We start from the raw sequence: 72,089 nt of genomic DNA, 5'->3' as shown, positions 1-72,089 counted from the left end.
ACACATTATGTTGTAGATGCAGACATTTGAAATGTATGATGTGATCAAACTGTCAATACTAATACTTTAACAGATGGATTTTGACTAAATGTAATTGTAAATGTTAAAATAGTGATTTTATAAAGTCTAAATATAAATTATAGAACAATATGACAAAATGACTATTTTGAACAGCAGGGGGCAGTAAAATACCACTTATTGGCTTAACATGCCATTATAATCATATCATTTTCACCTTTTTAACTGTTATAGAGGCAAATTTTGTCTGATCTGTCTGAAAATTTTCATGCATGTTCAGAGTGATATTTCACATGTTCTGACTTGTTTTTAAGAAGGTCTGAGTCATTCATTAAAGAGATATAGGCTTTCGGGGACACTTGGTAAAGGCTACATTTTGAAGTGAACCTATTATAGCTATCCAAATGAAGTAGTTCAACTTTTTCTGACAATTATTGATCTAGTGAGTCCAGAGAATTGTATTGCACTAGTTTTGAACATTATGATATGAAAATTATATGATCAGACATGGAAAAGACCATTTACAGCCAATACAGGCAGTTTACCATAGGAAATATATGGTTTTAAAGCTTTTTAACAGTTATAGCGCCAACTATTGTCCAATCTCCATAACATTTTGCAAGCTTGTTTGTGATGTTATGACACATATGCTCACCAATTTTTGTGAAGTTCTGAGTTTTCATTTAGGATTTATAGGCTTTTGAGTGTATTTTGCCACACCCATTTTATAAATGACCCTATTACAGCCATACAAATACAAAAGTTCAACTTTTTTTTGATAATTATTGATCTAGAGAGTCCATAGAATTGTCCTAGACTGGTCTGGTTCCGATCGGGCGAAAAACCAGGGACTAGTTCGCAAAAGTAGGTTTTTAACATATTCATGAATATTTAATGAACGGTTTGATTGACAGCAATGGTTCTAGAGGCAAAGTTGTTCAGCATGAGCAGATCTATCAAATGATATGCATTTTGTGACAATATATCTAACACCACGTGATTACAGAGCCATAAAACTCGTTAGCGCCAACTAGTGGCCGATTTCTTTCAAAATTCTTACAGACCTCTAGGGCCATGAGTCGAACATGCCCACCGAGTTTCGTTCCGATCGGCCTCCGTTAACCTTGTCTAATAGGTGCTCAACTTCATTGGCCAATGGCGGCCATGTTTTTTGAGATACACCAATGTCCTCATAGACATACATGGCACCTTGGACCAAGACACTGCATACCAATTTTCAAGTCAATCGGACTAACGGTCAGGTGGTTATAGCCTGTTTTATGTTTTTTTCATGTTATAGCGCCACCATGTGGCCAATCGCCGCGATTTTTTTACCGTGACCTCAGATTGACCTCTTACATATGTGTACCAAGTTTGGTGAAAATACCTCATTTACTTCTGGAGTTATAGCCATTTTAGTAAAATAGGCTCCGCCCACAACGTTAATTTTGCGCCCCCTAGCGACCCTGAATCGAAATTTCAACTTTTTTTCGATAATTATTGATCTTCAGTCTCCAGAGAACAATTCTGCACTGGTTTGGTTCCGATCGAGCAAAAAACCAGGGACTAGTTCGCAAAAGTAGGTTTTCGACAAAATTCAAAATGGCGGAAAATCTATCATGACGGAAATGAAATCGGAGATATACGTTTTGTTCGTCAGACGACCAGCTTTCCAATGATATAAGACACTTGTGTCTACGACATACGGTCCAGGAGTTATGACCACTTTCGCGCTTTTGGTTGTTATAGCGCCACCTATGGGCCAATCGAGGTCATAATTTGATAACCTCTCCTCGATTTTTGTACTACCATCTGGCAAAGTTTCAAAGCTCTAGCCCTTACGGTTTGGGCTGCACGATGCGTTTTACGGCGGAATAATAATAATAATAATAATAATAATAATAATAATAATAATAAAAATCAGCACAAATACAATAGGGTTTCAGCACTTCGTGCTTGAACCCCTAATAATAAAAATCCTTACAATTACAATAGGGTTTCAGCACTTCGTGCTTGAACCCCTAATCAGTACAATTACAATAGGGTTTCAGCACTTCGTGCTTGAACCCCTAATAAAAATCAGCACAATTACAATAGGGTTTCAGCACTTCGTGCTTGAACCCCTAATTAAAGCTGCAAGCAGCATTTATCGGGGTTCAAGCAATTAAGGCCTTTAAGGCCTTTAAGCATAAAAGCATCAAAAGTTATTAAGATTTATTTAGCAAGCATGTAACTACTGACATAATAGATGAAAAAGACCATTTACCATAGGAAATATATGGTTTTAAAGCTTTTTAACAGTTATAGCGCCACCTTTGGTCCAATCTCCATAAAATTTTGCATGCTTGTTAATGATGGTATGTCACATATGCTCACCAATTTTTGTGAAGTTCTGAGTTTTTGTTTAGGATTTATAGGCTTTTGATTGCATTTTGCCACGCCCATTTTATAAATGACCCTATTACAGCAATCCAAATGCAAAACTTCAACTTTTTTTTGATAATTATTGATCTAGAGAGTCCAGAGAATTGTCCTAGACTGGTCTGGTTCCGATCGGGCGAAAAACCTAGGACTAGTTTGCAAAAGTAGGTTTTTAACATATTCATGAATATTTAATGAACTGTTTGATTGACAGCAATGGTTCTAGAGGCAAAGTTGTTCAGCATGAGCAGATCTATCATATGATATGCATTTTGTGACGATAAGTGTAACACCACGTGATTACAGAGCCATAAAACTCGTTAGCGCCAACTAGTGGCCGATTTCTTTCAAAATTCTTACAGACCTCTAGGGGCTTGAGCCGAACATGCCCACTGAGTTTTGTTCCGATCGGCCTCCGTTAACCTTGTCTAATAGGTGCTCAAACTTCATTGGCCGATAGCGGCCATGTTTTTTGAGATACACCAATGTCCTCATAGACATACATGGCACCTTGGACCAAGACACTGCATACCAATTTTCAAGTCAATCGGACTAACGGTCAGGTGGTTATAGCCTGTTTTATGTTTTTTTCATATTATAGCGCCACCATGAGGCCAATCACCGCGATTTTTTTACTGTGACCTCAACTTGAGCTCATACATATGTGTACCGAGTTTGGTGAAAATATCTCATTTCGTTCACGAGTTATAGCCATTTTTGTATAATTAGCTCCGCCTCCTGCGAACGTTTTGATGCCCCTTAGCAACCGTGGATCGAAATTTTAACTTTTTTTCGATAATTATTGATATTCAGACTCCTGTGAATATTTCTGCACTGGTTTGGTTCCGATCGGGCGAAAAACCAGGGACTAGTTCGCAAAAGTAGGTTTTGGACAAAATCCAAAATGGCGGAAAAATTTGCATACCGGAAATGAAATCCTTGAGGCCTTTTTGGTTCGGCTTGACCCAAGGATTCCAAAGATATAAGACACTTGAGTCTGTGACAAAGGGTTGATGAGATTTAAGCAAAAATATGCAATTTTTTTGTTTTTTGCACTGTAGCGCCACCTATTGGCCAATCTAGCTCATATTCTCTGAACCTCTCCTCGATTTTTGTACTACCTTCTGGCCAAGTTTCAAGTCTCTAGCACTTACGGTTTAGGCTGCACGATGCGTTTTACGGCGGAATAATAATAATAATAATTAAAGCTGCAAGCAGCATTTATCGGGGTTCAAGCAGTTAAGGCATTTAAGCACAAAAGCATCAAAAGTTATTAAGATTTATTTAATAAGCATGTAACCACTGACATAATAGATGGAAAAGACCATTTACAGCCAATACAGGCAATTTACCATGTGATATATATGGTTTTAAAGCTTTTTAACAGTTATAGCGCCACCTATGGTCCGATCTCCATAGAATTGTTTACTGTGACCTCAAATTGAACCCATACACATGTGTACTGAGTTTGGTGAAGATATCTCATTTACTTCTTGAGTTATAGCCATTTTAGTAAAATAGGCTCCTCCCACAACAATTTAGCATATTCTAGTATTATTTACTATGATTCTAGCATGATTTGCCATATTCTAGCATAATTTACCATGATATACTACATTCTAGTATGATTTACCATTGTTTACTGTGATTCAAGCATGGATTACCATAGTTTATCATGATTTATCATAGTTTACCATGATTTATCATAGTTTACCATGATTTACCCTGTTCTAGCATAGTTTACCATGATTTACCATGTTCTAGCATGATTTACCATGATATACCACATTCTAACATGATTTACCATAGTTTATTATGATTTATCATGGCTTACCATGATTTACCCTGTTCTAGCATAGTTTACCATGATTTACCATGTTCTAGCATGATGTACCATGATATACCATGTTCTAGAATGATGTACCAGTTCTAGAATGATGTACCAGGATTGTAGTATGATTTACCTTGATACACCACATTCTAGTATTATTTATTATGATTTACCATGTTTTTAGTGTGATTTACCATGATTTACCACATTGCTAGCAATTATGTGAAGTATCAGTAAAAATGAAGTGATAAACTCTGACAAAATATGATTGTGCTACAATAGTAATTGTTATATAAGTGATTTTTTAGTGTTTTATTGTTATATAAGTGATTTTTAGTGTCTAATGAATGCAAAAGCATATGTGAGTAGACTTCATTAATAAGTAGAATGGCCAGCAGAGGGCAGTAGAAGACCACTTATTGGCTCACTTTCACTTTAAACTTCTTGATTTTCACCATTTTTCTGCACGAAAGCAAACCAGTTTTTCCATTTTAACTCCATAATGCATGTTTACACACACACACACACACACACACACACACACACACACACACACACACACACACACACACACACACACACACACACACAAAGACAAATGTTGTTGTTGTTTTTTCAATGCTATTGGGATATGTCATTATGAAAATATATTTGAATGGTCTATAAACATTTCACAAAGTCTTTGTAAGCTATTAATCAGATCATTCAGAATTTATTCAGAAACCTAAGACTACACACACACATTCTGTTGTAGATACAGACATTTGAAGTATATGATGTGATCAAACTGTTTACTGCAAATCTCCTTCAGGATTCACTTTCCTCAATGTGACAATTGTTAGTAGTAATACTTCAATCGATGAATTTGACTACATGTGATTGTAAATGTTAAAAGAGTTATTCAATAACGTCTAAATATGAATTCTACAACAATATGACAAAATGACTATTTTAAACAGCAGGGGGCAGTAGAATACCACTTATTGGCTTAATATGCCATTATATTCATATCATTTTCACCTTTTTAACTGTTATAGAGGCAAATTTTGACTGATCTGTCTGAAAAGGTTCATTTTTGTTTAGAGTGATATTTCACATGTTATGACTTGTTTTGAAGAAGCTCTGAGCATTCATTGAAGAGATATAGGCTTTCGGGGAGACTTGGTCAAGGCCACATTTTGAAGTGACCCTATTATAGCCATACAAATGAAGTAGTTCAACTTTTTCTGATAATTACTGATCTAGAGAGTCCAGAGAATTGTACTGCACTAGTTTTGAACATTATGATATGAAAATTATATGATTATAGATGGAAAAGACCATTTACAGCCAATACAGGCAATTTACCATAGGAAATATATGGTTTTAAAGTTTTTTAACAGTTATAGCGCCACCTATGGTCCGATCTCCATAACATTTCGCATGGTTATTAATGATGTTAGGTCACATACGCTCATCCAATTTTTGTGAAGTTCTGAGTTTTTTTATATATGATTTATAGGCTCTTTAGTGTATTTTGCCACACCCATTTTATAAATGACCCTATTACAGCCACCCAAATGCAAAAGTTCAACTTTTTTTCGATAATTAATGATCTAGAGAGTCCAGAGAATTGCCCTAGACTGGTCTGGTTCCGATCGGGCAAAAAACCTAGGACTAGTTCGCAAAAGTAGGTTTTTAACATATTCGCGAATAATTAATGAATGGTTTGATTGACATTAGTGGTTCTTGAGGCAAAGTTGTTGAGCATGAGCAGATCTATCTAATGATATGCATTTTGTGACAATAAGTGTAACACCACGTGATTAAAGAGCCTTAAAACTCGTTTGCGCCAACTAGTGGCCGATTTCTTTCAAAATTCTTACAGACCTCTAGGGGCTTGAGCCGAACATGCCCACCGAGTTTCGTTCCGATCGGACTTCGTTAATAGGTGCTCAAACCTCATTTGCCAATGGCGGCCATGTTTTTCGAGATACGCCAATATCCTTTTAGACATACATGGCCCCTTGGGCCAAGACACTGCATACCAAATTTCAAGTCATTCGGAAAAACGGTCAGGTGTCTATACGTTTTTTTTTATTTTATAGCGCCACCATGAGGCCAATCGACGCAATTTTTTTACTGTGACCTCAAATTGACCTCCTACATATGTTTACCAAGTTTGGTGAAGATATCTAATTTCGTTCACGAGTTATAACAATTTTAGTAAAACTGACTCCGCCTCCTTCGAACATTTTGGCACCCCCTAGCAACCATGAATCGAAATTTCAACTTTTTTTCAATAATTATTTATATTCAGACTCCAGAGAACATTTCTGCACTGGTTTGGTTCCGATCGGACAAAAAACCACAGACTAGTTCGCAAAAGTAGGTTTTTGACAAAATTCAAAATGGCGGAAAAATTTGCCAACCGGAAATGAAATCGGAGATATACGTTTTGTCCGCCTTGATCCAAGGATTATAGTGATATAAGACACTTGAGTCTACGACAAACCGTCTAGGAGTTATTAGCGATTTTATACTTTTGCTTACTATAGCGCCACCTATTGGCCAATCGGGGTCATAATTTGATAACCTCTCCTCGATTTTTGTACTACCTTCTGGCAAAGTCTCAAGTCTCCAGCACTTACGGTTTGGGCTGCACGATGCGTTTTACGGCAGAATAATAATAATAAAAATCAGGACAATTACAATAGGGTTTCAGCACTTCGTGCTTGAACCCCTAATAATTAAAGCTGCAAGCAGCATTTATCGGGGTTCAAGCAATTAAGGCCTGTAAGGCCTCAAAGCACAAAAGCATAAAAAGTTATTAAGTTTTATTTAGCAAGCATTTAACCACTGACATCATAGATGGAAAAGATCATGTTCTAGCATGATTTACCATGATATACCACATTCTAAAATTATTTACCATAGTTCATCATGATTTATCATGGTTTACCATGATTTACCCTGTTCTAGCATAGTTTACCATGATTTACCATGTTATAGCATGATAAACCACGTTCTAGAAAGATTTAACAGGATTCTTACTGATTTACCTTAATACACCACATTCTACTATTATTTACTATGACTTACCATGCTTCTAGCGTGATTTACCATGATTTACCACATTACTAGCAATTATGTGAAGTGTCAGTGCAAATGAAGTGATAAACACTGACAAAATATGATTGTGTTATAATAGTTATTGTTATACAAGAGATTTTTTTTAGTGTCTACCCTAAATATGAATTAATCCAAAAGCACATGTGAAAAGACTTCATTAATAAGTAGAATGGCCAGCAGAAGCCAGTAGAAGACCACTTATTGGCTCACTTTCACTTTGAACTTAATGATTTGCACCAGTTTTCTGCACTAAATCAAACCAGTTTTTCCATGTCAACTCAATAATGCATGCTCACACACACACACACACACACACACACACACACACACACGAACGCACACACACGCACACACACACGTTTTTTGGATATGCTATTGAGAAAATATATTTATTTGTCTATAGGCATTTCTTTGTGATCTAATAATATAAAACTATGTTACCAGTATAGGGCTGTAACGATTCCTCAATTATAGTCAAGTACTCGATTAAAAAAAATCCTTGATTGCAATTTACCCCTAGAGTAATTGGCAAAATACCAAAAGTGGTGCATTCCACAGACGAGAATCAAACAACCGCAGAATTACAGTTTTCTAAGACAACGCGATATTTAAAACCATTTACAGTCATAGTATAGCATAGTGCCATTGTGAAATCACAAAGTCTGTGATTCAGTTAAATAAATATATCCTCTGTTTTTTGCTTGTTTGTTTTTTTTTCACACAGAAGACACATGGGTGCAGATTAGCCTACATGTTAAAATTACCTCAGCTCCATCCACAGTAAACGCTGCTCCAAGCAAACTCAGTCTCTGCAGTGCTGTTTGTTTAGGTTTCCAATAACGTGCAAATATGGGAACGCAAGTCGGACGCAATTTGTGTTTCATAGTTGCACTGTTATCATTTGTGGAGCACATCTGGGTTTCTCAAACTGCTGTCCATCGCGATTTCAAAATAAAAGTTTAAACTCTTGCTCTGAATTTGCATGTTTTGATGTGCACATGTTCTCGTTCAAGAAATTACAGTGACTGTAGCATTTCTATCGTACAGAAGTGGTCAAATATTAAAGTTTAAGTTGACATTTGAATTAGTTGTTTGGACAATATTAAACAAGGATTTGATAATGCCAGGCTTAGTGTAACAACAACCAGGCAGCTGGCGCCCTCTGCAGGCATTTGTTATTTATGTACATAAGTTATGTTTATATTAGTTTATATAATTTATTTTACATGGGTATATTTTAACAGTGTTCTTCAATAAAACCAATATAATTACTTACTTTGATACTTTACTTGAACCAATTATTGTTGCTTGTTATTATATATTTCTATTTTAAGTCATTTTAAAGGCTGTTGTTAACTTGAATCTATTTTTTACCACAATTTTTTTTATCCGATTACTTGAATAGAATACTAAAATACTAAATACTAAAATACTAAAATAATCGATAGCTACAGCCCTATCATAATAAAAAAGATTGCTTTTTAAAGCATTTGTTTGTTTCCCAATACTGAAAGCTAATGAAAAGGTAATGTGCAATCCTGCTGCTCCCTCGAGTGGACAAAAGTGGTATTAAAGCTTGCATTTTACAATTGAAGTGTTTTAATGAATTAATGAATGGGAATTTATATCTCGGGAACCAGAAGGCAAAAAAGCATATATAGTGCTTGAGGAGCCCTGTTAAATGAGACCATCAATGTGTTTTTGGGCGATTGATGCTGGAAGTTATGACTGTTCAAATGCAAATATTTGGGGGCTTTTATCTCTGGAATGCGCAGGACAAATTACACCACATTTGAATCGAAGCTAGGCAAGGATGGGCCCTTTCCAACGAGCTCTCACACAAGGTTCGGGGTGATCTGGATCGGGAGTTACGGCCGTTCAAAATCGGGGGTCCCGCGGACTAGATCCGCGCGGGGGGCGCGCTCCCGAGGCCCGCGACGACACGTTTCGATCAAGAGCCTGGAGAAGACCTTACCATCAAAATTTGAGCGCGAAACGACTTCCCGTTTTCGAGTTATGAGTGAATTTGTATTTGGGGGCGTGGCTTAAATGCCCGTTTTACTTTCGTTTCATTTCATTAATTTACTTTAGTCCATTTCCATATCTCAGTGTGACACAATTGTCAAGTAATACTCCAATAGAGAATAGATACAAAATATGATTTAAAATGTTAAAATAATGATTTTATAAAGTCTAAATATGAATTATATGACAATATTAGGGAGCAGTATGATGAAATGGCAGCAGGGGGCAGTAAAATACCACTTATTGGCTTAATGACATGTTATATAATTTTTACCTTTTTAACTGTTATAGAGGCAAATTTTGTCTGATCTGTCTGAAATTTTTCATGCTTATTAAGAGTCATGAACATTATTATATGAGAATTATATGAACATAGATAGGAATAGGAATTTTTCCTAGGAAAAGACCATTCACAGCCAATACAGGCAATTTACCATAGGAAATATATGGTTTTAAAGCGTTTTAACAGTTATAGCGCCACCTTTGGTCCGATCTCCATACAAATTTCCAGGCTTCTTTAGCATGTTATGACAAATATGCGCATCAATTTTTGTGAAGTTCTGTGTTTTCGTTTAGGATTTATAGGCTTTTGAGTGCATTTTGCCACGCCCATTTTCTTTATGACCCAATATACCCATGCGAAAAATGCAAAAGTTCGACTTTTTTTTGATAATTATTTATCTAGAGAGTCCATAGAATTGTCTTAGACTCGTTTGGTTCCGATCGGGCGAAAAACCAGGGACTAGTTCGCAAAAGTAGGTTTTTAACATAATTACGAGGATTTAATGAACGGTTTGATTGACAGCAATGGTTCTTGAGGCAAAGTTGTTTTCCATGAGAAGGTCTATCAAATGATATGCATATTGTGTGGATATTTGTAACACCACGTGATTACGGAGCTGTAAAACTCGTTAGCGCCAACTAGTGGCCGATTTCTTTCAAAATTCTTACAGACCTCTAGGGCCATGAGTCGAACATGCCTACCGAGTTTTGTTCCGATCAGCCTCCGTTAACCTTGTCTAATAGGTGCTCAAATTTCATTGGCCGATGGCGGCCATGTTTTTTGAGATACGCCAATGTCCTCATAGACATACAAGGCACCTTGGACCAAGACACTGCATACCAATTTTCAAGTCAATCGGACTAACGGTCAGGTCGTCATAGCCCTTTTCATGTTTTTTTCATGTTATAGCGCCACCTAGAGTTTAATCGTCGCGATTTTTTTACTGTGACCCAAGATTGAACTCCTACACATGTGGACCGAGTTTGGTGAAGATACCTCATTTACATCTTGAGTTATAGCCCTTTTAGTAAAATAGGCTCCTCCCACAACATTATTTTTTCGCCCCCTAGCGACTGTGAATCGAAATTTCAACTTTTTTTCGATAATTATTGATATTCAGACTCCAGAGAACATTTCTGCACTGGTTTGGTTCCGATCGGACGAAAAACCTAGGACTAGTTCGCAAAAGTAGGTTTTTGACAAAATTCAAAATGGCGGAAAAATTTGCATACCGGAAATGAAATCGGAGATATACGTTTTGTTCTTCAGGGTTCCAGCTTTCCAATGATATAAGACACTTGAGTCTACGACATATGGTCTAGGAGTTATGAGCAGTTTCACGCTTTTGGTCGCTATAGCGCCACCTATGGGCCAATCGGAGTCATACTCTCTGAACCTCTCCTCGATTTTTGTACTACCATTTGGCAAAGTTTCAAGTCTCCAGCACTTACGGTTTAGGCTGCACGATGCGTTTTACGGCAGAAGAAAAATAATAAAAATCAGCACAATTACAATAGGGTTTCAGCACTTCGTGCTTGAACCCCTAAAAATCAGCACAATTACAATAGGGTTTCAGCACTTCGTGCTTGAACCCCTAATAATAATAAAAATCAGCACAATTACAATTAGTCCATGAGCCAGGGGGGTCCATCGGTATCAACGGGGGGGCAAATGCTATCATTGTTTTTTGGCAAGGTATACACCCCTAGTATTAGAAAAATCACGATAGCAGTGCAGCGGTGGTAGCGAAATCACTTTTTTGAGCTCATGAAGTTACTAACCCCCTAAAATAAATTCCGTTTTTGAAATCTGGTGTATATCTGGTTTAGGCTCATGCTAGGGATATTGTCAATATTCTATAATATGGTGCTTGGTATCGTTGGAAAGGGGACCTTTTAGGCTTTCTTTTAAGCCCAGTACTGAATCTGTCTGACAAACACAGAGGTCACAAGACTTCTTTAAACCAGAAATAACACACATTTTTTCACAATTTCCGCCTAAACTGTATGCTTTCTTTTATCCCTGTGGCATGAAAGAACACCATGGACACAAAACTCAACAACTTCAATACTCAAGGCACTCTGATGACTCAGAAAATGTATAATATACCCATACTATTTATTTGTGAGAGCCTTAAATTAGACTTGTGCAGCCAGCACAAGTCTTCAAAATAGAATAGAGCCAATAGAATGGACAAATAGAATACCCTATTAGTCCAGGGCCAAATGGCCTATTTATTCATGTACAGTTGTAATAAAAAGTAATTGTTTCAATAGTGTAGTCAATGGTGTTGTAAACATAACACTTGTAAGTGGTTTAACTAAATGTTTCTATCATGTATTTTGATATTCAGATATGATGTCAGAAAGTAGCTCATGCACGGAATGTTGATGGATTTTGACAGTTTGACGAGGTTTTGTCAGTTTTGTGAAAAGATTGTTGGTTCAGTTGACTGGTTATAACAACACTACCAACTATGATCTTCAAACAACTTCCATTGAGTTCCAGGGGTATTAAATGTAAGTACAAAATACTTTTTCTCTTGTGCTTGTGAATTGGTGGGGAATAGTAGCAGTAGCTAATGTAAGCTTGGTGTTTTTAGCAGGCTAGCTATCTAGCAGGCTAGCTAGCTTGCAGGTTAAACAGTGTAACAGTAACTGCTACAGTGCAGTCACGGCTCTCAAGTGTCACGTGACAGTCACTCATTTCGGTCTTTTGTCACGCCCTCTCGCCACACATTGTATTTCTAACTCTAATTTAATATGCCGCAGTGCCCAAGATGTCTCTGGCCGCGCCAGTCTCATTATGGAACCGGCAGGAATCAGTCGCTGTAAAAATCTATTATTGTCTATCCATTATAAAAGTGCATCTATCCACTATAAAAGTGCATCTATCCATTATAAAAGTGCATCTATCCATTATAAAAGTGCATCTGTCCATCATAAAAGTGCATCTATCCATCATAAAAGAGCATCTATCCATTATAAAAGTGCATGTATCCATTATAAAAGTGCATCTGTCCATCATAAAAGTGCATCTGTCCATCATAAAAGTGCATCTATCCATTATAAAAGTGCATCTGTCCATCATAAAAGTGCATCTATCCATTATAAAAGTGCATCTATCCATCATAAAAGTGCATCTATCCATCATAAAAGTGCATCTATCCATCATAAAAGTGCATCTGTCCATCATAAAAGTGCATCTATCCATTATAAAAGTGCATCTGTCCATCATAAAAGTGCATCTATCCATTATAAAAGTGCATCTGTCCATCATAAAAGTACATCTATCCATCATAAAAGTGCATCTATCCATCATAAAAGTGCATCTATCCATCATAAAAGTGCATCTATCCATCATAAAAGTGCATCTGTCCATTATAAAATCCATCTATCCATCATAAAAGTGCATCTATCATCATAAAAGTCCATCTGTCCATTATAAAAGTGCATCTGTCCATTATAAAAGTGCATCTATCCATCATAAAAGTGCATCTGTCCATCATAAAAGTGCATCTATCCATCATAAAAGTGCATCTATCCATCATAAAAGTGCATCTATCCATCATAAAAGTGCATCTGTCCATTATAAAATCCATCTATCCATCATAAAAGTGCATCTATCATCATAAAAGTCCATCTGTCCATTATAAAAGTGCATCTGTCCATTATAAAAGTGCATCTATCCATCATAAAAGTGCATCTGTCCATCATAAAAGTGCATCTATCCATCATAAAAGTGCATCTATCCATTATAAAAGTGCATCTATCCATTATAAAAGAGCATCTGTCCATTATAAAAGTCCATCTATCCATTATAAAAGTGCATCTATCCATTATAAAAGTCCATCTATTCATTATAAAAGTGCATCTATCCATCATAAAAGTGCATCTGTCCATCATAAAAGTGCATCTATCCATCATAAAAGTGCATCTGTCCATCATAAAAGTGCATCTATCCATTATAAAAGTGCATCTGTCCATCATAAAAGTGCATCTATCCATTATAAAAGTGCATCTGTCCATCATAAAAGTGCATCTATCCATTATAAAAGTGCATCTGTCCATCATAAAAGTACATCTATCCATCATAAAAGTGCATCTATCCATCATAAAAGTGCATCTATCCATTATAAAAGTGCATCTGTCCATTATAAAAGTCCATCTATCCATCATAAAAGTGCATCTATCCATTATAAAAGTGCATCTGTCCATCATAAAAGTGCATCTATCCATTATAAAAGTGCATCTGTCCATCATAAAAGTGCATCTATCCATCATAAAAGTGCATCTATCCATCATAAAAGTGCATCTATCCATCATAAAAGTGCATCTATCCATTATAAAAGTGCATCTGTCCATTATAAAAGTCCATCTATTCATTATAAAAGTGCATCTGTCCATTATAAAAGTGCATCTATCCATTATAAAAGTCCATCTATCCATTATAAAAGTGCATCTTTCCATCAAAAAAGTGCATCTATCCATCATAAAAGAGCATCTATCCATCAAAAAGGGCATCTATCCATCATAAAAGTGCATCTATCCATCATAAAAGTGCATCTATCCATCATAAAAGTGCATGTCATGTTCATTTTATGAAGTATACTTAAGTAATTTTCAAGTATATTTTTTAAGTATACTTTATTTTGTAAGTATACTAATATCAATGTGTACTTGTAGTAAACTTGTGTACTATTTCAATACTGCTTGGGACTAAATTGGCCCACTTTTAGTATTTTTAGTATTTGTAAGAGTAGTAAACTAAGTACACAACTAGTTTTCTCATTTGTAATGCATCTGTACTACAAGTGAACTTATAAGTATACTAGTAGTTTACTATTTTAATACAAGTAGTACATTTTTTAGTTTATGAAAGTACAAACTGATGTGTGCTCTCAGTAAACTACTAGTTTCGTAGTTTATACTACAAGTATACTTGTAAGTTTTCTTTAAGTGAACATAACATTATACTTATAGTTTACTATTTTTATATTATTTTTGCACTTGAAAAATACCTTTAACTGTTCTTTAATTTTAAAAACATTTTATTAGCTTCATGCATCCTTTTTTAATCAACACTTGAATGTCAGTAAGTTTCATAAAGAAAGGCAACATTTTAAACAAAAAAGTAGAATTAGAGTAAATTGCTATACACTACCAGTGGACTAGCCTATATATTTTGTGTATACACAAAAATTCAGATATGCAGAATTAGAAACATATCTGTTTTATATCAATATTCTAATCAATATTTTCAAACAATGTAAGTTTCATAAGACTGTATATGAAAAACTATGTAAAAAAAGTATATTTAATTGACTACTCAATCAAAAGAGTTAACACAACTACAAGACAAGTATACTTTGAATTCTTAATTATTCTTTTAAGTATATCTGGATCAAAAGATTGAGTTCAAGTACAGGCCAAATATACCTGGGCCCGTATTCATAAAGAATCTTAATGCAAAGAGTAGCTCCTAGTGACAAAATTCTAAGAAAATTCTTAGAAATGTGGGCGTTTACTCTTAAAATTAAAGAAAAAATCCCAGTAAAAAAAAAAGTAATTCAGAAAGCATCTTAACCCTTAAAAGAGGTCTTAAGGTCAAAATTGTTAGGAGTACGGACGAGGACTTTTCAGAGGCTGAAGAGTTTCTTTAGCAGAGGAGAACATGGCAGAAAGACGAAGAGGGAGAAAAAATGTGTTGCAGACAATGGATGACAGTGAGTTAATAAGACGCTATAGATTAGATCGTGCAGGGATCATGTTTGTGACTGATCTTAGAGACGCGCTAACATCTCTGACACAGTGCAGAAATGCCATAGCGCCAGAAATGAAAGTAATCACTACATTACGATATTTGGCAACTGGGAAAATGCAACAATGCATCAATGTGTAATGTACACAGTCGCATGTAATTTCAAAGTGAAGGCTTAGAATAGACCCTATACTTTTCACTCTTTTTTTCCTTCTTGGACAACCAGCCAATCACAGTCTTCAAAAGATTGTGTCATACATAGCAACGGGGTCAGCCCCGCCTCCTCACTAAGATGAAAGTTTTTTTCTTTTCCTTGCTCAGAGTTGCTCTCAGATCGGGCCCCTAATCACTCTTAAGCTAAGACTCCTATGTAAAAGTTTTTAAGCTAAATTAAAGGACAAGTTCGGTATTTTACACTTAAAGCCCTGTTTTCAGATCGTTTCTGATGAAATAGAACAGTTAAGATTTCGGTTTAAAATTTTAACCTCACCTATGCAGCCATTGTGGAGGTGGGGGGGTGCTACCATAGAAACCGAAAATTTTCGGGACAGCAGCATGTGTCCAAATTTCAATCTTAACCATTCTATTTAATCAGAAACGATCTGTAAACAGGGCTTTAAGTGTAAAATACCGAACTTGTCCTTTAAGAGTTTTCTGAGAGGATTCTTAGAATCTTTATGAATACGGGCCCTGGACTTTTCTCTCAGTATAAATCAAGTAGGCCTACACTGAAGTGTAATTTTAAGTATATTTCTGAGAAGTACATAAAATGTAGACTGAAAGTATACTTTCTTATTTTAAGTTTAAAAGAAGTATACTAAGTGTGAAAAACACCAAGCTTACATTAGCTACTGCTACTATTCCCCACCAATTCACAAGCACAAGAGAAAAAGTATTTTGTACTTACATTTAATACCCCTGGAACTCAATGGAAGTTGTTTGAAGATCATAGTTGGTAGTGTTGTTATAACCAGTCAACTGAACCAACAATCTTTTCACAAAACTGACAAAACCTCGTCAAATTGTCAAAATCCATCAACATTCCGTGCATGAGCTACTTTCTGACATCATATCTGAATATCAAAATACATGATAGAAACATTTAGTTAAACCACTTACAAGTGTTATGTTTACAACACCATTGACTACACTATTACTTTTTATTACAACTGTACATGAATAAATAGGCCATTTGGCCCTGGACTAATAGGGTATTCTATTTGTCCATTCTATTGGCTCTATTCTATTTTGAAGACTTGTGCTGGCTGCACAAGTCTAATTTAAGGCTCTCACAAATAAATAGTATGGGTATATTATACATTTTCTGAGTCATCAGAGTGCCTTGAGTATTGAAGTTGTTGAGTTTTGTGTCCATGGTGTTCTTTCATGCCACAGGGATAAAAGAAAGCATACAGTTTAGGCGGAAATTGTGAAAAAATGTGTGTTATTTCTGGTTTAAAGAAGTCTTGTGACCTCTGTGTTTGTCAGACAGATTCAGTACTGGGCTTAAAAGAAAGCCTAAGAGGTCCCCTTTCCAACGATACCAAGCACCATATTATAGAATATTGATAATACCCCTAGCATGAGCCTAAACCAGATATACACCAGATTTCAAAAACGGAATTTATTTTAGGGGGTTAGTAACTTCATGAGCTCAAAAAAGTGATTTCGCTACCACCGCTGCACTGCTATAGTGATTTTTCTAATACTAGGGGTGTATACCTTGCCAAAAAACAATGATAGCATTTGCCCCCCCGTTGATACCGATGGACCAAATTTGGGGCCCTGGCTCATGGACTAAATAGGGTTTCAGCATTTCATGCTTGAACCCCTAATAAGAAGAGACGTTTTGGACAGTTATAGCGCCACCTATTGTCCGATCTTCACGAAACTTGGCATGCTTCTTCACCATGTTCTGACACATCTGCTCATCGATTTTTGTGAAGTTTGGGGTTTTCCCTTAGGTTGTATAGGCTTTTGAGTGTTTTTTTGTCCCACACCTTTCCTGAATGACCCTGTTACAGCCAGGCCAATGCAAAAGTTCAACTTTTTTTCGATAATTATTGATCTAGAGACTCCAGAGAACTGTGCTAGACTGGTCTGGTTCCGATTGGGCCAAAAACCTAGGACTAGTTTGCAAAAGTAGGTTTTTCACTAAATTGCCCATAGAAATTTTTAAGAGATAGAGATAGCCATTTTGTCCGTCTGGATCCAGGGATCACAGTGATGCTAAAATTGAGACTCTAGGACAAACTGTCTAGGAGTTATGAGCAATTTAGTAAATGTGGTCATTATAGCGCCACCTATGGGCCAATCGGGGTCATATTTTGATAGGTTCTCCCCAAATTGAGGACTACCATTTGGCCAAGTTTCAAGGTTCCAGCTCTTACGGTTTGGGCTGCACGATGCGTTTTAGGGCGGAATAATAATAATAATAATAATAATAAAAATCAGCACAATTACAATAGGGTTTCAGCATTTCATGCTTGAACCCCTAAAAATCAGCACAATTACAATAGGGTTTCAGCATTTCATGCTTGAACCCCTAATTAAAGCTGCAAGCAGCATTTATCGGGGTTCAAGCAATTAAGGCCTTTAAGGCCTTAAAGCACAAAAGCATCAAAAGTTATTAAGTTTTATTTAGCAAGCATGTAACCACTGACATCATAGATGGAAAAGATCATGTTCTAGCATGATTTATCATGATATACCACATTCTAAAATGATTTGACATAGTTCATCATGATTTATCATGGTTTACCATGATTTACCCTGTTCTAGCATAGTTTACCATGATTTACCATGTTCTAGCATGATATACCACGTTCTAGAATTATTTACCAGGATTCTTACATGATCTACCTTGATACACCACATTCTACTATTATTTACTATGACTTACCATGTTTCTAGCGTGATTTACCATGATTTACCACATTACTAGCAATTATGTGAAGTGTCAGTGCAAATGAAGTGATAAACACTGACAAAATATGATTGTGTTATAATAGTTATTGTTATACAAGTGAATCCAAAAGCACATGTGAAAAGACTTCATTAACTCTTCCGAGTCGCCGATCACACCGGCGTGATCAAATCACATGACAGGTTTAAGACGTTGAATTATAAAAACAAAGTCACGTCGAGCGCTGCCGTCCACTTCTGTCGAAAGTGCTGGCTTGAAACTCTATTCTGCTTTTTGTTTTGTGTTGCTAGACCAAGTAAAAACGGAGATATGATCATTTAAACTTTATATAAAAAAAATATTGAAAATATTGACGCATTCGTAAAAGAACGCACGATGGGATGCGACAGGCGTCGCATTTATTCCAATAACTTCGTCGGTTTTTGTCATAAAACAAAACGGAGAAAAATGTGTGAATCTGCTGACTCTGCTCTTCATGCTGCACATTTTACGGAGTGGAGGAGGAGCCAACTGTGCAAAGAAGCGAAATTGAAAGGCGCCGACGGGATATTGACGGAATAGACAGAAAGACAGAGATGTTATTGCTAGTTTTTGGAAGAGTTTGAGTAGATTTTGAGAGTAGTTTAGGAGTAGTGTAGATAGTTTAGGTATTTTTTGTGGAAGGAAAATTTTTGGTTGAACAAGCCCTCGACTTGTTCTACCAACTGGACGATGTTGTTTACAGTTCATCGACGGAATCAGAAAGTGGCTATGATGAGATTGACGACTCGACTTTTGTGGTTCACAACGAGGGGTGAGACAAACTTTTAGCTTATTGTATATTATATTATCTGTGTGTGTGTGTGTGTGTGTGTGTCTCTGTCTGTCTGTATGTCTGTCTGTGTGTGTGTGTGTGTGTGTCTGTCTGTCTGTCTGTCTGTCTGTCTGTCTGTGCGTGTGTGTTTCTGTGTGTGTGTGTGTGTGTGTGTGTGTGTGTGTGTGTGTGTGTGTGTGTGTGTGTGTGTGTGGTTGTGTGAACAAGAATTTCATTGCCAATGATTGCTTCACTGTAATTGTTGTACATATGTGCCAATGAGCATCTTGAACTTTGATGTACAATCTTTAATCTTTTTGCGTGTGTCTTGACATGTACAGAGATGATGAGCAGCCTGGGTCATCTACCACTTCGACAACAAGCAGACAGAGGCCTACAAAGAGATGGGGTGGAAGGAAGAGTCAAACCAGATCAAGATCTCCAGCAAAGTCAGGACAGCCACACCACAGCTCTGAGCCCTGGAAAACCGAGAGTGATCCTGATATTGATTTTGTATTCATTTTACCTTTTGTATGGTATATTTGCACTTTTTAGGAACACCTCTTACTCAAGCTCATGAAAGCCCTGTAATGTAGCTGTCTGTGTAATTGTACATTGTGTTTTGTAGAGTTTCTAAGCAAAAAAGAAAAGAAAAAAACCCTATTGCCACACCTGCTTTTTGCTGTATATAGTTTGATTTTATCTCAATTTTACCTTTTTTATGTTGTATTTGCACTATTTGGGAACCCTCATACTCTGGGAATGCAAGGCCTTAAATATAGCTCTCTGTATAATTGTGTGCATGAACTGTTTTAAAAAGTGGCAAAGCTAAAAAGAAAAAGAAAAAAGCCCATGGCTACACCTGCTTTTTTTTGTAAATCATATTTTTTTTGTATATAGCTTGATTATATCTGAATTGTACCTGTATATGTTGACATTTACAACTTGTGTTAACATTTTAAACCTTTTAAAATGCTTCATTGAGCATGTTTGTGTTTTTTGTAGTAAAAAACTATAATTTTTCTATTCGGATTTTGTGTTTTTTGTGTGATTTTGGGTCCAGTATGTTGATAAAGTACATCAAAGTGAAAAACTAATTGTCTGTTCATATAGGTGATGTTGTGCTGTGTAAAAAGTACTCAAAAACGGCCAAAATAGCCCAAGACTCCGAAGAGTTAATAAGTAGAATGGCCAGCAGAAGCCAGTAGAAGACCACTTATTGGCTCACTTTCACTTTAAACTTAATGATTTGCACCAGTTTTCTGCACTAAATCAAACCAGTTTTTCCATGTTAACTCAATAATGCATGCTTACACACACACACACACACACACACACAAATATGTTTTTTGGATATGTTATTGAGAAAATATATTTATTTGTCTATAGGCATTTCTTTGTGATCTAATAATATAAAACTATGTTACCAGTATAGGGCTGTAACGATTCCTCGATTATAGTAAAGTACACGATTTAAAAAAATCCTTGATTGCAATTTACCCCTCGAGTAATTGGCAAAATACCGAAAGTGGTGCATTCCTCAGACGAGAATCCAACAACCGCAGAATTACAGTTTTCTAGGACAACGCGATATTTAAAACCATTTACAGTCATAATATAGCATAGTGCCATTGTGAAATCACAAAGGCTGTGATTCAGTTAAATAAATATATCCTCTGTTTTTTGTTTGTTTGTTTTTTTCACAGAGAAGACGCTTCAATTACATGAGTGCAGATTAGCCTAACGTTACATGTTAAAATTACCTCAGCTCCGTCCACAGTAAACGCTGCTCCAAGCAAACTCAGTCTCTGCAGTGCTGTTTGTTTAGGTTTCCAATAACGTGCAAATATGGGAACGCAAGTCGGACGCAGTTTGTGTTTCATAGTTGCACTGTTATCATTTGTGGAGCACATCTGGGTTTCTCAAACTGCTGTTCATCGCGATTTCAAAATAAAAGTTTAAACATTGCGATTTCAAAATATAAGTTATCTTGCTCTGAGTTTGCATGTTTTGATGTGCACATGTTCTCGTTCAAGAAATTACAGTGACTGTAGCATTTCTATCGTACAGAAGTGGCCAAATATTGAAGGTTAAGTTGACATTTGAATTAATTGTTTGGACAATATTAAACAAGGATTTGATAATGCCAGGCTTAGTGTAACAACAACCAGGCCGCTGGCACCCTCTGCAGGCATTTGTTATTTATGTACATAAGTTATGTTTATATTAGTTTATATAATTCATTTTACATGGGTATATTTTAACAGTGTTCTTCAATAAAACCAATATAATTACTTACTTTGATACTTTACTTGAACCAATTATTGTTGCTTGTTATTATATATTTGTATTTTAAGTCATTTTAAAGGCTGTTGTTAACTTGAATCTATTTTTTACCACAATTTTTTTTTATCCGATTACTTGAATAGAATACTCGATTACTAAAATAATCGAAAGCTACAGCCCTATCATAATAAAAAGATTGCTTTTTAAAGCATTTGTTTGTTTCCCAATACTGAAAGCTAATGAAAAGGTAATGTGCAATTCTGCTGCTCCCTCAAGTGGACAAAAGTGGTATTATAGCAATTGAAGTGTTTGAATGAATGAGTGAATGAATGGGAATTTGGTTTTTCAGTTATATCTCGGTAACCAGAACGCGAAAAATTCTGAAACTCAGAGCATAGATAGTGCTCGAGTAGCCCTCGACGGAGGCCCGCGACGACACGTTTCGATCAAGAGCCTGGAGAGGACCTTACCATCAAAATTTGAACGTGCAACAACTTTCCGTTTTCGAGTTATTAGTGAATTTGTATTCGGGGGCGTGGCTTAAATGCCGTTTTACTTTCGTTTCATTTCATTCATTTACTTTCGTCCATTTCCATATCTCAGTGTGACACAATTGTCAAGTAATACTCCAATAGATGAGTTTTGACAAAATATGATTGAAAATGTTAAAATAATGATTTTATAAAGTCTAAATATGAATTATATGACAATATTAGGGAGCAGTATGATGAAATGGCAGCAGGGGGCAGTAAAATACCACTTATTGGCTTAATGACATGTTATATCATTTTTACCTTTTTGACTGTTATAGAGGCAAATTTTGTCTGATCTGTCTGAAATGTTTCATGCTTATTAAGAGTCATGAACATTATTATATGAAAATTATTTCATTTTGATCAAATTATTTCCTATGGAATTTTTCATAGGAAAAGACCATTCACAGCCAATACAGGCAATTTACCATAGGAAATATATGGTTTTAAAGCGTTTTAACAGTTATAGCGCTACCTTTGGTCCGATCTTTATACAAATTTCCAGGCTCCTTTAGCATGTTATGACAAATATGTGCATCAATTTTTGTGAAGTTCTGTGTTTTCGTTTAGGATTTATAGGCTTTTGAGTGCATTTTGCCACGCCCATTTTCTTTATAACCCTATATACCCATGCGAAAAATGCAAAAGTTCAACTTTTTTTTGATAATTATTTATCTAGAGAGTCCATAGAATTGTCTTAGACTCGTTTGGTTCCGATCGGGCGAAAAACCTAGGACTAGTTCGCAAAAGTAGGTTTTTAACATAATTACGAATATTTAATGAACGGTTTGATTGACAGCAATGGTTCTTGAGGCAAAGTTGTTCTCCATGAGAAGGTCTATCAAATGATATGCATATTGTGTGGATATTTGTAACACCACGTGATTACGGAGCTGTAAAACTCGTTAGCGCCAACTAGTGGCCGATTTCTTTCAAAATTCTTACAGACCTCTAGGACCATGAGTCGAACATGCCTACCGAGTTTTGTTCCGATCAGCCTCCGTTAACCTTGTCTAATAGGTGCTCAAATTTCATTGGCCGATGGCGGCCATGTTTTTTGAGATATGCCAATGTCCTCAAAGACATACATGGCACCTTGGACCAAGACACTGCATACCAATTTTCAAGTCAATCGGACTAACGGTCAGGTCGTCATAGCCCTTTTCATGTTTTTTTCATGTTATAGCGCCACCTAGTGTTCAATCGTCGCGATTTTTTTACTGTGACCCAAGATTGAACTCCTACACATGTGGACCGAGTTTGGTGAAGATACCTCATTTACATCTTGAGTTATAGCCCTTTTAGTAAAATAGGCTCCTCCCACAACAATATTTTTGCGCCCCCTAGCGACCGTGAATCGAAATTTCAACTTTTTTTCGATAATTATTGATATTCAGACTCCAGAGAACATTTCTGCACTGGTTTGGTTCCGATCGGACGAAAAACCTAGGACTAGTTCGCAAAAGTAGGTTTTTGACAAAATTCAAAATGGCGGAAAAATTTGCATACCGGAAATGAAATCGGAGATATACGTTTTGTTCTTCAGGGTTCCAGCTTTCCAATGATATAAGACACTTGAGTCTACGACATATGGTCTAGGAGTTATGAGCAGTTTCGCGCTTTTGGTCGCTATAGCGCCACCTATGGGCCAATCGAGGTCATAATTTGATAACCTCTCCTCGATTTTTATACTACCATTTGGCAAAGTTTCAAGGTTCCAGGTCTTACGGTTTGGGCTGCACGATGCGTTTTACGGCAGAAGAAAAATAATAAAAATCAGCACAATTACAATAGGGTTTCAGCACTTCGTGCTTGAACCCCTAATAATAATAAAAATCAGTACAATTACAATAGGGTTTCAGCACTTCGTGCTTGAACCCCTAAAAAACATTCAATACTCGAAATACAGTCTTGTGTAATGGTGTCACACCATTACATACACAGCTGACTTGCATTGACTATAGTAAAACAATATTCAAAGACTGACTAATGGGTTCAACTACAGCAATGTGACAATGAGAAGAAACAAGTGTGAGTATAAAACAAATATTTAAAAAATATATTTTAGTATATTCATGAAACATGAAATGTTAGAAGAATGTTAGAACTTAAAATGTCCGGTCAATAAACAAAGGGCAAAGAAAAAAAGAAAAAAAAAAAACACTCACTGCTCTTAAACTTTAAAAATGATATGAAGTTTATGCAGTGTTATTTATTAGATTAGCCTACTTAATTACACTAACTATAAACTTAAATAACTATAAGACCTGCCCAAAGAGCACTATTTATTTAATTTGTATCTTTTGGTGCGTTCAAGTCCTCCTGGGAATTTCGTACGTACGAGGTGGGAAGTCGTGTTGACGACGTGAGGTGCGTTCAAGTCAGATTTGTTGGAGCAAGATGGCGGTGTACCTTCTTTTAATGAATAACACGAAAATACAGCAATGTTTGTTAACTCTGCTTATAGAAAATGAAGAACAAAGAATGCGCATCAGGTGTGTTTTTCTTTTTATGTTTTAATTAACTTATGAAGCCAATGTAAATTAACTGTATCATTATTATATAATTATTATATATAATTGTTATATTACAAGTAGGCTATATCATATTTTGTGCAGAGAGCTTACTTTGTTATAAATGAAAAAGCCTTACAATGTCACTGCTAAATAGCCTACCTGTAAGTATTGTGATATATTTTACTATCACTTTTCTCCCTCTGTCATGTTCCAGTCAACTACAGACGTTGCATCCATTGATTCCGCTATGTTTCTCACTGACACACCCCCAACTCGTACAGATCGGGGCTTAAAGTCCGCGTGAACCGGAAGTTGCAAGTCCGCGTGAACCGGAAGTTGCAAATAACTGTTGTGACGTGAAATGGCGTTCCTTTTCTGATGACCTAGGCTTGACTGCTTGGGTTGAAAAACGCTTAACCACTCCCCTCAAACTGTTAGTCTGCTATGAGCGAGAGATGGAGAGGAGGAGCGCTGACACTAAAACCCTGCCCTCTGTTCAATATTCCGTTTCACTCGGAAATACGTCACAACAGTTATTTGCAACTTCCGGTTCACGCAGACTTTAAAGAAAATCCCGAGCTCCCCACTGGTATTTATGACATTGTGGTGGCGTTCATGTGCATTCAACTCGTAAATACGATCTATACGAGATGACTTGAACACACCATTTGTTGCATTGCATTTATTGGTGCTTTTGCTTGTAATTTGATTTTGTTCTTATTTTATTACTGACTGTTTACTTGTCTTTTAAAATGTAGGCTATTACATTTACATAAGTTAAGCTAGTAGTTTTAGCTGAGGTATCACATTGGTATAGAGGATTATGGATTATAGGCCCTTTTTGCAACTTATAATGAGATACTTTCTTATAATAATGAAAATCTTTCCAAGCAAGTACCAATCAGAACAACAAAAAGTCCTGACGCTCACCGTGGCTGTACGGAAACTACTTTGTTGCTCAGCACATAAAGATGAACTACTTATTTGACATGATCAGATGATTGCACATCTCCAGTCGGAGAGCACGCTGGCACGGTTTAGTTGCCACTTCTCCCACCGTGAATATCTAAACACTGTTGGATATACTCTTGTTATTTCTTAATTGTCGATACTCATTTGCGCTAGTCAAAAAGTAGTGCAAAACACTTACACTTACTGGCATCTTGATAATGACGCTTAAATATTACTGATTGCCTGTTGGCTCCAATTGAAACATCTTCATTCCACGTCCTTGGTCTGGGAAAACTGTCTCTGGTGCCGTTTGTCTTTGCAATGGTATCCTTTCCTCTGAGAGCCTGCTTATTACCGGGCTAACTACGAGGCGGATCCACGTACACCGTGTGTCTCCCCAGGTGCGCTTCTATGCTGCCGGCGGCTCCTATACACCAATTTTGTGTTTGTAAACAACGATGACGTATTTTGTGGGCGGGGCCGAACTGGTGGCAGGAAGTGACAGTTCTATAGTAGAGGCATCAGGTTTCAGCGGTAAAATCAAATCAAACCATAAGAATATGGATCATCCGGATGCTTTTTCAAATTATTTTAATGGTTTACCAGTAGAATCGCTTGTCTTACATTAACAAGCTAACGCTTAGCAACGAGGTGAGGTTTCCTGACCCGTACTCACTGTTGAGGCAATGGGTGAGAGATCCAGCTAAATGGCCAAAGCTGCAATGGCCGGACATCTTTTTATACCTGGTAGAAAAACCCAGCGTCTAAAGAAAAACTAAAGGCATACAAGCCTCTTGACGCATACAATTTTGTACTTTGCGGTCATGTCCAAGATATCGAATATCAAGAATTGTCTCATGACTTTTGTGTATTACAGACCAAGATTTTGCCTAGCCAGCGGCAAGGACACAAAACTCAACTTTACAAAACATGGGCTATTAACAACAAATCTAACAACTACATACTGACGGCGAACTGCAATTGTATGGCTGGGTACGTATTAACTCCTTTTCATTGTTTAATGTATTTTGGAACAATGTAAATCACTAGAAACTACTGCTGCTACTACCTAGGTGGATGTAGCTAAATGTAATAATAGTTATTAATAGGCTATAGGGTTAAATATTATTTCATGCTGTAGGCTTCAGATTTTCCCTCTATGAATTGCATATGTGAGTATGAACAAATAAGCATTATTAATTTAAGTTTTAATGTATTATCTAGATCGATTGATTACATCAAATTCATGCTTTAATGTAGGCTAATTATGACAGGTTAGGGTAGGGCTGTCAAACGATTAATCGCGATTAATCGCATCCAAAATAAGTTTGTTTTTACATAATACATGTGTGTGTACGGTGTATAATTATTTTCTATATATAAATACACACACATGCATGTATATATTTAAGAAATATTTGCATGTATATACTGTGTATATATATTTATATTATATATAATTTATATTATATATAAATATTTTATATATAAATAACACATTTTCTTAAATATATATATGCATGTGTGTGTGTATTTATATATAGAAAATAATTATACTCCGTACACAGACATAAATTATGTAAACACAAACTTTTATTTTGGATGCGATTAATCGCAATTAATTGTTTGACAGCCCTAGGTTAGGGTCGTGCAGCCGCACTGTTTTTTAAGGTTGAGCTGTATGTCAGGATGGGAAGGACAGACACAGCAAGCACAACCGGGGCCGGCATGTGGAAAGACATGTCCAGGAGAGAGGTCAAGACAGCAGCCGTGAGTCAGATCAATTTCAGCAAGCCAAAGAGAAAAGACAGCCAGCTTAAAGAAATTCCTGAGAAAAGTGGCAAGCCTAATGTGAAAGGCATGAACATCAATTGATTTCAGTGTTATCAAGTTCATTTTCAGTCATATTTATCATTAATGAAAATGTACAGTATAGTGATTTTTGATTAAAGTACTTAAATGTGCCGTTTCAAAATGAAACTTTATAAGCAAGACATATAACTGCTATAATAACTGAGACTAATGACCATCTTTTGTTACATTATAGAGCTCACTGCTGATGATCTAAGGCAGGGGTTTTCAAATTGGGTGAATGTGAGCCTCCCCTTAGAGTAGGTAAGGACAGCCGAGCCCCCCCCTTCCCCAAAATCCCGTCCGCCTGCCCTGACCCACACACGCCTCTGCAGTAAATGCCATCTTTTGTGTGTTCCAGGCAATGATGAGTTTCAATAACAACTGATAAAATGTAAATATTATTTTATTTCCACAACTTTTTTAAAAGTGCATTCATAAACGATTCTTTGCAACAGCAAATAATTTCCAACTTCATGCAGGCCTAATTGAGGCTACTTTTAAAATCACTGAACATCAGTAGGCCTAACCACAAGTCAACAGAACATGCTTAACATGTGCAATCGGTGCCAAAGCTACCGCCGACGACACATGACGGCTGAAATCGGCATGGTGTGTCTGGGCTTTAAGCTCACATTTGAAGGAGATGCACATCATCTCGAACAAAATCAGCAGTGGTGGAAAGAGTACTGAAAAAACATACTCAAGTAAAAGTACCATTACATTCCAAAAAATGTAGTGTGAGTAGAGTAAAAAGTACTTGTCCAAAAACCTACTTGAGTAAGAGTAAAAAAGTAGCTTATTTAAAAGTACTCATGAGTAGTGAGTAGTGAGTACTGAGCTGCGGATTCAACCCCCTTATAATAAACACTGTGCACTACAATTTATAAAAAAAAAAAAAAATAGCACTTACTGTAATTCACATTATATTTTGTTCTTTGTCAGAAAGATTGAAGAATATCAATCATCCATCTTTTTAAAATGCATCAAATCAGTACACTCATCACCATTTAAATCATATTACAGTATTTGAAAAAAAAAAAAAAAAAAAAAACATTTAAAATTAGGCAAAAGGCCACTGAGCCTGAGCATGCTATTGTCAGTGTTGTGTGTAACGCGTTACAAAGTAACGCGTTACAGTAACGTAACTACTTTTTCGGGTAAAAAGTAGTGTAACGCGTTACTACAAAAAATTTGGTAACGAAACGTAGTTCCTTTTTCAATTCGGCGCAACGTTACTTTTCCCATGGATATATGACAGCGACACTGCCTCAGCTGCGCGCTTGAGAGAAGAGAACTGTTGAGAACTGAAGAAAACGATTTAGTTTCATATTTATGTTTAAATTAAAAATAAAATAACAATTTTGTGTGGAGACATGATTTTTACCACTTTATTAAGTTTGTTTTTGTAGAAAACCTGTATTTAAAGTGAATTTCGTTTTGTATTAATTGTATCTTAATTTGAATCAATGTTTTATCAATCAATTGCCTGAATTTAATAAGTAAATTAAAGAAAACTATTTAGTTTCATATTTATGTTTAAATAAAATAAATAAATAAATAATTTAATCTATGTTGATTATATGAAAAGTGAAAAGCATGAGTAAGATCATAATTTTGTGCAATATATCGGGAGATAAATGGAGTGGGCAGACATGATTTAGACCACTTTATTAAGTTTGTTTTTGTAGAAAGACTTTCTTTAAAACGAATTTTGTTGTGTATTAATTGTATCTTAATTTTAATCAATGTTTTACCAACCAATTAATTGCCTGAATTTAATAAATAAGTAAATATGGCATGCAAAATAATCATGACGGCACCAGTCTCCATACTGTAAATGAACCGAAACTCAGATAAGCTATACTTGTCTCACAGACCTGAGAAATATATAGAAAGCTTGAATATGTGTACTTTTAAACAAAATATATTTTTTTCTCTCAAAATATATTTTTTTTCTCCTACTCCCTTAGAGTGAGTCTGAAAACTAAGCTTAGCCTATGTCTTCTATATCATTTTGTCCTATGCTATCAAGACGCGATTCGCACCGGTGTTAGAGAGCAGGAGTGCTTTATTGGCTGTTGCCGAAATTTAAAGTTCGGTGGATAGGGGGAGCGGAGCGGAGAGAAGCGGTGCGGGCGCGCTGCTCATCGCGGAGTGTCGCACTCTACCCCATGATGCAGAGCCGGCTGAGAATAAAAGTTGCCGCACACAGCAGCGCCAATGAGAAGGACTTTTTTTCTTTCGAAATTGATACTATTTTTTATAATAAAGAGATTTATTGCACAGATCGTGACGCGCGTCTCTCTATAATGAGACGGCATGTGAAGTAAATGGGAACGGGAATTCACCGCATTATGAACTCGTCACGCAATACTACGTGGGAACGGATTGCGAAAGCGTGGGCACGGTTTATGAATTTGTGGGTGCAGATTGCAAAAACTGAAGGCACGGTTAACAAGTCTGAGAGCGCGGATTAGAAACTCGTGGGAACGGTTTATTAATCCGAGGGAACAGTTTGAGAATTCGTGAGTACTGTTTATAAACTGAGCGGACAGATTGCAAAATCGTCGCCACGGATCGTTTTTTTTACTCACACAGGTGACTTCCCGGGCTCCGTATCCTCCCTTAATGCTGACTTCTGTTGACTTGGGACAAGGAAACGACGCATTTTAAAGCCAACACTCGCGTGCGCGTCGCACACACAATTACCGATATCAATAGAGCTGCATACAGTTATTTTTTCTTTGCGTGTCGCGCCTCCCCTGTGGCTCTTTGGCGCCCCCCAGGGGAGGCGCGCCTCACCTATTGAAAACCGCTGATCTAAGGGATCTAAGAGGCCTTGCACCTAATGCAGTTATCTTCACCAGCATGGACCTCAGTGACACAGATTCTGCATCTGAATCGGACACTGAAACAAACCTACCAGAGCCACTTACAGCTGTTTATGATAAACCGTTGAGGGGCCTACCACCACATGTTCTAAAGGACAAGAGTCTTGATATGTTTCAGAGACTTAGAAAGAAGCTTACTTCAGATTAGTGTGAAGCTCTCACAGAGAAGGCAGAATAACTAGCACAAACTTGCACCACTTGTGCACAGCTGGAGAGCCTACAATGATATTAAAAACATCATGCATTACAAGACAGATGATCTACAAGTACCAGCCGTACGCTGGGGGAGACAAATGGAGGATACAGCAAGAAAATGCTACATAGAAGAAATGAGTCACACTAATTTCTTTGCTAGACTCTCTGGTTTTGTTGTTCGCCCAGACCACTTACATCTTGGTGCATCACCTGATGGGATTGTAAGCTGCTCATGTTGTGGGAGTGGAACACTGGAGAATAAATGCCCGAATAAAAACAGAGAGGGCCTGACCAGCTGCAATGAAGACCCCCATTTCTGCCTTGACACAACTGGGCAGCTGAAGAGGGACCACCCGTACTACTACCAGGTCCAGCAGCAGATTTTTGTGTGTGATGTCCACTACAGTGACTTTGTAGTTTGGACCAAACAGGTCATGGTCATTAATCGTATTGTGAGAGATGCAGACTTTCTGCTGAAAGCCATGCCTAAGGCTGAACAACTCTTCCTCGACCATTTTCTGCCAGAGCTGTTGACCCAGAGCATGGATCCCAGCATCGTAGATGAACACACACTGTACTGTCCACACTGCAACAGTCCAGACTATGGCAAGATGATTCACTGTGGTAAGTGCAAAAGTCATTTCCATTACAAGTGTGTTCAGATCAAAAGAAGGTCTTCTAAGTGGCTTTGCAAACTGTGTAACACCTAAATGGTAATATAGCTCCACAGGGACATAATATAAAAAGTAAAAAAAAAATAATAAAAAAAAAAAATATATATGGGCCATTCTACAGAATTGGTGCAAAGTCAGAGTTGGAAACATCTTGAAATTTTTTTGTTTTTTCCCACAAATTTTGCATGTATGCAAATTGTATAATATCCAAGGTATGCTTTTCTAGTAATTGTGCAGTTAATTCTCATATTGTATTTTCAGAAAATGCTGGAATATTTTCCTTCTCCCCAAATTTGTCACTACCGAAACACAATATTAAATAATTTATTAAGAAGGCTTATAATGACCTATTAAGATTTTGTTTACATCTACCTTATAAATATATATTTTTTCTATTTTTAAAAAATATTTTTACTGGTTAAATCAATAAAGATTATAATTTTAATAATATTTTAAGTGTGATTTATGAGATTTGTTGTATTTTGAACCCAATCTTTCTTTGTAGAAGGCATAAAGTTTATCGTACTGATTTCAAAGTTAAGGATTCATTAGTATTAATATGCATTGAACCAAACACTATCATAACATCTTAGTTGATAATTCAATATACTTTATTTTTGACAAAACATCCCATGTTACGGTAGTGACTGCACATTTTTGGTAGTGACAGTAATGTTTTGGTAGTGACCACAATAATTAGTTTGCCATGGCTGAATCAGACTGTCCACATTTTATGTTAATATAAATAAATAACTATGATGCACATATGCAGTCAGTACATATAGCAGACACACATCTGACAGTAAATATCTTATAAGAACACCTCGAGCTATTCTATACTTTGGTCTTGAGGTGCAAGTGAGAAGAGGTATGCTCATAGATTTTTCTTCCTAAAAAAACAACAACTTACAATGTAGACTCAGAACCACTTTGTTTTATTTTCACATTTTCAACATTTTGTTTATGAGTCATTCAGATAAATCTCCAGAACCACTGAACTCTGTGTGTGTGTGTGTGTGTGTGTGTGTGTGTGTGTGTGTGTGTGTGTGTGTTTACATAATACATTAATTTCAGAATAATTTTCCTCATTCAGATAAATCTCCAGAACCACTGAACTGTGTGTGTGTGTGTGTGTGTGTGTGTGTGTGTGTGTGTGTGTGTGTGTGTGTGTGTGTGTGTGTGTACTGGTGTCTGATCACCCTCACTGGAAGTGCTAGGTGGTGTGGAAGCCCTGCAAAATGTCTCCATCTCTTTTTGTCTTTTCACCATCATCCTGTGTCTTTTCTGTCTTTTCCTCCATGCTTTTCTGACATGTCTTTGCTCCCTGTCAGATAATTCACTGATACTCTTCAACTTTCCTTCTTCCCTTCGTTTCTTATTTCTTTCATTTTCTTTCCTTAAGTATTCCTCGTACTTCACTGGGTCTTCCCTCAACCTTTGTTTGTATTCTCTCTGTCTCTCTGTTGTAGTTTTTCTATTTTTTTTAGGCATGTTGGTGTTTTATGTCATTCTCCTTGCCAAGTTAATCATAGAAATTAACATTACTGACAACAACCTTACACCTAAGCTAGTATCATGGACTGCAACCTTAAGTAATTGTAACCTCATCACATTACAGAATTTTAACAGAATATTGCATACTAAAACACTACTAAAACATACTACAGTAGTAATTATTTGCATAACTGTACTAAAATGTAGTTTATTCCTCCAAATAAAGGATTATGTGTTCCCTTTTGTCACTACCAAAACAATGTCACAACCGAAACTTCAAGAAAATGTTTCGGTTGTGACTGTTTTGGTAGTGACAATTTTAGATAACTTTTGAGCCTAGCTCGAAGATGCTAATCAGCACATGGTTAGCCATCACTGGTCAGAACAGTTGAACACATATAACAACTAAATTTTATGGAATAACATCCCAAAAAAAATACTCAATAGCAGAAAAAATGAGTTTGGTAGTGACATTCCTTAAAGTTACACACAGATTTTTAGACTTTAGAACACATTTACCTCAAAATGATGGGATCAATCTACTCACCATATAGCACATGAGAGAGAGGGACACAGGAATATTTCCTGATCAAAAATGTAGGAGTGTGGTTAAAATCAGTCTCAGCCAATGGACTACAACATTCACTGTTTTGGTAGTGACATGAAAATGCGGGACATGTTTTTTTAGATAAAGTTTCATGATTTAAAAATAAAATATAAAATAAATATTTTTTTTAACTTCATTTTTTTAAAAAAAACAAAAATATTTTTTTTAAAACAAGAATGGAAAAATTTGCAAAAAATTATTCAATATCATTTTCACAAGTTGAAATTTAGGGGTTAGGGTTTGGGACAGCCACCTCCTAATTGAAAGTAGCCCATAAATTATGATTTTATATATATAAAGCTTACTGATATCTTAAATATTATTGTGGGTTTCAATAGATAATTGAAGGATCTTAGTAAACATCTAAGATTTTAATAATTAAATGCTTTTCAAATGTGTTTTTTGGATGAGGGACAGCAGTTTGCACCAATTCTGTAGAATGGCCCATATATATATATATATATATATATATATATTACACACGTTGTTCCTTTACAATCTGCAACTTTAGATTAGTGGTCATCTTATCTGTGTATATTTGCTCTACAGTGTATGGTTGTACAACCAGTAGATGTTATTCCTAACATCTATGAATTTCGGTTGAGAGATTACATTTTTTAAAACAAAATACTTAATAGTAAGAGAATGTCCAATATACTTATCACATTCCCTCCCTAAATGTTGCTTGTTTGGCAAAATAGGCACTAAAAACTGAAACATTGATTTTTGTACAACTTAAATATTTTAATTAAATTCATTGTTAAAGAAAAAAAAAAACCATTCAATACTCGAAATACAGTCTTGTGTAATGGTGTCACACCATTATACACAGCTGACTTGTATTGACTATAGTAAAACAATATTCAAAGACTGACAAGTGGGTTCAACTACAGCAATGTGACAATGAGAACAGAAACAAATGTGAGTATAAAAAATATTTTAAAAATATATTTTTTGTATATTCATGAAACATGAAATGTTAGAACAATGTTAGAACTTAAAATGTCCGGTAAAATGTCAATGCAGGACTCATTTCATTTAAATATTCAAAGTTAATCAAAAGCAATTAAAATAAATCATGCATGGAGAAAACTTCATGACCAGAGAGCTGTTTCTTGCCTTTTGTGAAGTGTGGGATATGAAGGGTTGCACCGTATGCTGAAAGGTCCTCCCTGATCAAAAACCCTCGATCAGTGGCGAAGACGTTGGCTCTCAGTACCTCACCGATCGAGCATTTCGAAGGTAAGTTACTCAGCTAGCTAGCTAATATACAGAGCCGGACAGTAACAGAGTACATTTACTTGAGTACAGTACTTAAGTACAATTTTGAGGGATCTGTACTTTACTCGAGTATAATTTTTGGGGAGTACTCATGACTTTACTCAAGTACATTTGAGAGGAAAATATTGTACTCTTTACTCCGCTACATTTCTATCCATAACCGTGAGTACCCATTACTTCTAAAAAAAAAAAAAAATCTCGGAAACCCTCAATTTGTTGTTTCCCTCTCAAACGTGATTGGATTGTGCAGGTGCCACTGATTGGGACAGCCTATCAGCAATCAGCTTCAGCTTTCCGCCAAAGTTAACTCCATGGTCAGATTTAGATAAGAGACAAAACCATGGACGAAACAATGGATGAAGACGCAGCAGGTCCATCCCGGGAATGTGCCAACCCGTGGCCCCACCTCGCCAGACTATTTCAATTTTCTGAACAAGTTAATGATAGTTTTCGCTTCAAGTGTTTGCTGTGTTTACCAATGTAAGCATTGTGGCAGTAGTAATGCAATATGTAGGAAATGTACTTTTGATACTCAAGTACTTTTGAAAACAAGTACTTTAGTACTTTTACTTAAGTAGACATCTGACTGTAGTACTTTTACTTGTACTTCAGTAAAATTTAGCAAGGGGTATCTGTACTTTTACTCAAGTAATGAAGCTGTGTACTCTGTCCGCCTCTGCTAATATATCACCGTAACTTTGCTCATAAATGACAGATCCAAAGTGCGACTGCTTGACTTGTGTCATGAGAGAGTTTGGGTGTCACAGCTAGCAACCAAGCCACATTAGCTAGCTATGTATAACATGTATACTGTATGTTTTCATGCTAGTTAATCGAATGTGTTTGTAGCTTGAAACAAGCTAGCGCGAACCGCTGATTAGCTAGCATATGAAGTAGCAGCCCAAGATGGCGACCGCCCGTATACGTGAACAGTATAGCTAGTTTTTCTAAACAATATTTTCTAACTTTTGTCTGTACCCTTACAAAGTTCTCAATGCTTCGGTTAACATGTAGGGACCCTCATTATGCTACCGTTGAAGTGTTGTACTATTTTTAGCTTTGTTAGTGGTGCAGAAATAGTGATTTGTTTTTACTTTCCAAGTGCCCTGGACCCCGAATACAAACGTTGGAGAAAAAAAAAAATAGATGAATAGAGATAATAGATGAATAACTTAAATAACCCTAATATTGTAGTTGTCCTAACTTTTCTTTAGTTTATTTGTAGGTTTGTCAATGTTATTTATAGAGAGCTGTGGGAGGGCTGTGTTGCAGAAATTAAAGCAGCAATTTTTTTAAGTGTTCTGTCAGACTCATCTACTGACATGAGTGGCAGAGACCTGGAAGGGTTTTTTGTCTGTATATTGAGCTGTGGACATCCAAAGAACATCTTTATTGGTGTAGAGGAGCTCCAACACGCCACAGCGCCTGGTCATTTTGCTGCAATGAGCGATGGTAAGCCTGGCTATTGAATCTGTTTGTGTTGCTTGCTGTGTTTTCACTTGTTGAGTAATGTTACATCAATAACAAGTATTTCTCGGTCTACAGCATTGGATAAGGCAGACAAATCCCAGTGGAAGGATAAGGTAGTGGGCTTGGGTACTGATGGAGCTGCTGTGATGGTTGGGAGGATTGGGGGTGTTGCCACACTTCTTCGTGCTGAAGTTCCCCACCTGATAAATATCCAGTGCCTACGCCATGGCCTGGAGTTGGCTGCCATGGATGCTATGAAAGACCAAGAAAGAATGAGAAAGGCAAGTAACAAGGAAGTAAAAAGCCAGCCTTCAGCAACTTCAGTATAGTAAACTGAGAAAATCATGTCCTACATAAACCCAACATGTTATGTGCTACTTAAGCCAATTTGTATAATTATCATACTCCTATAATTCTAATTCAGGTGATGGACATACTGAAGGGGCTATATAAACAGTATCATCACTCTCCAAAAGCGTGGAGAGAGTTGAAAGATCTGGCAGATGTGTTCAACCAAAAGGTCTGGAAGATGACCAACTTGGGAGGGACAAGGTGGCTCCCACACACAGAGAGGGCACTCAGGCAGGGTCTTGTTGAAAAACTACCCAGTATTGCTTGCCCAGATGGAAAACACAGTGGAAGCAAGGCTAGTAATACATTCTTGTTTCCTAGGTAATCATACTTAATCAATCTCGGTCAACATGAATTCTTTTTTGGTTGTTTACATCAAACAGATCAGCAAGTGCTGAAATGATTGGACGAGCCAAGCAGTGCCTTCAGGTGTTGAAAGATTTTCAACACTTTCTCTTCATCATGCTGGTCTTGAGTTGGCAAGTTTCTATTAAATATAATTTGTTTGATCAGTTTATTTTCAAATTAAGTTGCAGTGTAGTGTACCTGAGTTGAGTCATGTTTTCATTCTTGAGGCTCAAATCTCGGTCAACATGAATTCTTATTTGGTTGTTTACATCAAACAGATCAGCATGGTTGAGGCTGACAGCCATGGAGATAGAGGCAGGAAAGTGTGTGGAGGGCTTCCTAGCTGAAACCAAGAATGGAACTTATCAAAATGTTGAGCTGTTGAGGTTCAGGGACAGCAAAGAAGAGTTTTCCAAGTATATATTTAAACAAGAAGGATGACAATTTATTTTTAAGGTGTTAAAATCTGAACCATTATAATTATTTATTATTATTTTTTTCTCCAGTGTGAAGCGGATTCTCCTGCGCAGTGTGATTGCCAGGCTACAGTCCCGATTCAAGGGGGTTGAGACTCATCGGGTGCTGCAGGCTGCAGCAAAACTGGTGGATCCTCACGAGTGGGTTGCTGACCATCAAAATGCAGAAAGGAGGTCACTGAAACTTTGCCTTGCCCAGCGAAAGAGGAAGGCACCGAAAAAGTTCTTAGATTTTGTTTAATTTTTGTTGTCGAGAGGGACTTCAGTGCCATGAAGCGATGGCATTAGGAAGATGCCCCTGATGGAGCTGACCCTGCCCTACCACTAGCTCCCAGGGCAAAAGAAAGAAAAAAAATGTAGAAAGGAGGTCACTGAAACTTTGCCTTGCCCAGCGAAAGAGGAAGGCACCAAAAAAAGTTCTTAGATTTTGTTTAATTTTTGTTGTTTTGTTTTATTTTTGTGATGTCCAATTATATTCTAATAAATGATTTGTTTTTTTGATGTCCAATTATATTTTTATAAATGTTTTTGATGTATTTATTAATGTATTTATTTATACAGCTTGAGTGTTGAAATGTTGAAGAGCTTGCTCTTCATTAGCTTGGAGGGTCCCAACTTGGAGCACTTCAACCCCATGCCAATAGTGAAGAGGTGGCTCATGGAGGCGGACAGAAGGAGTTTCCAGTGAATAAAATGGACTGCTGAGGGAGAGAGAGGGAGAGAAAGGGAGGGGCCCATGAAGATGTCACACTGTGTTGGAGGTTAGGGTTAGGGTTTTCCTTCTACCCTGACCTGTCCTGGTTCCTGATGTGGGCATTCTTCTTTCATAGTTTGTCCTTGTTTGCTACAGTTTTTAAATAGTTTATATAAAAAGCTCACTTTTTTCGGATGCTTTTCTTTGTCATATATGACAATAACTTGCATATCATTGGATAAGACTGTTGGTTGGACAAAAAAAAAAAAAGTTTAATTGAGAAAATAATTTGCAGATTAATAATTTTTTTAAATAACATACTTTTACGCTTACCTTATATGGGAGTTCACTTTTATTTCCTTTAATGTTAACAATTTAAATGTTTGTCATTAACTGTTGGAAATTAATTAGTTTAATTTCAGTAAGGCAACTGAGTTGAAAGAGTTGCATGTACAAAAACTGGGAAAACTATACGTATGCAAATATTGTAGAGGTGGCTCATGGAGGCAAACAGAAGGAGTTTCCAGTGAATAAAATGGACCGCTGAGGGAGAAAAGGGAGGAGCTAAGGGGAAGAAAGGAGGAAAAGTGGAATCTCTTAGTAAAATGGATCCCTGTGAAAACCACATTCTCTCCGTGTTGGCGAGCCTATGTTCATCGCTGAAAAAATAATATATACTGCAATAACCATTCATAGTTACAATGACAATTTGGTTATTTTTGCATGTCTCCAGGGGCTCTCTCTTAATTCATGTACTCCCTTTACTGTATTGATTAATCCTAATGTATACAATAAATACAGATTAATAGAAAAGTGCTTTACCTTTTATTTATTTCAGGGCTAGTAAAAATGTAGAAGGGGCCAGCAAAACTCTGATCTACTGGCCCTGGGGGCCAGTGGGGATTTTTTTTTTGTTGAGCCCTGCTGCCACCTCACTCAGCAACTGTCTTCAAGACATTCAAACCTGGATGAACACAAACTTTTTGAAACTTAATGGCAATAAGACAGAAGTCCTACTCACCGGCTCCAAATCTACTCTTTCAAAACAGCATAACCTCAATATTACCATAGATGAGCTCTCGGTCCCCTTGTCAACTCAAGTCAAAAGCCTTGGTGTCATTCTGGACAGTTCCCTTTCATTCAAATCCCAGATTAAAGCAATTACCCGGACCTCGTTCTTTTACCTCCGCAATATCTCCAGGCTTAGACCTTCATTGTCACAATCCAGCACTGAAACACTAATTAATGCCCTTGTCACATCTGGATTACTGCAACTCCCTTCTCACCGGCCTCCCTTCTAAGCTTGTTAGACTCCAACTTGTTCAGAACTCTGCTGCTCGAATCCTCACTGGTACCAGAACTTCTGAACACATCACACCTATCCTTATCATTCTACACTGGCTCCCTGTGCACTACCGTATTGAATTTAAGACCCTCGTCATCACCTACAAAGCACTCCATAATCTCGCACCCAGTTACATTTCTGACCTCCTATCAGGTTATGTCCCTGCACGCTCCCCCCGCTCTTCCTCGACTGGCCACCTTGTCACCCCCACATTCCGCCTCTCCACCATGGGGGCCAGGGCCTTCAGTTGCGCTGCACCAAGACTTTGGAATGCCCTCCCCTCCCACATTCGACAGGCAGACAGTCAATTCATTTGAAAAAAAAAGTTAAAGACCTATCTTTTTAAGAAAGCTTTTAATCTTTAAAACCTCTTAGTACTACATCGCCATAGTAACCCTCCAGACACACTTTTTTTACTGCTCTCTGACATCTTAGCACATTTTTCAGATTTGTCTCATTTGTAAAATGTATTTCTATGAAATTTAATGTATTTTAAAGTATTTCCTTCTTTTATGTCCTCCAAAATATGTAAGATGTCCTTGTGTATCTAGAAAGGTGTCCGCCAAATAAAATGTAATATTATTATTACTATTACCGTGATCTCAGACTGTGTTTAAGTGGTTTCTCCACTGCATGGATCTTCATGTGTCGCTTCAGGTGAGTTTTAAAAGCTCGCACTGATCACACGTGTGCGGCTTCTCTGCTGTGGATCCTTTCATGTGTTTTCAGAGATGATGATCGACTGAATCTCTTGTCACAGTGTGAACAATTGTAAGGTTTCTCTCCAGTGTGAATCTTAATGTGTTGATCCAGGTTGCGTTTAATAGCGAAACTGATCCCGCATTGATCACACGTGTGCGGCTTCTCTCCAGTGTGGATCCTCTCGTGTGTTTTCAGAGATGATGAGTGACTGAATCTCTTGTCACAGAGTGAACACTTGTAAGGTTTTTCTCCAGTGTGGATCCTCTCATGTCTTTTCAGAGATGATGAGTGACTGAATCTCTTGTCACAGTGTGAACACTTGTAAGGTTTTTCTCCAGTGTGGATCCTCATGTGTAGCTTTAGTTGAACTTTACCAGAGAAACTCTTTCCACACTGATCACATGTGTGCGGCTTCTCTCCGCTGTGGATCATTACATGTTTTTTCAGAGTTGATGACTGACTGAATCTCTTATCACAGAGTGAACACTTGTAAGGTTTTTCTCCAGTGTGAATTCTCTGGTGCAGTTTTAAAAAGGCCAATGAAATAAAAGACTTCCCACACTCAAAGCACACATGATCTCTTACACCAGAATGAATTTTCTCATGTCTATGTAAATATGGCAGCTGTGAAAAACTCTTCCCACATACAGAACATGAATGTGGCTTCTCCTTCGTATGAACTGTCAGGTGTCTCTTCAGGGCTAATGCCCAAATAAACGTTTTCCCACACTGATCACATGTGAACAGCTTCTCTCCGGTGTGGATATTCCTGTGCCCTTTAAGTTGTGCCAATTGTCTGAAACTCTTCCCGCATTGATCACATGTGAACGGTCTTTCTCCAGTGTGGATCCTCATGTGAACTTTAAGATTTTCTCTGTGTGAGAAACTCTTCCCACACTGAGTGCATGTGAACAGTTTCTCTCCAGTACGAACTCTCATGTGAACCTTTAGTTGTCGTTTGCTTGAGAATCTCTTTTCACAGCAATTACAAGTGAACGGCTTCTCTCCAGTGTGTCTCCTCATGTGAACATTAAGACATTCTCTGTATGGAAACCTCTTCCCACACTGATCACATGTGAACGGCTTCTCTCCTGTATGAACTTTCATGTGTTTCTTAAGTAGAGATGATCGCAAGAAACTCTTCTCGCATTGATGGCATGCATGTGGCTTCTCTCCAGGATGAACACTCATGTGAAGCTGAAGACTTTGTTTGTATGGGAAACTCTTCCCGCACTGTTCGCATGAGAACGGCTTCTCTCCGGTGTGGATTCTCATGTGAATCACAAGACTTTGTTTATATACAAAGCTCTTTCCACACTGAGTGCAGGTGAAAGATTTCTTATCTCTTTTCTTTAAAAATGTCTTTTTAGTCTTTGAGTGACTCAAAGGTTTTTTCCCAGGTTTAGCATTTTCCTCCTCCACTTCACTCAGTTCTTCACTCTCCTCCTTCACTTCCATCAGGTCTGAAATGAAAGGGGGAAAAAAGTAATTTTTGGTAAATCTTTCAGCTATTGAACATTATAGGCACATATCCCATATTTCTGTAGTGAGAACAACAATTTTATTTGAACAACGACACAATTACCTAATGTAATATTAACATTAAAGAATAGAGAATACTGCCATAATTATGGCACCAACTTTTAGATTGCCATTTGATTTATTTTACTAAACTTCTTAATTAAAGGCTGGTCACACTAGACTTTTTCTACCATTGACTTCCATTTATGCCTCGTTTCCACTGAGCGGTACGGTACGGTACGCAATTATTTGCGTTTCCACTGTCAAAAGTAGTGAATGGTACCAAAATGGTACTAAAGGGTGGAGCTAGACTCACTGCAGAACGTTGATTGGTTGACAGAGAATCGTCACTTGCTCGTGCTACAAGGGGAATGACAACATTAGAAGCACCATTTTTTAATATACAGTTGAAATATAATACTACTGTTAGTTGAAATATAATACTACTGTTATTATGTCACGAAATGTAGTTAAGAGTTTTTAAAAGGCAAGAATATAGATGTTTAAAGCTCAAATCTGTGGTTTATTTATAAAGATTTATTAAAATTTTATCCAGGTTATGAGATCCAGGCGATCACCGGGCGCTCATGTTCCCCGCCTGGAACAGCCTTTCCTCGGCTAGTCGTTCTGATGTTTGCCGCTGACTCTGACGTCTCTGTAGTGGTTAAACATATAATTTGTCTTGTGTAGACCTAATGGGCAATCTTTGGTCTCGTGAATCTATAATTCGTTCCCTGGCCAATCGAATTGCAGTAATCCAGCCTTGAAGAAATATATGCATGGATTACTTTTTTGAAATTTTTAAAAGAAAGAAATGTCTTTACTTTTGATAGCAGGTGGAGCTGGAAAAGACAGGATTTCACTAATAAATTTATCTGCCTATCAAATATCAGAGATTCATCAAACACCACGCCCAAATTTCTCACCCAGGGCTTCACACAAGCGAACAAACCATCAAAATTTAGTTTAGGAGCGATAGAGGAATCGGAGGGTACAAATTAGGGGTGTCACGATTCTCCAAATCCTCGATTCAATAAAATTTTCGATTCTAAGGTCACGGTTCGATTGGATACTCAATTTTTACATTTATTTTTTGAAGCACAGGTTGCTATGCCATTTGTAGACCAGACTTGCATAATATCTGACCTTTGTTCACAATGTACCACACTACACTGTCAAATTTAAAACATTAAGAACATAATGTAACAATAACATATCTTCAGTCATTTGGAAACTTAAATAACCTGCCATCTAGTTTCTCTTTTGTAACTGCAGTCTTCTTCACAGAAGTTGACATTCAAGTTCACAACAAAACAAACAAACAGTTGTTGGTTTAACAGATAAATTATGTGTCGCGCAGCGCCACGTCTTTAAAATTCAAACACATTATTCTCTATGAGTGTACACACACCAGGCGGCCGCGGCACCCGGCAGCAACGGCTCACGGTACAGATCCACTTTTGCGACATGACTCAGGACCTTGTTCAAAATCCTGCCGTGCCACAGAGCGTCATTACATAGTTTTAAATTAAATTTACATTTATTTGTCTCAAATCGTCATTATGACTTCACCCTGTGCTGCAATATAGGCTACATTTAGTTTTACATTCATTTACAGAAATCAGCTGGTTGAATGAAAATTGCTGATGTTATCGGATTTTCAGGTGATATTCTCAATTCATTCAGTTAACGGACGCTCTAAGATAAAGTTAATTCAGACTGCAGACTAAGCAATGCATGTAATTGCAGAGTAGCCTACAATAATAACATAGTACAGACATGATCTTAATTCCATAATGTCCTTAAACATAACAATATTGCAGGCCATAAACTGAGAAAGTGCGCCTCCGGTGTGCAATACCTCGAGTTGTCATAGACGTGGTGCAGTGCTGCGCTTCTCATCCAGTGTGCACCCCCCACAGGTTTTAATTGTGAAAACCTCACAAAGGCAGTACAGAGTGCCAAAGAGAGAGTTGAGTCTTGTTGGCAGACTCCACCAGAAGGTGGACACACAATCATCCCAGGTCAATAGGTCATGATAGTCATTCAGAAACAAGCCTGCGGTGAAGACTCCCTCATAGGCCTTCCCCATCCACTAGTCAATCCTTACCTCACTGTTCTTTAGGTGTCGCAGGAATTAAGAAATAGGGACAGAAGGAACAACAATAGCAGACTCAGAAAAGGATATAACCCTAGTGTTTTGTGCAGATACAACTTGATGGCTGTCCTGAGACCCATATGCACCAACCTCCTCATCTGCGTATGAAGCCACAACCTCAAGAAAACAACTAGACCCACTGCCAAGCCAACTATCGCAAAAAACAAACAAAAAAAAAACAACGCAGAGACTCATACGGGAACTTCAGTCATCCATCAACATGATCATGATTGTCGTACTACTAACCATCATGGACATTGCACAAAGTGTAGTCTCCAGAAACAACATATTCTTAGAGCTGATGAATGTGTCGAAAAACATCTTGTTTGCTGGAACGTTTGCTTGCCACACCCGCCTTCAGTAGGAGCAGGAATCCCATGGGTGGCACACCCCATCTACATCAACAAAATGCAGCTTCTACCACATGTAACGCAAGGGACATGGCCAGATCACCGTCTCTCTCTCTCTATATGTTAAACTGAACTTTGATAATCAAACCCCCCTTTTGTGGTCTGAAACCTAATCAAATCACTGGCATCGTAATCCACAAACACCTCTATTGTCTCACAAATGCCGCCACGCAGGACGTGCAGGACGTGCGAACCCAAATGGCGCCGACAATTAGAAAAACTCATCGATTTCCACCTAAACACACAGAATTCTTGTTCTCGAACAACAAGCGCCTTTTGGTTTATTGCCCTCCGGGGAGTCATGAGCAGCAGAAACGCCGTGATGTCTACAATCTTTAAAACCCCTGGAGATCGTTTGAGATACTGATTAACTGCTCAGGACAACAGAACAGTGTCCGACCGGACGCGTTGGCCGCTAATCTAATCAACCCAAGCCAGCACACACACATAAACCATCACCCCGTGGCTCCAAGAGCAAAAGTTCAGCAGCGGGGTGAACTTTCAGTGACACACACACACAGAAACACACACAGATCCTACACGTGTGACTCAAAATCATCTTGTGAAATGTTTAAAATGTATTCTCTTGATGTATGCATGATCCCTTATCCCAAATATTATGCCTATATAGTTTTATTGATTTGTAATCCATTTGATGTGACTATAATCGCGAAAAATCATGTATCCGCGGGTGACTATGTCATAAAGCTACCATTCGTGGTATCATTGTGCTCCATAAATCCCAACGGTGTGGAATCTTGAACCCAAAATATCAGAGGATGCATTCTCTTATTAATCCCAGTATTATTAATGTTAGGAACGAATTTATCTTCCAATACTTAGTTGGAAGGGGCGTATCGACCCTTGAAACGTCAGGAGGTGGACCCGACCCGCCGTTAAGGACATTGGCTCACATACGTGAGAGGGCGTGAGTTGGGCACCTTTAAAATATCATGTTTTCCTCCTCTAAAGTGCACTTCGCCAGAGAGAGAGAGAAAGACGACACGCCTTCTTCCATCCTTGGAAGCCTCGTTCGCGTTTATTTTCATTTTTCTTCCAAGTTTTATTTTCTTAAAACTACTTTTACTTCAGTTGATAGTCTCCTTCAACCAACCAACGAAATCAACTTAAAGCTAAAATCATCTTGCTAAGTTTTCGCTCGTTTCCAGTCGCCATAGCAACTAGACGCTGTGACCTCTGTTTCGGTGACCACGTGACCAAGACGCTTTGTCTACTCCGACTCGACGCACGGACACACAAAGGCCGAGCTTCATCCAGAGTAACGTAGACTTTAAATTTACAATCTGAAGTGCTGTTTAAAGTGTCTAACATTACTGTGTCTATTGGGGTTTCGTTGTGAATGACTGAACTGTTCTACCTATCTCTAAATTCTCCCACTCACACTGACACACTCCTTTTTAGCACACACACCTCTGCACGTACACACCCACGCTCACATATCCACGTGTTCCTAGACAGAAACACACGACCACGTGCTGCTAAAGGCGTGTTCCTACACACACACACACACACCTCTTCTTACTACGCTGTCCTTGGACCCACACACAAAGCCATCCTTAAAATCCCCTCTTATTCTTTCTTTCTCATCTCTCTCTCTTTTCCTTCTCTTTTACGTTTATTTTTGCTATATTCCTCATTGCGATCGTATATTGTTTTTGTTTATGCATATTTACTCCTGTGTGATTTAAACTAGTATATGTAACCAGTAGTTCGTTTGAATAAACTTTGTTAAATCATTTGAATTGAGATTGCCTGTTTGTTTCAATACTGAGTCCCTGAGTAGTGCAGATTTTTACCTCTTAACGCTCTACGATAAATTTTACTATTGAAAAAAATCTCAAATGGTCTAAAACACCAAGATAATTATTTTCTTGTGGCCACAGAAAAGGAATTGTCTATCAGTGTTAAAGACGTGAGATTTCCATTCAGATATTGTACATTTTGTGTGCTGGACGTACAGTTCGTACAATAAATGAACATTCTTCAACTCATACCTAAAATTTCCCCAAATTGAACATATTCTACCCGTCTATATCAGTGAGTACTACAAGTAATTGTGTAACCTCTGATATAAGCCGAGGTTTTGACCAATTCCCTATTTGGGAATTCTTTAATTCATGTAAGCAACATATGCATATTCACATTAATGCTAATTTGAGCTAATTAATTCCCTAACATAAGTCATTGTTGCTACACACAAACAAAGAAGATGGCTGCATTCTTGGACTCACTTGTACACAAACATGGTGGTCAAGAACTCTTGGATCATTAATCCCGTCGTATGGTGTCATGCAGGCCCTTGATCAAGTCAGAAGCTTATCGAATTCTGTACAGAAATTGGCCAATGATACGGCTTTGGCCCTGGGTAACATCATGAACAATCTCACGTCGCACAAGATAATGATCTTACAGAACAGAGTGGCCTTGGATTACATTTTTGCAACGCAAGGGGGAGCCTGCACCATTATCGGCCCTGAGTGCTGCACCGGGTTAATGGATCCAACAGAGAACCTGAACAAAATCCAACAAGACATTCTTGATCTTTCAGCAAAATTACACCAGATGACTGAAGATAATTCTTCATGGTTCAGAAACTTGTTAGGTAAACCCTGGCTGTGGATCAAGGAAATAGCAATTCTGCTGTTGTTTCTCCTACTGGCGTAATATCTATGCGTCCACAGTATCAAGTGTTTCATTCAACAAATGACTCACGCCTCTCACAAGAAAATGACAGTTCCAACCAGACAAGACTATTACCCGCAAGAACTTCATGGACCCTAATTGCATGTTTGTTTCTGTGTCAGCATGCAATTACAGAAAATCAACACAGAGCATGTGCTATGTGCCTGTAATGATCACAAGTTACAAGAATGAACTTTTAAGTGTCTAAATTTGTATTTTGTGAGAGTTATTTGAACTCTCAAAGGGGGAAATATTGTATTACACATTTATTAAATGTTTAATTTAGGTTACAATACAATAGTATATAAACTGTGAAAGTTTAGTAGACTGAATTTAGCATTTGAGGCATAGATGATGATATTCAAAGAAGATTAGGTCAAGCAATCCAGGTGTCTGACATTAACCTTTTGTCTTTTGTGTTTATGCACATCCTGAACAGTGTCATTGTCCCAAGTTAAGCTATGATAATGTGAAGGTATGGGTGATACTGTCAGACTGATTGAATCATTTGAATGACACTTATGCTGATGATATCAGGAAATCTCTGTAAACGAGCTGACTCTTGTAGGCTACTTCATTTACATGCCCCCTTTATGTAAATCCCTCCCCCTTGGAATTTATAAACTACAATGTATACTGTTTGAGTTAGACTTGACTTGGATGACTACAGCGACGCACAGCGAGTTCTCAATAAATAGTAATTTCTGCTTGAAAGATATCCCAACGTCTCCTGGTCTCTGCTTTGACAAAGGAAAAGTTTCCAACACTGGCCATAAAGCCTCAGAATCTTTATATTTACAAAAATTAAATGTCTATAACAGGCTTCCTAATATTCGTTCGAATATCATTATTTTAAATATTCGAATTATATTCGAATAACGAAGTTCGGCATCAAAGCCCTAATCTGAACTGACCAATTAGATATTCCTGCTGGTTGAGCATGAATTAAGAAATGCCAATCAATCAACAAAATGTCCTGTGCTCACCACACACACCGGCTATAGGTGGAGAAGAGAGATTTTGGCTATAGAGTGATGTGTGGCTAACTTACACAGAAGAGACTTTGTTGCTCTGCACATAAAGATGAACTACATACTGTGATCTCAGACTGTGTTGATGTGGTTTCTCCGCTGCATGGGTCTTCATGTGTAGCTTCAGGTGACTTTTAAAAGAGAAACTTTTTCCACACTGATCACACGTGTGCGGCTTCTCTCTGCTGTGGATCCTCTCGTGTTTTTTCAAATCTGCTGACTGAATGAATCTCTTGTCACAGTGTGAACACTTGTAAGGTTTTTCTCCAGTGTGGATCCTCTTATGAATTTTCAGATGTGCTAACTGACTGAATCTCTTGTCACAGTGTGAACACTTGTAAGGTTTTTCTCCAGAGTGAATTCCTTCATGTGCTTTAAGATTTGCAGACTGATTGAATCTCTTGTCGCAGTGTGAACACTTGTACGATTTTTCTCCAGTGTGAATTCTCTGGTGCAGTTTCAAACAGTTTGCTGTAGTAAAAGTCTTCTCACACTCAAAACACACATATTCTCTCACACTAGTGTGAATTTTCTGATGTGCATATAAATATGGCAGTCGTGAAAAACTCTTTTCACACACAGAACATGAATGTGGCTTCTCCTTCGTATGAACTGTCAGGTGTTTCTTCAGGACTGATGCACAGATAAATGTTTTGTCGCACTGATCACATGTGAATGGCTTCTCTCCGGTGTGAATCCTCATGTGAATCTTAAGACTTTGTTTGTATGGGAAACTCTTTTCACATTGATCACACATGAACGGCTTTTCTCCGGTGTGGATCCTCATGTGTACTTTAAGGTGGTCTGGTTGACTGAAACTCTTCCCACACTGATAGCATACATGTGGCTTCTCTCCAGTGTGAACTCTCATGTGAAGCTGTAAATGTTGCCGCAGTGAAAAACTCTTTCCACACACAGAACATGAATGTGGCTTCTCCTTCGTATGAACTGCCATGTGTGTCTTCAGCTCTGATACCCGAAGAAAAGTGTTGCCGCACTGATCACATGAGAACGGCTTCTCTCCGGTGTGGATCCTCATGTGACGCTCAAGACTTTGTTTGTATGGGAAACTCTTTTCACATTGATCACATGTGAACGGCTTCTCTCCGTTGTGGATTCTCATGTGTAATTTAATAGTTTCTGATCGGGTGAAACTCTTTCCACATTGATGGCATACATGCGGCTTCTCTCCGGTGTGGATCATCATGTGTCGCTCAAGATTTTGTTTGTTTGTGAAACTCTTCCCACATTGATCACATGAGAATGGCTTCTCTCCGGTATGAACTCTCATGTGAATCTCAAGACTTTGTTTGGTTGTGTAACTCTTTCCACACTGAGTGCAGGTGAAAGATTTCTTGGCTCTTCTTTTCTTTAAAAATTTATTTTTAGTCTTTGAACGACTCAAAGGTTTTCCTCCAGGTTTGACATGATGTTCCTCCTCCACTTCACTCAGTTCTTCACTCTCCTCCTTCACTTCCATCAGGTCTGACATGAAAGAAATTTATTCAATTTAATTTTTAGTACATTGAAATAATTCAAAGAGAAATATAAAGTGAAAGGACATGAAAGTGAGCTCTGATGTAATAGTAGAAAGTAGACAACTGTTAAAAATATTATGATAATTTGATGCCTTTTTATAAATTGATTATACTGTATGTCCTTGAAACTTTCCATGAATGAGGTCAATTTATCACCCAGTTATTATTTTTAAAACATTATAGACACAAATCCCATGTTTCTTTAGCAAGAAATATTAAATATATTTGATAAATGACTCAATTATCTAACATGATATTAACACTAAAATATACAATACTGCCATATTTTGTCACCAACTTTGAGATTGATATTTATTTTACTAAAAACGTTTGATTATTAATGGCCGTTCACACTAGACTTTTCCTTGCACTGACTTCCATTCATATGCGTGTGAAAGTGGGACATCAGAAACACAAGCTCAAGTGAATAACCCTGTGAGAAATAACAAATGTTTAGCATTCAAGTGGAGTGGATTGTTTATTTTTTTAATTTTGAATTATTATTATTATTAGTTATATGTTAAATTTATGTTTGTAAAAAAGCTGCCACAGAATGTGACGTCATTTCACGGCCGTTGCAGTGTCTGTAGAAACACACATGCTCAAAGTGTAGAGTGGCCTCGGCTTTAACTAGTTTTAAATGAATAATTTTTATTAGCATTAACTGTGTCCTACATGTTTCACTTAACCCTGTTACTCCTGACATGATTTTCCTCCTTTTAAAAACAGAGCATTTCTTAAAACTGTGACACTCAGGAAGTGACATCATCTGGGCTATTTCTGCAGCATGATGGGAGGACAAGAAAATAATCTCAATCCATTGTCTCAGTTTTACACAAACTGTACAGTGTTGATCACATTCATCAACCCTGTTACCAAAGTTACTGTAAGAAGAATCTCTATAAACTATGAATAACTTTGATATTTGACAAATACAACTTTGGAAAGTCATGTGACCAACTGATAATGGGAGTGTCATTAAGTGGGGTTAAAACGGGGTGAAAAAAATGGGGTGAGTGCTGGAGCACATATTTCGTGCAAACCTATACAAAAAACAACATGCAAGCTTCAAGGATAAACGTGTCACATTAGTTATTCCTGCACTAAGCTCCTTAGCGGTTTTTGGATTGTTTTTATGTGCCGCTACAAGTTAGTCAACAAAATTGTTTATTGTTGAACACATCGACTTTGGATTCAAGGAAGAGGCCCTCATGGTTTGACTGGACGGAAAGGAAGCGCAGCGCTGGCTGATGGAGATTCGCCCGGCTCTCGCTTGTTTTAATCAGGATTATTGCAAATTGGACTTTCAAAACAACAAGACCAAAATCTTTGGATATGTTTGCTGCTAACAATCATTGCACAATTGGATGTTCAAAGCAACAGGACCGACGTCTTCGGATAGGTTTGATGCTGTTGAACCGGTAAGACATTGGTTTGTTACATCTTTGCTTGTGTTCGCGGAATGATTTGAAATGGTTTTGCAGTTTGTTTACGATTGATGTAGCGCTGTTGGTGTGTTTAGTGAATCATTGTTTAGATTGCTGGGCTTTTGTGAATCTATTGGAGTTGTGAGACATATCCGATGATATGCGTTGTTTTGGATTGTGTTTGCTTGTGGGAAGAGTCTCTGTATTTAGACGCGATGAGGTGTGCGTGCTTCAATCATGAGTGAGATTGAAACGGGTGCGGATGTTGAACCTGAACAGGACAAATGTAGAAGAAAAGTTCAACTCACAGCAAAGGCTTTGACTTATAAACTTGAGCAACTTCAGAAAGAACGAAAAAGAAATGTAAATGTGATCAAAAGTTCTATACCAGCCATCAAAGAACTCATGCTGAAAAATTAGAACATTGCAGCTGTACAGTCTGAACTTGAAACTTTGGTGCAAACTTTTAAAGAGACAGTCAAGCTTCATGATTCAGTGATCCCATTATTGCCTAGTGATGAACAAATCAAACAAAATGAGTGGTTCTCGAGCATTTATAAACACAGTGATGCATTTATAAAAGACAAATCAATGGATAAATGGAATTGAGATGTCAAGTGATGATAACCAGGATCAACAGTCGAAAACAGTTGAATGCCCTTCGAATTATTCAAAACAACAGACTATGTCTCAAATTTCCATGCATAATCAAGATGATATAAACCCAAGTGACAGTGTTTCTAATGTTGGAAGTAAAGGATCAAGTCAACGTAGCTCTGCCACAAGACGTTCAACTACATCAACAACTTCTTTGGCCCGCATTAAAGGCAGGGTAGGTAGGAATCTTCTAAAAAAAAAAAAAACATTCCAAATTTGTTTAAACTGTCTTTATATACCAATACATAATTCAAATGTAAGTACTCTGAAAAAGAGAGTATAAAAATCGAGTGACTGTAGACCTCTCACGACTGTTGTAAACACAGCTCATTATTTCCATTCAATCCACCCCCTCCCTTCTGAGCTCCTTCCAAAGCCACGCCCCCAAAACACATGAACGCGCGACGCCAAACGCTCAGGCTCAGCTGAAGACGCATTTATTTACCTGAGACGAGTGGAGAGGAAGGAGCGCAGTGCATGCAGTGACATCATGTCAGAATCACATGTAATAAAATACCTAACTTTATCACTATGAATATAAACAAATAAGATGGCTTTTAGTAATCACTATCAAGCTTGCATATCGATACTGGTAAAGTTTAAAATATATTTTGTTTGATTCTGTAACGATCACCACAGTTTTATAATGTCTTGTTTACAGATAAACAGAGTAACATGCACTCAAACAACTCCTTCTCACAACTGTATTGCAGACACAAAATAATATAACACACACACACACACACACACAACATAGTGTGTACGACACACACAGATACAAGATAAAGAAATCAGTAAACATAGGTGGAGAATATAACAACAATCAAAACGCGAAAAAAAACGTGCAGGTATAGTTCCCGGTGAACATGGTAACAGAGTTTAGATAGAGGGTAAAGCTACACAGCGCCGAGGAGCTATTTCTAGCTGTTACACATGCATTTTGTTATCTAAAGTTAAATTTGGCAAAATTCAACAAGACAACTCTCAACTTGAGCTAGGCCTATTGATTATTTATCGTCTCTACTCTGGCTCGCTAAGTGTATAACAGTGGACACCAAAGTTACTCTGTTATAGCTACGACAGTGTAAAGTTAGTTATGCTAAGTAATGTTATGTTAACGTTAGCTATATTAGGCAGCTACGTGTGCTAGTGATACATGCTTCATGAAAATATTAACATATACAAAAAAACAACATTTCCATCAAAATGAATAAAGCAAGATTACCTGTCCAGCAGAAATAAACACAAGGCGTCACTTTTCATCCCCTTTAGGTCCCTCAGTTCTCGCCATCGCTGGAAAGCCACGCCGATATTTACTCTCGTTTGATTTCTTTGTTTATCCAAATGCTTTTTGTTCATTGCCTTTTCTAGTACTGTCTTTCTTTTTTGCCTTGTTTGCCTTCGCTGACTGCATAAGCAGGTGCTTTGAATTTTGAATGCTCTTTCTTTCCACGCCTCTCCTGCACTCCTCAAATCAAACGTGTCGGGTGCGCGCATATGGGTAGATCTTGTAACAGTGGTGGTAGCCATGGTTGCGAGAGAGAGTGACAGTCGGCAAACCAATCAATTGTTTCATCCCGAATGGAAATAATGAGCTGTGTTTATTGCAGATTAAAAGGTCTACAGTCACTCGATTTGTATACTCTCTTTTTCAGAGCACTTACATTTTAATTATGTATTGGTATATAAAGACAGTTTAAACTAATTTGAATTTTTTTTTTTTAGAAATTCCTACCTACCCTACCTTTAAGGGCAGAGGCTGATATTGCAGCTTTGTTGGTACGTCAAAATTTAATGAAGGTAAAACATGCAATTGAAGAAAAGGAACAGAATTTAAGGAAACAGAAAGAGGATTTTGAGTTGCGAATGGAGATTGCTGCAACTATGGCTAAAGTGAAAGTGCTTAAATGATCTAGTGTGCATTGTGTTAAAAGTGATGTGACTCATCGGTCTGATAGAATGAATTCCTATTTTGAGGCAACAGAGACACTCAACGCTGATGCAAATTCATTTACTCCTAGAGCTGAGACGCACGCAACAAATTGTTTTTTTTCTAAGGATGGTGGCAATGCAGGTGCCAAGGCAAACAAGGGGAATGTTTCTCTGACAATTTATTCCCAGAACATCTCAAAGTTAAGTAAAACAACGAGTGGTTACGTGAATGCCGGTCCAGGAAATACAGATCAAGTTCTCCATATTATGGATAAACATCTTTACTGATTCAACAACAGTGTTTGTCATCTTTGCCTAAAAGGGAAATGCAAGTGTTTGATGGAAACCCTCTGCAATATCATACCTTTATGAAATCCTTTGAAAGCGATGTGGAGCGTAAAACTGAAAGCCCCAGTGATCGCTTATACTTTCTTGAACAGTATACCAGAGGACATCCAAAAGAGATTATAAAAAGTTGCCAGCATATGCCTGCCGACCGTGGGTATTTAACCCTCTGAGGTCGGCAAACGCGCGGGAAAATTTTTTGACTCCGTCATTTATGGTCATACAGAAAAAAGAAATATAAAAAAAGAATCTGTGATATTTCTACTTTTGTATGTGTCCACTTACAATCAAATCAAAACATTGTGCTTTTGTAAAATAAAGAAAATAAACAGGGTGTGCGTTCTGCCTCTCCGTCGCGGTGAACTTTTTTTTCTTGAGCACGTCTATAAACTGAAACAAAACTCAGCGAATACTTGTCACACATTTATGAGCCATACACCTTTATAAACATTTAAGTGTGTACTTTTAAATGATCGGGTTCAAAACGAAAACAAATATTTTCTGTTTAAGTAATTTGTATAAAACCAACAAGATGTCCAGCTTCTCAAACGCTTGCTCATTACAGTTAATTTGGCCACGCCCACTCGCGCAAAATATATTCACATGCAAATCTCCACATGGAACGCTAACGCGCTCGTTACCTCAACAACAAAACACCAAAACACTTCACTTCACTTTTCGTCGAGTTTGAAAGACGCGCCTGAGCTTACATTGGATTTAGGCTACCTCAGAAGAAGAAGAACGTGATTTGAAGACAAGAAAGATGTAAGGTAAGAAATTCTTACATGTTTGTTATTGTTGCATAAATGTCACATTGCAGTTGAACTGTTGCTAGATATATGGGGAATATTATAATATTTAGACCCGTGTTTACTGTTAGGCCTACTGTGTTTGTGGATATCTGGTCAAACGTAGATATGTATATGGTAACCATAATGTTTTATATTTGAGCGCGATCGCGTTTGAATGTATCAGATTTTGCAGCGCGATCGCGTTTGAATGTATCAGATTTTGCAGCGCGATCGCGTTTGAATGTATCATTTGAAAATTTGAAAAGCAAAACACACCAAACGGCTTCATGTTTTTACTATTATCTCATTTCATATCATCATAACGAATGGAAAGATTTGAAGTAACATGATAATCAATATATTGTTCTCTAGCTTGGTTGTTACTGAAATATTTTGGAAGATTTATACTGCTATCTATTGTTATTATTATTTTACCCAGCACTGCGCATAGCCTATGCCTACAAGGCACAACAAACCTGCTGTTCATTATATTATATATTGTTGGAAACATTTGTGTGTGTGTGTGTGTGTGTGTGTGTGTGTATTTTGTGAATTTTAAAAAGCAATTTTAACCAGAAAAATCTAATATTTATTTCCAAAATCGTGCAGGCCTTTCTCTTGATATCAGTATGTTCACTTTTTTTTCAGGGCCCAGATGCCACTGAGTCCTGCCGACTTCAACATTCACATGAGTCTCTGGAACATGAACATGGTAAAGTGAAAATCAAACACCTTGGAAATGAAAGGTATGTACAATGTTTTTAGGAATGGCACAAAGGTCTCTGTCTTTCAATAAGTGCTTTTTTGCCATTTGTTGTGTCTATTTGGATTATGTTGTGTAAATAAATCCAAACAATCTAAAAGCCATTCTTTTTTAAATCTCCTCATTTACAGTATTGTGCAAGGTTGCTCAGAATGATAGGGGCCTGATAGCTCCTAATAGGGCCGTTAGGGGAGTGTCTTTGTCTTTCTCAGGTGAGAAAAGCCATACATATTAATGAGCTCTCGCATAAGGCTTATTCACACAAAACACGTCGTAAAAATTTTAAATCAATATATTGTCTTCTCTGAAGGAGCAGTCAGGGTGATTTTCACATAGTTTTGCAGCAAATATTCTAGGCTACGTCATACAATTTTCAAAAGTCTTGTGAAGAAATAATCAGTATGGGTTTAATGGCCTTATTTCAGTGAGAATTTTTTTTTTGTATTTTCCCAAACCACGCATAAATGTCATTATCTCAAAACTACAAACTTTTACATACATGCTGTTGATATATTATTGTAGCAGAGTTTGTGCTGAATACAGTGTAATTAGACTTTAGCCATGAAAATGTCACAAGTAACAGAAATAACCAGAAATGTCAGAGCATGTCAGAACACCTCCAGGGCCCAGAAAACAGCTCAGACCTCAGAGGGTTAAGGGCCAAAGGTTTACTACAAGAGCATTTTGGTGATCAGTATATAATTGCATCTACCTATATGGAAAAGGCTCTTTCATGGTCAAATATCAAAAGTGAAGATGTAAGAGCTTCACGGGATTATAGTCTGTTCCTAAGAAGCTGTTGTAACTCCATGGAAGATATTCAGTATTTTCAAGAGTTGGATACACCCTCTAATATGTTTACTGTAGTGAAGAAACTACCATACAAATTGAGGGAAAAAATTATATCTGAAGTCTGTGAATTACAGGAAGCTGTCAATCAAAGAGCGACCTTTAGCGACAATGTTAACTTTGTTGAAAGACAAAGTAAAAATAATGACTGATCCAGTTTTCAGAGACATACAGGATGGTCCAGCATTAACAGGAGGTAAATTGTTGAACAAAGACAAGTCTCAGTCTTATCTTAAATCTAAAAGAAGCAGTTTTGCTACTACCGTCACAGCAATGGAAAATAAATCAGAAATTGGAACCAACAAAAAGGAAATTGTTTCACCCACCAACAAGAGTTGTTTGTTTTGTAGATGTGGACATGTTCTAGAATTGTGCCCTCTATTGGAAAAGAGGGCATGGTGAGAAGATTGCATTCTTAAAAGAAAATGGCGTTTGTTTTGGCTGTATGTGTACAGGGCACATCAGTAAAGATTGTAGAAATCGCCTTTCATGTAAAGTGTGTAATCTTAAGCACCCAAGTATACTTCACATCTACCCAAGAGAAAAGGAGACAGATTTAAAACCTGTCAGGAGACAAACGGACGCTGTAATGGGCAGTGCTCTGCAATCTGTTGAGTCCAGTGGATTTATTGGGGCTGGTGAATTTGAATGTAAACTTTCCATAGTTCCTGTGCAAGTGAAATCTAAAAAAGGAAATAAGTCTGTGATTACTTGCGCTTTTCTGGATCAAGGTAGCACTGCAGTTTTTTGTACACCTACATTGCTGAACAGACTTGGTCTTTCGGGGAAAAAGACTAATATTATCTTGCGTACTATGGGACAGGAGAAAGTCACAACTACCCATGTCGTTTCTGGATTAGAGGTGGCTGGTTTGAATAAAGATGAATTTTGGGAGTTGCCTGATGCCTATACACAAAATATTATGCCTGTACATCGTGGAAACATCTCAAGACAAAGGATCTGCAGGGATGGCCACATCTGAAGCATGTGACTTTACCTGAAATTGACTCAGAGGTTGAACTGCATATAGGAATCAATGCCCCAAGGGTTATGGAGCCAATTCAAGTGATCTGCAGTGTCAATAAATGGATCATATGCAATTCAAACTAGGTTGGGATGGACCGTAAATGGTCCACTAAGGGGAGATGGTGGTGACCAGTCTACCTATGGGTATCCTGATGTTACAGTTAACAGGATTTCAGTTTCAAACTTGGGAGAGCTTTGGCAACAACAATTCAAGGTTGATTTTCCTGAGTGTAACAAAAACGAACAATTTGGGTATTCAAGAGAAAAACAAATTCATTGAGATGGTAACAGACTCATTAAACCTTGTAGATGGTCATTATTCTATTGGCTTACCTTTGAGAAAGAAAAAAATGTTTGTATGCCAGACAACAGGACAATTGCTGAACAGCATACTCTGAACCTAAAGAAAAGGATAAAAAGGACGTTTTACTTCATTCTGAATATTCTGTTTTCATGAAAGACCTTATTTCTAAAGGTTATGCAGAGAGAGTGCCAACTGAGATATGGTACATACCCCATTCACGGTGTCCATTACCCACGAAAAGGAAAGCTTCGGGTTGTATTTGATTGTGGTGCTAGATTTCGAGGGATATCTTTGAATACCGAACTGTTACAGGGTCCAGACCTCACCAGTTCACTGATTGGAGTAATAACCAAATTCAGGAAGGAAAGAGTTGTGATCACAGCAGATATCGAAGCAATGTTTCATCAGGTGAGGGTACCAAAAGATGATGCAGATATTCTGAGATTTCTTTGGTGGCCTGATGGTGACCTTACTCGAAATATGGTTGAGCATCGTATGGTTGTGCATCTCTTTGGAGCTACTTTATCACCCAGTTGTGCAAATTTTGCCCTCAGAAGGTGTGCTGAAGATAACAAAGACTTCAGCAAGGAAGTAATTGATGCAATTTTGCATTGTTTTTATGTGGATGACTGTCTGTTGTCAGTAATTTCAGAGAAAAAGGCTCTTTCTCTGTATCATGATCTTGTTGCTATTTGTGCGAAAGGAGGTTTTTCACTGACAAAATGGATAAGTAACAATCGAGATGTTCTGGCAAAAATTCCAGAGGAATTCAGAGCAAAATATACGAAGGATTTGAATTTGGAACAATATTTACTTCCAGTAGAAAGAGTGCTGGGAGTACAATGGTGCATACAATCTGATGCCTTCAAGTTTAAGATTGTGTTGCAGCAAAGACCTCTGACCAAAAGAGGGATCCTGGCTACCATGAGTTCTGTCTATGATCCTTCAGGAATCCTGTCTCCTGTGATTTTATATGCGAAAAAGATCTTGCAGGAAGAATCTAGGCTGGGACGAAATTATTCCTGCTTCAAATGCTCAGGAGTGGATCAAGTGGTTAGATGGATTGCGTGAATTGGAAAGTTTCAAAATCGATAGATGCTTCAAACCAATGGGGTTCGGAGAGGCGAGCACAGCACAATTACACCACTTTTCCGACGCAAGTGAAGACGGTTATGGAGTAGTTTCTTATCTGCTTTTGCATAATGTTGACTCACAAGCACACGTCGCCTTTGTAATGTGGAAAGCTAGAGTAGCTCCTTTGAAGCTAGTGTCTAACCCTCGAATGGAACTTACTGCTGCAACACTGGCAAGTCGAATGGACTCATTGTGGAGATTAGAACTGTGCATGGACTTTCAAGACTCGGTCTTCTGGACTGACAGTACTTCTGTACTGAAATATATCAAAAATGAAGTCTCTAGTTACCAAACTTTTGTTGCCAACAGAGTTTCAGAAATCCTTAAGGTGTCTCGTTCATCACAATACCGGTATGTGAACAATACAATAAATCCAGCAGACATAGCTTCTAGAGGGTTGAGAGTGGAATCATTCCTGAAGAACAAGAATTGGATGTTTGGACCTCAGTTTCTTCTTTTACCTGAACAGGAACGGACAGTTAATCCTATTGACCTGGGGGAATGTTCACCAGATGATCCAGCGATAAAAGCAAGTGTCACAGTCAATGCTGTACAAATAGAAGAGAATATGGATGTTACAACATACTTCATTCAGTATTTCTCCTCTTGGACCCTTGTAAAGAGGTCAGTGGCTTGGATCCTCAGATTCAAGCAATTACTCTTCAATCTAAGTCAGAAGAGAAAATATCTGAGTATGTCTTTAATACAATCTTGCATGGACAAAAACCAACAAATACAACATTTAAAAGAGGAAATGGAGAAAATCAAGGCACAATGTGGCAGAAGTGAGCTTTCTGTGGTAGAGCTAAAGAAAGCTGAATTAGAGGTAATTCGTTACTGCCAAAGAAAAAGATACTCTGATGAACTCTCAAGCTTGCAAAAGAGAAAAAATGTGCAAAAGAACAGTCACATTTATAAGCTCAATCCTATCCTTGAAGATGGTGTTTTAACCCTCTGGGGTCTGAGGTGTTTTTGGGGTCCTTGAGATTTTCTGACATGCCCTGACATTTGTGCTTTTTTCAGTTGCTTATAAACATATTAATGGCAAAGGTGTAATTACACTCTATTTAGCACAAACAGGGCTACCATAATATGTGAGCAACATGTACGTACAAGTTTGTATTTTTGAGAGAATAATGTTTATGCATGGTTATTGAAAAAACTAAAAACTAAAGTTTCTGAAATAAGGCCACAAAACACATACTAAATATGTGTCAATAAGACTTTTTTTTTCAATAAGCGATAAAAACGCTTAGAGTTTTTTCTTCAAAATGATGTGAAAATCATCCTCCCTACTCGTTCACATAAAACAATACATTGATTTAAATTTTGCAAAACACTTTCTGTTTGGAAAGGCAATATGCGAGTGGGCGTCAACGATCCAACACCATCATGCATATTTAGTGGTTCGCACCTGAGGAGACAATGGGGCCTGCATACTTAATGAGCCATTCATTCAGGTGTGTCACTGAGCCATAAGAAAAAATGCAAGAGCAATATGTATATATAATATATATATATATAATATATATATATTCTACCAAATTGGTTCACAGTTGGAAGCATCTATTTTTATTTATTATTTTTTTCACAAATTGTGCTTTCAAATTGTATAATATCCAAGGAAAACATGTCTAGTAATTGTACAGTTAATTCTCATATTTTCAGTTTTGGAATATGTATCCTCTCCCCAAATTTGTCACTAATAAAACACAATAAAAATTATTTAAAGAAAAGGCTTATATTTACCTTTTAATAGTTTGTTTACATCTACCTTGTAAATATATTTTTTTATTAAAAAGATTACAATTACAACAACAATTCAAGTGTAATCTTTCTTTGTAAAAACTAAAGTATACATTTTATCATACATATTTCAAAGTTAAGGATTTGATTGATTATTTGATTATTTTTGACAAAACATACTATATTTAACATGAGCAAAAATTGGCAAACAAAAGCTTTTGAGGTGGCAGATATTTTACAGTAAAAATGTATAATCTATCCAAAACTAGTCAACGAAATGTTGTCTTTCATATGTCTGTAACATAGGTCTTTTGTTTATATAAGAAATATAAATGTTAATTTGCAGTTTAATACGTTGCTTATACAAATATATTTTATTTCAACATATTTCAGTCGATTTTTACTCATCTCAGTATAGCAATATAGTTTTCTAAAAGCGGATCATTCATTCACACACAGAAATGCGATTCAAATTGAAACCGTCTTTTTGCGAGTTGTGGAAAACAGCGCGTATCTCTGCCGTTCATTCATTCACACACAGAAACGCGATTCACTTGAGAATGAAAAAAACTTACTCATTCCTCATTCCTCAGCTCAGTCGGATCCGTTGCTCCTCGAAATACCAGCACTTCTGAGGTACATTTTCCATTATTATTATTCCTCACAGCGCCGCGAGACGGTGTAAACAAGTACAATGATCTGAATAAACTTGATGTGTTTTCTCGAGCTGATATGGGGGCGTTCACAGTTTGCATGGATGCCTCAGTCATTTGCGTTTGAATGGCGCGCGCTCTCCGTGGGCAGGGTCACATTAAAACATAATGAGCTGAGATGAGAACGACTGACATCTCGCTCTTTTCTTACAAAATACATAAACTGAGAATATTTGTTTATTATAAAAATTACTTCATTTAAAAGAAGAGAATTCAAGCTTCATGCCTGTGTGTCTGTATGCCTGCTTGAGTATCCGCTGAGTTATTGTTCATTTTCGGACGCGTTTCAGAATTGACATCACTGACAGAGAGAAAGCAGAACTCACATGTTTATTTTTCTTTATTTGGCATGATGTGGCAAAATCAATAGTTAACAAACAGCATCAAGGCATAAGAAACATTCAGAGTCAAATTGTATTAAAGAGAAAAAGGTTTATTCTCTTTAAGAGGTTTGTTCACAAAAATACCGCGACAGCTACCTCGTGGTAGGAACAAGACCTAATCACACAGAAACCAGACAGTCTTTTATACAGTCTCTTCTCCTGTAATTTTCCTGCTCCCCCCGTAAAACCAGATTGAGCTAGTTTATTTTCCTGCTCCCCCCTGTAAAACCAGATCGAGACAATGGTTCTTCAACCCTCTCTGTCTTTCCTGAATAGGAACTCGTTCATGACAGGTGACATACATGCACACTGAGAGAGAATCACAATCTAAATCAAAGGAAAACCCACACAATATCTAAGAAGTAAATGGGAAAGAGTAAAATATAACATTTCCATAACAGGCAAAAAGCACAACCCTTTGTTTTTATTGTGAGTATATACAAAAATAATACACACTTAACAGGATCGATTGATGTATGAAACTGGTTTGTAAGATCAAAGTCAACAGAGTATTTGGACCTCAGAGGGTTAAGAGTTGGCGGACGTTTGAGTAGGGCGGTTATGCCTGAAGAGACAAAACATCCCGCTATACTTGCTAAGGATTTTCACATCTCAGACATTATTCTTAAACATATACATCAAGAGGTGGGTCATGGTGGTCGAAACTATATGCGATCAAGGTTGCATCAGAGGTACTGGATACCTGGTGCCAGTGTAGCCATGAGGAAGATATTGTCCAAGTGTGTGATCTGCAAGCGTTTGCAAGCAGCTCCAGGGCATCAACAGATGGCAAACCTACCTCTGAATAGAGTTTCTCCAGATAAACCTTCATTTACGTACGTCGGAGTTGACTGTTTCGGACCCTTTGAAATTAAGAGCAGAAGTATTGTGAAGAGATACAGGGTTATCTACACATGCCTAGCCATTCGTGCTATTCATATCGAAGTGGTACAATCATTGGATACTGATTCCTTTATTAACGCACTGCGACGATTTATTGCAAGACGTGGACAAGTTTTGGAAATGCAGTCTGACAATGGTACAAATTTTCTTGGAGCGGAACGCAAAATAAGACAAGCTGTTGAATGCTGGAACCAATCTCAGATCAACAATGTGCTCCTGCAGAAGGGAATAAAGTGGATTTTTAATCCCCCAACAGGTTCACTTCACGGAGGCGTATGGGAAAGAATGATTAGGTCTGTAAGAAATGTACTTAACGCCACCTTAAGAACACAAAACCTTGATGAAGAAGGCCTTCATACAGTTTAATGTGAAGCTGAAGCAATTATTAATGGACATCCCATTACTAAGGAATCTACTGACATCAATGATTTGGAAGCACTGACACCCAATCATTTTCTGCTGTTAAAGACAGCTCCATCTCGCAACTTCGTTCCAGGTGATATCGTGCTTTTGGTTGATGACTCAGCACCACGTAATTCATGGATAACTGGAAAAGTGATTCAGACATTTCCAGATAATCAAGGCTTTGTTCGTCAAGTGCGACTTAAGACCAAGACAAACTGTTTGATTAGACCAGTGACAAAAATCTGCCTTTTGCAAGAGGTGGATATTTGACATGTTCCTTGAAAGGGAATTTCCTTTTAACACAGACATGGACTTATTACACGCATCACATTGACACACCACATATTTCTCACTTCACATCTACTGACACTGTGTTATGGACTTTTACAAGGACTCAGTACTGAATAATTGATGTATTGTAAATGTGCAAAAATTTATGATTGTTGTAAAGTGTGTGTATACGCGCATGTATGGTTTTTTTTTTGTTTTGTTATTTTTGTTGTATTTTTGGTATTTTGAGATATTTATAAATGTCTCCTATGTGTATTTAATATAATTATTGATTTATAATAATTAGGGGCTGGTATGTCGGAGCCATGTAATTGGAAAGTCATGTGACCAACTGATAATGGGAGTGTCATTAATTAAGTGGGGTTAAAACAACTGTTGTGTGTGTGTTCACATGGAAGAATGGGGTGAGTGCTGGAGAACATATTTTGTTGACCGTGCAAACCTTTACAAAATAAAACAACATGCAAGCTTTAAGGATAAACGTGTCACATTAGTTATTCCTGCACTAAGCTCCTTAGCGGTTTTTGGATTGTTTTTATGTGCCGCTACATTTACTGTTTACTGATTATTCCTAAAACATGTTGAAAATAACTAGAATTCTGGTAACGTTGTTGCAAATTGGGAACCAGATATAAATAAATGTAAAATAAAACAGTTAAAATAGTATTTAGCTTGATCTGATGTTGACAATCAATATAAACATTTATACTGAACATTTATTGAAGAAAAAAAACCCAGAACATTCTGTACCATTTCACAGTTTAACTGTTTATCTAAATGTGATGAAGTGCTTGAATGTTTCTAACATGAATGTTCTTCAGCATCATGAATGAATGAAGAATAAACACCAACCTCTTTGTTCTTCAGGATCTTCAGTGTGTTTCATTCTGCAGGGTTCTGGATCACTCATGTTCTCACTGTCCTCTTTAATAAACTCAGTATTTGCAAATTTCAGCTCTTCCTGATGAAAACAGAAACGATTGTCATGAAATAAAGAGTGTTTTCAGCAGATCTGTTAATATTGATGAGCCTCAGACTATCAACAATCATTCAACAAGCCATTCAGGATCATCAGCAGATCATCTCACTTTATTCTGAGTGTTTGCTGTTAGAAACACATTATTTGAGTCAGGATATATGATAAAAGCCTGTAAAACTGCTCTATTGAAAGAAAATACTGTTGCTTCTCACAACATGACATGGATAAAACCAAAAATAAAAACAAACACTAGCTAATGGCATTCATCTAAACCACCTCATCTAAATAACTACAGCAGCATTTAATGTCAATATCTAAAATATATTTAAATTTTCTAGTAACTAGATTCATTGCACTAATGTTATTCAAAACTGACAATGATCCTAAAAAAAGTATTAAGCTCAATGTGAAGTATTTAGCCGTATCTGTTCAAGTACTTTAACAACGTATCACATTTGATCTGCCAAAAATGTCAAAAAGTAGAAATAAAACGGCAGCAGCAAAACTTTGACTTCTGTCTTGACATTCAGTAACAGTTCTCACTCCAAACATCGAGACAATCACACAAACGAACACAAACTCGCTCAGGTCTGAATGAACTCAACATATTCTCCTCATGCTCGCTGCTGCTGCACTAAATGTTTATTTCAGTAGGAAGACGCCAGAAAAGACGCACAAGTATCGCTGTGATCGATGAAAACAATACAGAAATGAGTCTGTCGCTGAATCAAACTGTAAATGTGTGTGATGGTTGTGTAAATATGAGAAATACCGTGAACTGCTCTCCTCACCTCAGAAGACTCGACGCTGAAACTCTTCTTCTTCTTCTTCTTCTTTATTAACGGCTCGAATTAGCGCCATCTATTGTGGGTTTTGGATCAGAGACTCATTTTACTCCTTTTTTTCATGTGATGCATGATAACGAGGAAGCAAGCACACTTTTTTATTATTTCAAAAAGTACAGAGATGACATGTTTATGATACAACTTTGTACAGAAAATAAGAGTTAATGGTGATTAGCTGAAAACTTAAAAATAAAAGACAAAAAAGAAGATAGAGAGAACACGAGGGTAAGAAAAGAAAATATAGCCTACATCAATTACATTGTACTACAATTCTTACAAATACTTGCTTTCATATACTGAATATGTACTAGGCATAATTGTAGTAGCCTAAGATGTATTTTAAATTATTTCAAAAACACAGAAAAAAATGGTTTGTTAATAGTAAACTTACATTTATTTGGCAAAAAGATCAATTCAATTTATAACAAAGCAAGTCAAATATTTCTGAGCTAAAGTCACGAGATCATCCGAAACAACAGTCAAATATGAAATGTAAATATTAAACCTCTGGTAGCCTAAGTCTGAAATAAAATGCAAAACAAAAGATGAACTATTTTAATCTTACTGAAAATGTCCTCATAGCAATATCAATGACTGAAGCATCAGATCTGCTCTACAATACTTGATTTGCACATGCAGCTGTAAACGCACAGACTTTATTATTTTATTATTTCAGTTGAACTCCTATAGCTGGTGTTTCGCTTTTAAATACAGAAACATGTTTAATTGTTCAAGAACAGAACAACTCATGTCAATACAAACATATGATTCTGAACTTCATCAACATGAGATTCATCAGTTACTTTAGACAAACTTGTCAATTAAAGACAAATATTCATTTTTATGGTAACGCCGGTAAAACAAACGATTATCAGTTCACATTAAAGGTTGGACTCGATGTAGTGTTCCTTACAACTTACCAAAGATCCAGTATTCATGGATATTGACATGCAGCAAGAATCACGTTTCCTGACATTTATGAGCCTGATGTCGATGCCGGGGAAATACATGAAGCAAATTTGCATGTGAATGCTTTATTTAAATACAATATAAGTCTAATTCCCAGTGATCACTTATATCAATGTTATATATCAACAGAAAGGTAAGTTATTGAACTAATACTCATTTTCATGGTATCACACAGGCAAAAAGAAAAAGAATGTGGCAGCAACTTAACTTAAACAATAAAACCATAATTCAATCAGTTAAATCTTTAAGCATAAAAGGTTCATGGCTGTAGGCTACATGACTTTACAAACATTTGACATATTACATAAATATAATTCAGTGTCTATTTCAATGTGCCTCCACTGTTTCCATGTAGTATAATGCTCTTTTCACATAATTAAAGGTTCTCTAATCCAACCTGTTACATTTTTTTAATTAAGCTAATGAAATTAACATTTAACTTCTCCTCCGCCAACAGAGGCTGGTCCTGCACCACCACTGATAGATGAAGAGCAGAGACACAATACTGGGAAAATATTAAAATCCAACAGGAAAATAATTAATGTTGCTTTTGTTTTTGTAGTAAATAAAAATGACCAAATAAATTGTGAATAATGTGTGTATTTAACAGCTGTGGTGGTTACGGCATATCTCTCTACCCTTCCATCTGGCATCCTCCCATCCCATACACTAATCTCTGGTTCATTTTCGGCAGGACCGATGATGGGAATGTGTGTCATCAATGCATCCAACCGCACTGGAAATCATAAAGGAAATTCTAATTATTTGGTTACTTTCAGAGGTCACAGCAAGATGTTATCAAGTGAACATCATTTATCAAATTAGCCTAATTTAAACTGATTTCTACACCACGATACTGTTACGTACTGCTCAGAGACACAAAGTAGGAGATCCAAATGCAGCTTTATTGGCTGGGGCAATCCAGAGGCGTAATCCAAAGTACAGGCTAGGGTCATACACAGGCAGGTAGTCAAAACAAAGAAACAAACAAAACAAACAAAACAAGCAGGGACCAGAGGCAAGAGAGTAATCCAGGGACCAGAGGCAAGAGAGTAATCCAGGGAACAGGGCAAGATATCAAAAACCAAGAAACAAGAAAACCAGGGAAACGCTCAGAAATGCAGTGTAACACTTAACAAGACTTCGCGGTGAGTGAATGAATGAACAAGGTATAAATAGACTGAGACTAACAGGGTGATGGGACACAGGTGAATGCAATCAGTGATAATGAGGTACAGGTGAATGTGATGAGTGTTCAGAGATAATGAGTCCGGTCAGTGAGTATGGGAATTGTAGTCTGAGAGTGAACGTGAGTGTCTGATGTGGAGTGCCCTCTGGTGGCTCTCAAGGGCACTCCAGCTGGTGACCGTTACATAGCCCCCCCTTTAAGGAGCGGATTCCAGACGCTCCTAAATTGTCCAGGAGGGTGGTGGAGCGGAGGCGGACCCGGGGGCGGGATGGAGGGCCAGGCCCGTGCAGCGGAAGAGGACCTGAAGACTCCGGCAGGGCGGAAGGCCAGGGCGGAGCAGGCTGTGCAGGCGACCAGGGCGGAGCAGGCTGTGCAGGCGGCCAGGGCGGAGCAGGCGGCCAGGGCGGAGCAGGCTGTGCAGGCGGCCAGGGCGGAGCAGGCTGTGCAGGCGGCCAGGGCGGAGCAGGCGGCCAGGGCGGAGCAGGCTGTTCAGGCGGCCAGGGCGGAGCAGGCTGTTCAGGCGGCCAGGGCGGAGCAGGCTGTGCAGGTGGCCGGGGCGGAGCAGGTTGAGCAGGCGGCCGGGCCGGAGACGACCCTTCAGGCGGCCGGGGCGGAGCCGACCCTTCAGGCGGCCGGGGCGGAGACGACCCTTCAGGCGGATCCAACGGTTCAGGAACATGAACGGGCTCTAGAACAGGAACAGACACCGGCTCAGGGACAGGAACAGACACCGGCTCAGGGACAGGAACAGACACCGGCTCAGGGACAGGAACAGACACCGGCTCAGGGACAGGAACAGACACCGGCTCAGGGACAGGAACAGACACCGGCTCAGCGGCGGCCATCTTTTCCGAAGACACTGGCTCGGTGGAGACCATCTTGTCCCGAGACACTGGCTCGGCGGTGGCCATCTTGTCCGAAGACACAGGCGTGGTTTCGGCCATTTTGTCCGAAGACACAGGCGTGGAGTCGGCCATCTTGTCCGAAGACACAGGCGTGGAGTCGGCCATCTTGTCCGAAGACACAGGCGTGGAGTCGGCCATCTTGTCCGAAGACACAGGCGTGGAGTCGGCCATCTTGTCCGAAGACACAGGCGTGGAGTCGGCCATCTTGTCCGAAGACACAGGCGTGGAGTCGGCCATCTTGTCCGAAGACACAGGCGTGGAGTCGGCCATCTTGTCCGAAGACACAGGCGTGGAGTCGGCCATCTTGTCCGAAGACACAGGCGTGGAGTCGGCCATCTTGTCCGAAGACACAGGCGTGGAGTCGGCCATCTTGTCCGAAGACACAGGCGTGGAGTCGGCCATCTTGTCCGAAGACACAGGCGTGGAGTCGGCCATCTTGTCCGAAGACACCGGCGTGGAGTCGACCATCTTGTCCGAAGACACAGGCGTAGAGTCGGCCATCTTGTCCAAAGACACAGGCGAGGATTCGGCCATCTTGTCCGAAGACACAGGCGTAGAAAGAGGAAGAGGAACAGATTCAGGCTCAGTATCCGGATCAGATTCAGTCTCGGCGGGACGAGACTCTTGACGGGCGGACGTGACGTGAAGCTCAGTCTCTGGATCGGCTGACGTGACGTGAAGCTCAGTCTCTGGATCGGCAGAAGTGACGTGAAGCTCAGTCTCTGGATCGGCAGAAGTGACGTGAAGCTCAGTCTCTGGATCAGGATCAGCGCGCTCTGAGCTTGACGGGACCAGCGTGAGCGAGGGCTTTGAGCTGGATAGGACCAGCGGCGAAGAGGACTTTGAGCTGGACAGGACCAGCGATGAAGAGGGCTCTGTGCTGGACGGAACCAGCGGTGAAGAGGGCTCTGTGCTGGACGGAACCAGCGGTGAAGAGGGCTCTGAGCTGGACGGGACCAGCGGTGAAGAGGGCTCTGAGCTGGACGGGACCAGCGGTGAAGAGGGCTCTGAGCTGGACGGGACCAGCGGTGAAGAGGGCTCTGAGCTGGGCAGGACCAGCGGCGAAGAGGGCTCTGAGCTGGACGGAACCAGCGGTGAAGACTCTAGCTTGGCGGGCATGTCGCTTGCTGTCTCAGGGGCGGCGGGCATGACGCATACTGCCTTGGCTTCGGCAGATCTGGTGTGAAGTGCGGGCTCGGCTGGACTGGCGTGAAGCTCTGTCTCGGCAGACGTGACGTGAAGCTCTGGCTCGGCAGACGTGACGTGAAGCTCTGGCTCGGCAGACGTGACGTGAAGCTCTGGCTCGGCAGACGTGACGTGAAGCTCTGGCTCGGCAGACGTGACGTGAAGCTCTGGCTCGGCAGACGTGACGTGAAGCTTTGGCTCAGGAGATACTGTGGGTTCACGGAGCTCTTCCTCTACCCCGCCCACAGTAAACGATGAGCCACTCAACAAAAGGGCCAGGTTGATATACTGCTCTAAAGTCCCATGAGGATCATGCCAGGGCATGAATGAACTGAGCGGTTCAGATAGTCCTCCACGAAAAAATATCTTTAGGCACTCTGTGGTCATTGAGGTAAGATGTGCCAGTTCAATAAACTCCTCGACATACCTCTCAATCGAACGATTCCCCTGACGGAGACGCAGGATTTGTGCACCTGTGTCCATGGTTGGCATGGCTGCTGGATCTTTGTGTGGCGAAGTCTTCTGTTACGTACTGCTCAGAGACACAAAGTAGGAGATCCAAATGCAGCTTTATTGGCTGGGGCAATCCAGAGGCGTAATCCAAAGTACAGGCTAGGGTCATACACAGGCAGGTAGTCAAAACAAAGAAACAAACAAAACAAGCAGGGACCAGAGGCAAGAGAGTAATCCAGGGACCAGAGGCAAGAGAGTAATCCAGGGAACAGGGCAAGATATCAAAAACCAAGAAACAAGAAAACCAGGGAAACGCTCAGAAATGCAGTGTAACACTTAACAAGACTTCGCGGTGAGTGAATGAATGAACAAGGTATAAATAGACTGAGACTAACAGGGTGATGGGACACAGGTGAATGCAATCAGTGATAATGAGGTACAGGTGAATGTGATGAGTGTTCAGAGATAATGAGTCCGGTCAGTGAGTATGGGAATTGTAGTCTGAGAGTGAACGTGAGTGTCTGATGTGGAGTGCCCTCTGGTGGCTCTCAAGGGCACTCCAGCTGGTGACCGTTACAGATACAGTGGCCTTACTAAATATATATATATATATATATATATATATATATATATATATATATATATATATGAAGAGTTCAGATGCAAAAGCCTCTAAATGCCATCTGAAATTTTCTTATAGAATGATCATTTTTATCAAGCTAGTATATTTAAATTCAATAATTTCACTTAAATGGCAATAAAAATTACCTATTAATTGTCATTTAAGTGAAATTACTGAACTATATATATATATATATATATATATATATATATATATATATATATATATATAGATATATAGATATACACACACTCATGGTATTATAATAAGGTTTGTGTGTGCTCTTTTACTGTCACATGATGGTCACACACATCTTAAAGATACAATGTCTTCCACAAAAGCAATGCACCAGATTGTGTATGATACTGAGTTTGTTTGATGGTGTTCGCTGTAGAATCTGAAGTTCAGCTGGATTCAGTAAAACTGGAGGTAAAAAAGCAGAAGAGACGAGAGCAGTGGGAAGCTTTCCTTACACTCCATCTAAACAAGACAGTAACGAAATTAGTATTAAATATTACTAGAACTACTGCTGCTAAAAAAATGCATGTTCATTGTTGATCACACATTTTTAAAAACAACAAAAACTCTCTGAAAGTGTCACACACTCTAAAAAGAGATGTGTTAAAACTGACACATGTTGTCAGTTTTAACACATAGTGAGTGTGCTCAGGGACAACACATGTTGTGTCAAATTTAACACAAAAGTGTAAGTCATTTTAACACACAAATTGTGTCAGGTAATTACATACTCAGATGTGATTTTAAAGGAACACTTCGACTTTTTGGGACTTTAGCTTATTCATCGTATCCCCCAGAGTTAGATAAGTCCATACATACCCTTCTCATCTCCGTGCTTGCCGTAACTCTTTCTGACGCACCCACCGCTAGCCTAGCTTAGCACAAAGACTGGATGTAAATGGCTACAGCTAGCATACTAATCCCAATAAGTGACAAAATAATGCCAACATTTTCCTATTTACATGTTGTGATTTGTATAGTCACATTGTGTACAAATAACAAGGTCATATGAGACAGCCATTTTTTAAACGTTTAAATACTGGGAACTATTTTCTCAGAAGGCGAAGCACTGCTACTTGGGCGGAGTGATTAGCGCCATACCCGAGAAGCGCCGTTCCGTCAACAAAACCAACTTGACTAACTAGCTAGTAGCGAACATGATTCGTGATCATGGCTGACTTTGAGGAATTGTCAGAGGATTTTTATTTGGTATCAAACCAAGATCCAGAACCATATCGTTTTGAGCCAGAATACACAGAAGAGGAGTTGATAGACAAGATGCCGAACAGACTGAGGTCCAGGGGAGAATCAGAACGGGAGTAGCCTATTTCACAAACAAGGTTTCTCAAAAATGAAGGCTACAGCAAGTTGAAGGCTACAGTCCTGAAAGTTACCTTTAGCGCCGCTTATTTGTTACTGGGGCGATAGAGCGCGTTTGTGACAACACAATACTAACATTACAGGGGATACATGGAGCCAGGGAACAACTGTAATAGTAGTGAGCACCCTATTCATGTAATAGTGTCACTAAGGTTACATTACTGGCACTGTAACAGTAGGCTAGTCATCTAAAAACAAAACGGAACACTTACTGCAGCCGCAGGTGATCCACTTTGTCCTGTCTTTACTATCGATGGGATAGCCGTATCCTTCAGCACACGTTTCATGGTCCGTGTGGCAAATTCCATTTTTTTCAAAATAGTCGTCCTCATTGAAATGTTCTGAGCAAACGCGATAGTCCTTGATGATGTCAACAGGTGTGTTTGGATCTATATCCAGAGCAAGTAGCCATTGATTCATCAGGTCAGCGTTTTTGGTTGGAATTCTATGAAACATCATGGTATTACCTGGTCTCCCCTGTTTATTGTCGCAGCTCTTTACAATACAGCGAACACCCATGATTGTAAACTTTGCATTTACTATCTAGTAATTGCTGACTCTATTACTCCAACTCTGAGCGAACTCTCTGCTCCTCACCACGGCGCTTCTCGGGTGCTGCGCTAATCACTCCGCCCAAGTAGCAGTGCTTCGCCTTGTGAGAATATAATTCCCAGTATT

At 38.2% G+C, this 72,089-nt stretch overlaps 1 protein-coding gene across 1 annotated transcript; it reads right to left on the bottom strand.

Annotated features, from left to right (window-relative positions):
* Window positions 1-37,261: 37,261 nt before the first annotated feature.
* On the bottom strand, window positions 37,262-64,673 carry LOC307162777 (uncharacterized protein). Its single transcript, XM_079878362.1, has 5 exons — window positions 64,637-64,673; window positions 63,719-63,827; window positions 47,725-49,144; window positions 37,975-41,299; window positions 37,262-37,913 (listed from the first exon to the last, which is right to left on the bottom strand). The coding sequence occupies exons 2-4, from the start codon at window positions 63,774-63,776 to the stop codon at window positions 41,272-41,274; spliced, it is 1,506 nt and encodes a 501-aa protein (XP_079734488.1). The 5' UTR covers window positions 63,777-63,827; window positions 64,637-64,673; the 3' UTR covers window positions 37,262-37,913; window positions 37,975-41,271.
* Window positions 64,674-72,089: the final 7,416 nt, after the last annotated feature.

This window comes from Squalius cephalus, assembly GCF_949319135.1.
Source record: "Squalius cephalus genome assembly, chromosome: 1".
Lineage (NCBI taxonomy): Eukaryota > Metazoa > Chordata > Actinopteri > Cypriniformes > Leuciscidae > Squalius > Squalius cephalus.
This window is presented reverse-complemented; position numbering and strand designations above follow the sequence as displayed.

Bases quoted from the DNA above. Each gene is read 5' to 3' on its own strand.
- LOC307162777 (XM_079878362.1), bottom strand. From the start codon at position 63,776: ATGAGTGATCCAGAACCCTGCAGAATGAAACACACTGAAGATCCTGAA. The intron at 49,145-63,718 runs GTTGGTGTTTAT...CTTTCATGTCAG, and splicing joins AGATCCTGAAGAACAAAGAG to ACCTGATGGAAGTGAAGGAG. The intron at 41,300-47,724 runs GTATGTAGTTCA...CTTTCATTTCAG, and splicing joins CAACACAGTCTGAGATCACA to ACCTGATGGAAGTGAAGGAG.